This window comes from Bufo gargarizans, chromosome 9 (genome assembly GCF_014858855.1).
Source record: "Bufo gargarizans isolate SCDJY-AF-19 chromosome 9, ASM1485885v1, whole genome shotgun sequence".
Lineage (NCBI taxonomy): Eukaryota > Metazoa > Chordata > Amphibia > Anura > Bufonidae > Bufo > Bufo gargarizans.
This window is the reverse complement of record NC_058088.1, coordinates 190845411-190917499: the sequence shown is the minus strand read 5'-3', so window position 1 is coordinate 190917499 and position 72089 is coordinate 190845411. Positions and strand designations below refer to the sequence as shown.

Genomic DNA, 72089 nt, shown 5'->3' with positions numbered 1-72089 from the left:
TTTTTTTTACCTTCTAGGTGGACCAACCGATCGACCAGCTGCAGCACTGATGTGCATTCTGACAGAAGCATTGCGCTGCTGTCAGATTACACAAAAGTCGGTGTATGCGGCGCTGCAAGACGAGATTTCTCCTCTGCAGTAAAAAAGATACGTTTGCTGAGGCTTATGAGCTGAGGGGCGGTGTTCATATGCTTTGGCAAACACTTTGTATATAAAAAAATAAATAAAAGATTCCGGCAATGATTTATTCATCCACATCGATTGATGTGAATGGAGAAATCGGGTTTGCCAGGGCATACGGGTTAAGTGGGCATTGATGTGGGGCCGAGCTCCTATGTCCTGGCCCCCCACCTTTTTTTTTTTTTGCACATTTTTTGGCAGAGATTTTTTCATCCACATTGATCGATGCAAATGAATAAATCTGTGCCGTTCATTTTTTCTTTCAGCCCAGAGGCTGAACGGAAAAAAATAATCTCATTACCCGTATGCTCAATATAAGGAGAATAGCAGAAACTCCTAATGCTGGCCATACATGTAATGATTGTGGAGACCCTCAAATGCCAGGGCAGTAAAAACACCCCACAAATGACCCCATTTTGGAAAGAAGACACCCCAAGGTATTCGCTGAGGGGCATATTGAGTCCATGAAAGATTGAACTTTTTGTCCCAAGTTAGCGGAAAGTGAGACTTTGTGAGAACAAAAAAATAAATAAAAAATTTCCTCTAACTTGTGCCAAAAAAAGAATCTTCTATGAACTCGCCATGCCCCTCACGGAATACCTTGGGGTGTCTTCTTCCCAAAATGGGGTCACTTGTGGGGTAGTTATACTGCCCTGGCATTTTAGGGGCCCTAAAGTGTGAGAAGAAGTCTGGAATCCAAATGTCTAAAAATGCCCTCCTAAAAGGTACTCATTGGAATTTGGGCCCCTTTGCGCACCTAGGCTGAAAAAAAGTGTCACACATGTGGTATGAGAAAAATAATATATAATTTTCCGCTAACTTCTGCCAAAAAATAATAATATTCTAGGAACTCGCCATGCCCCTCACGGAATACCTTGGGGTTTCTTCTTTCCAAAATGGGGTCACTTGTGGGGTATTTATACTGCCCTGGCATTTTAGGGGGCCTTAAGCTTGAGAAGTAGTTTGGAATCCAAATGCGTAAAAATGCCCTGTGAAATCCTGAAAGTACTCATTGGAATTTGGGCCCCTTTGCGCATCTTGGCTGCAAAAAAGTGTCACACATGTGGTATCGCCGTACTCAGGAGAAGTAGGGCAATGTGTTTTGGGGTGTATTTTTACATATACCCATGCTGGGTGAGAGAAATATCTCTGTCAAATGACAACTTTCTCTCACCCAACATGGGCATATGTTAAAAGACACCCCAAAACACATTGCCCTACTTTTCCTGAGTACTGCGACACCACATGTGTGACACTTTTTTTGCAGCCAAGATGCGCAAAGGGGCCCAAATTCCAATGAGTACTTTCAGGATTTCACAGGGCATTTTTACGCATTTGGATTCCAAACTACTTCTCACGCTTTAGGGCCCCTAAAATGCCAGGGCAGTATAAATTCCGCACATGTGATCCCATTTTGGAAAGAAGACACCCCGTGAGGGGTATGGTGAGTTCATGTAAAATTTTATTTTTTGTCACAAGTTAGTGGAATATGAGACTTTGTAAGAAAAAAATAAATAAAAAAAATTATCATTTTCCGCTAACTTGTGACAAAAAAAAAAAACTTCCATGAACTAACTATGCCCATCAGCGAATACCTTAGGGTGTCTACTTTCCGAAATGGGGTCATTTGTGGGGTGTTCCTACTGTCTGGGTATTGTAGAACCTCAGGAAACATGACAGGTGCTCAGAAAGTCAGAGCTGCTTCAAAATGCGGAAATTCACATTTTTGTACCATAGTTTGCAAACGCTATAACTTTTACCCAAACCAATAAATATACACTTATTGCATTTTTTTTTATCAAAGACATGTAGAACAGTAAATTTTGAGAAAAATTTATATAGAAATGTAGTTTTATTTGAAAATTTTACAACTGAAAGTGAAAAATGTCAATTTTTTGCAAAAATTTCGGTAAATTTCAATTAATAACAAAAAAAGTAAAAATGTCAGCAGCAATGAAATACCACCAAATGAAAGCTCTATTAGTGAGAAGAAAATGAGGTAAAATTCATTTGGGTGGTAAGTTGTATGACCGAGCAATAAACCGTGAAAGTAGTGTAGTGCAGAATTGTAAAAAGTGGTCTGGTCATTAAGGGGGTTTAAGCTAGGGGGGCTGAGGGGGTTAAAGTGCAAATTACATTTAGCATAAAACAGGTCCCAGAGATTGGGAAGACCTTGGAGATGGTTGATGTTTGTCCTCTGCACACACAATAGATACCGGAAGAAGAGGCTGAATTAATTAGGCCAGAACCAGCAAATTAACACTTACTGCCCTGCACGAGGCGTTTTACAGGTTGAAAACCAGGAGCTTTCATGCTTTGGAAAAGCTTAATGTCACCACACCCTAATTCTCATCTGAAGAGCCAGACATTCAGGTTTCTTGATTTGGGGATGGAAGCCAAAATCAGGAGGGCATCATAAAAGGTAAGAAGTTACGGGCAGATGCAGCGTCTCCACTTTTTCGAAACGCCTCCTGTTTTATTTTTGCTCCTGAAACAAACTCACCAAACAGATCTGAAAGCTCCAAGAGTCGGTTACTACAGCGGACACATCCGTACATAAGAGCCGGTTACTATAGCGGACACATCCGTACAGAAGAGCCGGTTACTACAGCGGACACATCTGTACAGAAGAGCTGCTGTGATCATGAAGAAACGTAAGTATTATAATAAGGTCACGAGAGATGGATACGTTCAGTTACAAAATGACAAAATAATTTCTAGAAAAGCAATTAGAAAAATCTGTAATTTTGATCACTTACTGTATCTTCCTAGAATATCTTTTGTTATGTTTTACTGTAAATGTGTCTATTACTTCCATATGGTTTAATAATAATATTTATATTCATAATATGGATTTGTATTTGGATTATTCTTATTTATTATAGTTTTTTTTTTACTCTGGGAATATTGTTTCTATCTGTCATTGATTGTCCTTAAAAAAAAAAATGCCCCACTTTCTGAACCCTGTAAGAAGGCTCAAGGCTCCGTCATTGACGGAAGGTATGTGTCACCGAGATTCCTGGCCTCGGTGAGGTAAGAGCCGGTAAAGTGTCAGCAGCAGTTAGAGCTGCCCTGGTGCGGCCCGCCGAATATACTGGCCAGAAAGTAGGCGTAGTGTGCATCCATGGAGACTTAAAGGACTATCCAATCGCCTGGTGTGACTATCCGCGGTGACTAACACGTGGACTCGTGAGGTGGCCGTCGCCACAAAGTTGCACTATGAACTAATAATTGGGAGAGACTTCCCCGGTTTCCCGGAAAGTTACTGATACCCATGAGACAGATGTGACCCTAGCAGAGTGGCCTGGCTCAGAACCTTGGTAACCTGAGTCAGAAGGGCCAGTGCTAGGGGTGACTGCCACTTTGGTGGAAGAGAGGGAGACAACCCACTAAGTGTGATGGTGGGAGACGTGGAGGACTTGACGCCGAGTCCGGAGTTGGCAGACCTCAATGTCTCCGGGGATAATTTTGGTACCGCCCAACACCGGGACCCAACCCTATCCTGAGCCTGGGAAATTGGTATTAATAGTAGACGGTGAACCACAACAACCAGGGGCAGAGTCGGTGTTCCCCCGTTTTGTGGTTCATCAGGAGATGTTGTACCGAGTAAACCAGCTGTGAGGTGAATCCATTGAACAGCTAGTGGTGCCCCAGGCTTATCGCAAACTCGTGTTAGAGTTAGCCCACCAACATGTTCTCGGGGGTCATCTGGGAATGCAGAAGACACAGGACCGGATACTACAACGGTTTTACTGGCCCAGTGTGTTTAGGGAGGTGGAAGAATTCTGTAAATCTTGCCCGACCTGCCAGGCAACTAGCCCCCAACACCTTTTTCGCAGTCCCTTGGTACCTCTCCCGATCATTGAGGTGGCGTTTGAGCGAATCGCTATGGACCTCGTAGGCCCAGTACCGAAGTCTGCTAGAGGACACCAACACATCTTGGTCGTCCCTGACTACGCCACTCGGTACCCGGAGGCGGTGCCACTGCGACATACATCGGCGAAGCTAATGGAGATGTTCTCCCGAGTGGGGCTACCTAAAGAGGTTCTGACTGACCAGGGGACCCCTTTTATGTTCAAGGTCATGAGGGAACTCTGTAAGTTGCTGCATATCAGACAGTTATGGATGTCTGTGTATCATCCGCAAACGGACAGTCTGGTAGAAAGGTTTAACAAAACTCTAAAAACTATGTTAAAAAGGGTGGTGTTTAAAGATGGGAAGGATTGAGACCTTCTGCTGCCCTATCTCATGTTCGCAGTGCGAGAGGTGCCCCAGGCCTCTACTGGGTTCTCGCCCTTCGTATTGCTTTATGGCAGACATCCTCGTGGTCTGTTGGACGTGGCCAAAGAGGCGTGGGAACAACAACCCACTCCGCATAAAAGTGTCAAATATGTTGTCAAGATGCAACAGCGGATAGACACCGTTTTACCTCTTGTCAGGGAGCATATGGAGGCCGCTCAGCGAGCCCAGAGTCTGTAAATCGGCAGGCTCGGGTCCAGAACTTTAACCTTAGTGACCGGGTTTTGGTACCGACCGTGCACAGTAAGTTCCTGCCTAGATGGCAGGGGCCCTACGAGGTACTCGAGAAAGTTGGAGAGGTAAACTACAAGGTACACCAGCGAGGGCAGCGGAAGCCGGAGCAGGTTTACCATGTTAATTTACTTAAACCTTGGTAAGATAGGGAAACCACTACAGAAGACAGCCTGCGGCCAGGTTGTCTGATACAAGGGAGGCGGCTGCCACAGTAAAAATTGCTGACAGCCTCTCCTCTAAACAGGCTCAGGAGACCAGGGAGTTCGTTAGTCGGAACACGGATGTGTTCTCAGACCTCCTTGGACGCACTTTCATAATCCAGCTTGACATTGTCACTGAGCCTCAGGCAAAAGTCCGGTTAAAGCCATACCAGGTACCCGAGGCTCAGCGACAAGCCATATCGGAGGAGGTGCAGCTAATGCTGCAGCTAGACGTCATTGAGGAGTCTAAAAGTGGGTGGGCCAGTCCTAAAGTCCCAAGCCGGACGGGACGTTACGGTTTTGTAATGATTTTCGTAAGCTGAACGAAATATCTAAATTCGATGCATATCCCATGCCTCGGGTGGATGAACTTATTGAAAGATTAGGCCAAGCCCGGTATTTTTCTATTTTGGACCTCACCAAAGGGTATTTGCTGGCAAGTACCCTTGACGGAGGCTGCCAAAGAGAAAACTGCCTTCATTACACCAGAGGGGCTGCACCAATATAAGGTCTTACCCTTTGGTCTGCATGGCGCCCCCGCCACTTTTCAACGTCTAATGGACATTGTGCTTCGTCCACATCGGCGATACGCCTCGGCTTACCTGCACGATAATGTCATTCACAGTAAAGACTGGGAAAGTCACCTGCCCAAAGTGCAGGCCGCAGTGGACTCCCTTCGAAAGGCTGGCCTAACAGCTAACCAAAAAAATGTGCGATAGGGTTAGAGGAGACCAAATACCTGGGGTATGTCATTGGGCGCGGAGTCATCAAACCCCAAGTAAACAAAATAGAGGCGATAAGGAATTGACCCCGATCTGTCACCTCTCGGCAAATAAAGTCATTCCTGGGAATGGTGGGCTATTACATGAGGTTCATTCCCCATTTTGCCACTTTAGCAGATTTATTGACAGGACTCTTGAAGGGATGGAAGTCCCTGGTGGTCCGCTGGAATGACCAGGCGGAAGAGTCTTTTTCCGCTTTGAATCTGAAAGGGGAAATATAGGACAGCTCTCCCTCTGATTGGGGGTGGCAAGGTGCTCCAAACTGATGTCGCACTCAAATCACCGAAAATAGTACAAAGAAGATGAATGGGCACACACAGGATCAATGAAGCATCACTAAATATATTTATCATGTGGATGCAAATATCAAAGGGATGCAAGCAAATACGTGTACTATATGACAAATCATACCGATGGCTCCGAAATATATAAAAAATATATAAAATATATACACCACAATGTCAAATATAAAATATAATCCTGCCACTCTAATAAAGAGCTGGATGGGATGGCTGCTAGACGACGGATACTGTGGCTTAAATAGAATTCCTTCACATCTCTACGTATAGCAAATGACTGTATCCTCCTAAATCACAATATAGAAATTGAGATTCGTGACTGCAAACACAAATCTGTGAGCTGTGAATCAAAAAAAGTCCAAATCCAGTAGAAACTATATATTGCAGTGAACGGTGGTAAAATGTTCAGAAAATCTATGAAAAATATATAACATGAACCTATAAGTGTCTATGTGCTCACAAAAAATAATCAAAGTGATGAATCATAAATTATCCACATTTGGGGAAGTTCTGCAGAGATGGTAGTACGATCCCTGAAGGGGAATACAGTTCGCTGTATTATTTGTTATACAGTGTTAGGATAGGACATCCAATTAGCAGTGCAATCTAGCAAGAGGTTTCCGTATCAGGTATTATAACATACTGTTTCTCAGGGAAAAGGTCCTGTACTCACATGTGTCAAGATGATGTCCAATTCGTGGCATCCCACGTGGTGTGAGTAGCAGGTAAGCTTACCTCTGCTTTTGAGCTGTTGTACGGAAGTTTCACCAATACCTTGCTGGTGCGGATGTGATAGCTGGGGAGCGAATCCTGCGATCAATAAGGGGTACTTCTTTTGCTGTTCCGGAGTCACTCTGTAGTGGGTTCCCTGTTGGTCTCGGGCATCCCTCGTGTCTCAGGCCGTACTCCGTGCAGGTGATTGGGCTTCACTGGCTACCTGCTACTTCCTGTAGCACGTCAGACACTAACAAAAGGTCTGGACTCCTTTTAGATAGAAAGCGCTTTCTTTGACGATGGCTGTAACAGCGGTGTTACTTTTTCTTTTTGCCGGTTATTGCCAAATATAGATCTTTTATCCTCCACGCCAGACGCATTTCGAAGGCTATCCTGTCTATATCCTCAGTGGCTCACTCAGAGGCTTTTTCCGCTTTGAAGTCGGCCCTGTGTGGGTCCCCGGTTTTGGTGACGCCCGACCTCAAAAGGGAGTTTATAGTACAGACTGATGCCTCCGAAGTAGGCCTTGGTGCTGTACTGTCTCAGGAAGTCAACGGGGAGGAGCATCCTATGGTCTTACTCAGCCATAAGCTCACTTCAACTGAGACCCGGTATAGTATAGTGGAGAGAGAGTGCCTGGCCATCAAGTGGGCACTTGAGTCTCTCCGCTATTATCTGTTGGGGAGAAAGTTCCGTCTGGTAACTGACCACTGCCCTCTCAAGTGGATGAGCCAAGCCAAAGAGAGGAATGCTCGGGTCACCAGGTGGTTCTTGTCTTTACAAAATTTTAGGTTTTTTCGTGAAACATAGGGCAGGCAGGTTACAGGGAAACGCGGATGCCCTGTCCCTGTTCTGTTATATTATGCATGTGAAGATTGATTTAAAAACCTGGTCCATTGCCTCTATATTGCGTCCGCTAACCTGCCTACCAGAGCGAATTACCACAACCCTTAGTGACCGGTCCATTTTGAGCCTTTTCTTTTCCACATCTCAAGAGCCATAAGATTTTATCTTTCCAACGTATGATGGCTTTTTTTTTTTAAGGGTGGGTTGACATCAACATTAAGTATTTTGGTATGGATTTCCGTTATAACGGAAAATAACGGAATCCATTTTTTATTATTTATTATTAAAGCGCCATTCATTCCATAGCGCTGTACATATGATAAGCGGTGCACATACATAATACAGACAATTGCACTAATCATAAAGAAGACAAGTTACAGACTGGTACAGAAGGAGAGAGGGCCCTGCCCGGGAGGGCTTACAATTTACATGGTATAGGAGAAGGGCACAGTAGGTGGGGGTGAAGCTGGTCGTGAAGGTATAGAGGCAGCAGGGTCACTGGTTGGAGGCTTGTCTGAAGAGGTGGGGTTTTTTAGGTTTCTTTTGAAGGATTCTACTGTCGGTGAGAGTCTGATATGTTGGGGCAGCGAGTTCCAGAGTGTGGGGGATGCACGGGAGAAATCTTGGAGGCGATTGTGGGAAGAGGTGATAAGAGGAGAGGAGAGAAGGAGGTCTTGTGAGGATCGGAGAGTGCGTGTGGGGATGTATCGGGAAAGTAGCTCAGAGATGTAGAGAGGGGACAGGTTATGGACGGCCTTATATGTGTTTGTCAGTACTTTGAAGTGAATTCGCTGGGCAATGGGGAGCCAGTGACGGGAGTGGCAGAGGGGAGAGGCAGAGGAGTAATAGGGTGAGAGGTGGATCAGTCGGGCAGCAGAGTTGAGGATAGACAGGAGGGGTGCGAGAGTGCTGGATGGAAGGCCACAGAGGAGGATGGTGCAATAGTCTAGGCGGGAGATGATGAGGGCATGTACAAGCATTTTCGCAGATTCAAAGTTAAGGAAAGAGCGGATGCGGGAGATGTTTTTGAGTTGGAGGCGGCAGGTGGTGGAAAGGGCTTGGATGTGCGGTCTGAAGGAAAGGGCAGAAGGGGTTGCAGAAATTTGTAGAAGGAGATTTTTAGTGGGACGTAGAGGTGATAGTGGGGATTTGCTATGGGGGGCTTGGATTTGGAGAGATATCACCAGCAATAAGGAGAAGCAGAGAAAGTGTTAATAAATGAGAATAAGAGAGAACAGGAGGTATCTGTGTGTGTTTGGGGAGGAAGTGTTTTATGTTGTCGAACAGGTTTGTGCAAGTGTCAGATGAGAAGGTAAGATGGAGGGAGAGATGAATAGTTCCTTGCTGGGTGAATGGATGTGGGGTATTTCAGGAGGTTGTGAAAAAGTGGGACGAGTAAGATGAAAAATGTAAACATTGTTTGCATTAACTATGTCTGTAATTACCTGTGATCCCCTTATGGTCACATTCTGGTATAATTCAGTAGGTGCACTAAAGAGTTGCACTTGAGAGATGCTGCATTTCGAAAGACCAAGGTCTGGAAGACCTAGGAACTTAGATTCCATAAGACGGAAGTCAAAACGGAAGCCTTTAACCACTTAAGGACCACAGGTTTATACCCCCCTAGTGACCAGGCCCTTTTTTTACAAATCGGCACTCCACAACTTTAGCGGTTTATTGCTCGGTCATGCAACTTACCACCCAAATTAATTTTACCTCCTTTTCTTCTCACTAATGGAGCTTTCATTTGGTGGTATTTCATTGCTGCTGACATTTTTACTTTTTTTGTTATTAATCGAAATTTAACGATTTTTTTGCCAAAAAATGACATTTTTCACTTTCAGTTGTAAAATTTTGCAAAAAAAAACGACATCCATATATAAATTTTTCGCTAAATTTATTGTTCTACATGTCTTTGATAAAAAAAAAATGTTTGGGTAAAAAAAAAATGGTTTGGGTAAAAGTTATAGCGTTTACAAGCTATGGTACAAAAATGTGAATTTCCGCTTTTTGAAGCAGCTCTGACTTTCTGAGCACCTGTCATGTTTCCTGAGGTTCTACAATGCCCAGACAGTAGAAACCCCCCACAAATGACCCCATTTCGGAAAGTAGACACCCTAAGGTATTCGCTGATGGGCATAGTGAGTTCATAGAACTTTTTATTTTTTGTCACAAGTTAGCGGAAAATGATGTTTTTTTTTTTTTTCTTACAAAGTCTCATATTCCACTAACTTGTGACAAAAAATAAAAACTTCCATGAACTCGCCGTGCCCCTCACGAAATACCTTGGGGTGTCTTCTTTCCAAAATGGGGTCACTTGTGGGGAAGTTATACTGCCCTGGCATTCTAGGGCCCCTAATGTGTGGTTAGTAGTTTGAAATCAAAATGTGTAAAAAAATGGTCTGTGAAATCCGAAAGGTGCACTTTGGAATATGTGCCCCTTTGCCCACCTAGGCGGCAAAAAAGTGTCACACATCTGGTATCACCGTACTCAGGAGAAGTTGGGGAATGTGTTTTGGGGTGCCATTTTACATATACCCATGCTGGGTGAGAGAAATATCTCTGCAAAAGACAACTTTTCCCATTTTTTTATACAAAGTTGGCATTTGACCAAGATATTTTTCTCACCCAGCATGGGTATATGTAAAATGACACCCCAAAACACATTCCCCAACTTCTCCTGAGTACGGCGATACCAGATGTGTGACACTTTTTTGCAGCCTAGATGCGCAAAGGGGCCCAAATTCCTTTTAGGGGGGCATTTTTAGACATTTGGATCCCAGACTTCTTCTCACGGTTTCAGGCCCCTAAAATGCCAGGGCAGTATAAATACCCCACATGTGACCCCACTTTGGAAAGAAGACACCCCAAGGTATTCAATGAGGGGCATGGCGAGTTCATAGAATTTTTATTTTTTTGCATAAGTTAGCGGAAATTGATTTTTTTTTGTTTTTTTCTCACAAAGTCTCACTTTCCGCTAACTTAGGACAGAAATTTCAATCTTTCATGGACTCAATATGCCCCTCACGGAATACCTTGGGGTGTCTTCTTTCCGAAATGGGGTCACATGTGGGGTATTTATACTGCCCTGGCTTTTTAGGGGCCCTAAAGCGTGAGAAGAAGTCTGGAATATAAATGTCTAAAAATTTTACGCATTTGGATTCCGTGAGGGGTATGGCGAGTTCATGTGAGATTTTATTTTTTGACACAAGTTAGTGGAATATGAGACTTTGTAAGAAAAAAAAAAATAATAATAATATTTCCGCTAACTTGGGCCAAAAAAAATTCTGAATGGAGCCTTACAGGGGGGCGATCAATGACGGGGGGGTGATCAATGACAGGGGGGGTGATCAATGACAGGGGGGCGATCAATGACAGGGGGGTGATCAATGACAGGGGGGCGATCAATGACAGGGGGGGTGATCAATGACAGGGGGGTGATCAGGGAGTGTATATGGGGTGATCACCCCCCTGTCACTGATCACCCCTCTGTCATTGATCGCCCCCCTGTAAGGCTCCATTCAGACGTCCATATGTTTTTTACGGATCCACGGATACATAGATAGGAACCGCAAAACACATACGGACGTCTGAATGGAGCCTTACATGGAGGTAATCAATGACAGGGGGGTAATCAGGGAGTGTATATGGGGTGATCACCCCCCTGTCATTGATCACCCCCCTGTAAGGCTCCATTCAGATGTCCGTATGCGTTTTGCGGATCCGATCCATGGATGCGTGGATCCGTAAAACACATGCAGACGTCTGAATGGAGCCTAACAGGGGGGTGATCAATGACAGGGGGTGATCAGGGAGTGTATATGAGGTGATCACCCCCCTGTCACTGATCACCCCCATGTAAGGCTCCATTCAGACGTCCGTATGCGTTTTGCGGATCCGATTCATGGATGCGTGAATCCGTAAAACACATGCAGACGTCTGAATGGAGCCTTACAGGGGGGTGATCATCCCATATAGACTCCCTGATCACCCCACCCCCCTGTAAGGCTCCATTCAGACGTCCGTATGCGTTTTACGGATCCGATCCATGGATGCGTGGATCCGTAAAACACATACGGGCGTCTGAATGGAGCCTTACAGGGGGGTGATCAATGACAGGGGGGTGATCAATGACAGGGGGGTGATCAGGAAGTCTATATGGGGTGATCACCCCCCTGTCACTGATCACCCCCCTGTAAGGCTCCATTCAGACGTCCGTATGTGTTTTGCGGATCCGATCCATGTATCCGTGGATCCGTAAAAATCATACGGACGTCTGAATGGAGCCTTACAGGGGGGTGATCAATGACGAAGGTGATCAGGGAGTCTATATGGGTGATCACTACTCTGTCATTGATCACCCCCCTGTAAGGCTCCATTCAGACGTCCGCATGTGTTCTGCGGATCCGATCCATTTATCAGTGGATCCGTAAAAATCATAAGGACGTCTGAATGGAGCCTTACAGGGGGGTGATCAATGACAGGGGGGTGATCAATGACAGGGGGGTGATCAGGGAGTCTATATGGGCTGATCAGTGGTTTATAAAGGGTTAATAAGTGACAGGGGGGGGGTGTAGTGTACTGTAGTGGTGTTTGGTGCGACTGTACTGAGCTGCCTGTGTCCTCTGGTGGTCGATCCTAACAAAAGTGACCCTAGAGGACCAGGCGTCTAATATACCTGTTAGGCAGGCTGGAGATCCACTCGCTTACCTTCCGTTCCTGTGAGCGCGCGCGCCTGCGTGCGCGCGTTCACAGGAAATCTCGGCTCACGCGAGATGACGCCTATTGGCGTTAGCGTAGCCTGGGAGCGCCGCAGAGATGACGCCTTTCGGCGTTAGCGTAGCGGTAAGTGGTTAAGAGGCATTCCATTTTCATCCTTCATAACTGATCCCTATGGTTCCTGTTATGCAGAATGGACAAAAAAGTCATGTCGACAGGACTTCTTTGTCCATTCTGCATAACGGGGGCCAGACGGATCCGTTAAGATTCCCATAGACTTCCATTATGACAGATCAAAACGGAATGCCTCTTAATGGCTTCCGTTTTGACTTCCGTCTTATGGATTCCGTTATTTTCCGTTATGGCTTTCCATTATAACTTGCTTATAACGGAATACTTAACGCTGATGTGAACCCAGCCTTAGTTGAATTAGTTTTTTATGGCCCAGGTTTGGGGTACATATAATCATATTGATTAAGGGGAATGTGTCCTTCTTTTATTATCATTATTATGTAACTGCCGTTTTCTTTTTTGTAGGGACAGTGACGGGGAACATTTTTGTAATATACTTTATTTAGGGAAAACGTTTATTTGTGGTAGAAAACTGGGGCTGAAATGTCCCTTCGCAGCGCTCTCTCAGATGAGCATTGCTAAGGGTCCTCCGTCTTCTATCAGCCTCGGAGAGGCGGGCAGTGCGGGAGCTGCGGGTCTCTGCCTGCCCTGCCCCCTCAGCCCGGTGGGCACAGGAGCCTTATGTGTTATAATTAAATCTACATTCCCCCTTTTTATTAGATATAATGAACTTGTACACTCTGTGTGCTCAGTGCCCAGCGTGGCCGGCGCTGTCAGTGAGCGCTCCCCCTGCACTCCGGACACGCTGACTAATGGAGCAGCCGCCGGGAGCGATGCCTGACCGAGCGGTGAGCGCCACTACAGGCCGTGCAGGGAGGCAAGGGGAAGCTGTTATATAGGGAGAGTTATGTCCCTCTATACTGTGCCCCCCAATACTATCCTGCAGAGACAGTCCCCCTGAAAATACTGGTACCACACAGTGTGCCGGATACACCACTCACTGCGCTGTGCATTATATAGAGCTCGGATACACCACCCACTGCGCTGTGCATTATATAGAGCTCGGATACACCTCCCACTGCGCTGTGCATTATATAGAGCTCGGATACACCACCCACTGCGCTGTGCATTATATAGAGCTCGGATACACCACCCACTGCGCTGTGCATTATATAGAGCTCGGATACACCTCCCACTGCGCTGTGCATTATATAGAGCAGCGCAGATACACCTCCCACTGCGCTGTACATTATATAGAGAGCAGCTCAGATACACCTCCCACTGCGCTGTGCATTATATAGAGAGCAGCTCGGATACACCTCCCACTGCGCTGTGCATTATATAGAGCTCGGATACACCACCCACGCGCTGTGCATTATATAGATAACAGCTCGGATACACCACCCACTGCGCTGTGCATTATATAGAGAGCAGCGCAGATACACCTCCCACTGCGCTGTACATTATATAGAGCTTGAATACACTTCTCACTGTGCTGTGCATTATATACATATACACTGCCCTAACCCCTGAGGACGCCGTTACACGGCGAAACATGTCGGGGGGCAGCGTGAGGCTCTAATTTTAAAGCAGCAATCACTGGAGCCCATATATACAAATGAACACTAGATACAGTGCCGCTAACAAATACAGGCAGGCGCGCAGCCTGTTATGGCAACAGTGTGTCTAGTTATATGAAGTCAGTTAAGACTACTGACAAAACGTCATAAGTGACAAATAAAGGCCAGTGATACTGGAAATTTTAAAACACAAATGTTTGTCGGCGCATTACCAAAAGTTTTATTCAATAAGTATTAAAAGTTAAGTCTTAGGCAATTGGTAGGTGCAGGAATAATAGGTGTTAAAAAGTCCCAAAGGACATTAGTAGTAGATAGTTGTTGATTAACACACCTTATCCTAGCACTTAAAGGGAAAACATAGAAGTTGATGTGCATTATATAGCGCTCGGATACACCTCCCACTGCGCTGTGCATTATATAGAGAACAGCTCGGCTACACCTCCCACTGCGCTGTGCATTATATAGAGAACAGCTCGGATACACCTCCCACTGCGCTGTGCATTATATAGAGAACAGCTCGGATACACCTCCCACTGCGCTCAGGGCTGGTGCAAGGATTTTTGCCAACACAAGCAAAGCTACAATTTGGTGCCTGCCCCACCCCCGCAGCTCACCTGGCGCTGGTCCCATCTGCAGCAGCTAGCTTCTCCTCTGTGTAGTCCTGGTATCTTCGCTCTGGAACCAGTCCTTGCTGGTTTGAGGACTGGATTTTTCGCACTATATAGATTTTAGAGGAGGATAATAAGAAAAAAATATTTTCCATTACACCTCAGGTCAGACCCCAATGTTAATCAGACCTCAGATCAGACCCCCATGCCTCCATGTCAGTGTCATGGAACCATGAACCAGACGTACAACAAGAGATAAGTGGAAATAAGAAGGCTTTATTGAAAATCAAGCTGTAAGCAAAAGTCCAAACGGATGGCTAAACCGAAGCAGGGTCTTGCGTAGACAGAGGTCAGGAACCAGGAGGGTAGTCAGACGAAGCCTGGATCAGGAACCAGCAGGGTAGTCAGACGAAGCCAGGATCAGGAACCAACGGGGTAGTCAGACGAGGCCAGGATCAGGAACCAGAAGCAGCAGCAGTCTTAGAAGCATGTGAACACAGGAGGACCAAGCAAGGAACTGAAGCCACAGACCTCCTATATATATGAGCTAGGCATCCAGCTCCTCCCAGTGGGAAGGAGAAGCCGCAGGGTGGGAGGCTACAAGAAACCTAGAAACCAAGATGGCCGCCAGCACATGTCAAACGAAGGAGAACAGTAAGAAGGTAAGACCATGACAGTCAGCCATCAGCCCCCCATTTCACATCTCCCCCCCCCTCCATCCATGTTGTCACATCTCTCCCCCTCCATCCATGTTGTCACATTTCTTCCCCCTCCATCCATGTTGTCACATTTCTTCCCCCTCCATCCATGTTGTCACATTTCTCCCCCTCCATCCATGTTGTCACATTTCTTCCCCTCCATCCATGTTGTCACATTTCTCCCCCTCCATCCATGTTGTCACATTTCTCCCCCTCCATCCATGTTGTCACATTTCTCCCTCTCTATCCATGTTGTCACATTTCTTCCCCCTCCATCTATGTTGTCACATTTCTTCCCCCTCCATCCATGTTGTCACATTTCTCCCCCTCCATCCATGTTGTCACATTTCTTCCCCCTCCATCCATGTTGTCACATTTCTCCCCCCTCCATCCATGTTGTCACATTTCTCCCCTCCACCCATGTTGTCACATTTCTCCCCCTCCATCCATGTTGTCACATTTCTCCCCCTCCATCCATGTTGTCACATTTCTCCCTCTCCATCCATGTTGTCACATTTCTCCCTCTCCATCCATGTTGTCACATTCTCCCTCTCCATCCATGTTGTCACATTTCTCCCTCTCCATCCATGTTGTCACATTTCTCCCTCTCCATCCATGTTGTCACATTTCTCCCTCTCCATCCATGTTGTCACATTTCTCCCTCTCCATCCATGTTGTCACATTTCTCCCTCTCCATCCATGTTGTCACATTTCTCCCTCTCCATCCATGTTGTCACATTTCTCCCTCTCCATCCATGTTGTCACATTTCTCCCCCCTCCATCCATGTTGTCACATTTCTCCCTCTCCATCCATGTTGTCACATTTCTTCCCCCTCCATCCATGTTGTCACATTTCTCCCCCTCCATCCATGTTGTCACATTTCTCCCCCCTCCATCCATGTTGTCACATTTCTCCCCCTTCCATCCATGTTGTCACATCTCTCCCCCTCCATCCATGTTGTCACATTTCTTCCCCCTCCATCCATGTTGTCACATTTCTCCCCGCTGGCCGCACAGACTACTCAGAGACATTTGTCCACACAGTTACTCACCACCAACAGCTCCGCCTCCAGTTTCCAGACCTCCGCTCCCCAGTCTACACCAGTTGCTGCTGCCTGCCCTCCGCCGCTGCAGCGCCACTCGGCAGTCACCCCCCCTGAGCCCGTGACTGTCTGTGTTGCCGATGCCGCGCTGCTGCTGAGCCTGCGTGCCGCTCTGTGAGGAGGTGAGTGCCGGGGACGCACGGCACACCTGCAGGCTGCGGAGGGCTTCCGGGCCCGGCAAGTAAGCAAGTTATGTATTTTTAAAAAATAATAAATTAAAATAAAAAAAATTCCGCCCTGGCACCGCCTTCCCCCTTCTCTGCGCCCTCAAGCAGCCGCTTGGTCTGCCTTATTATAGAGCCGGCCCTGACTGCGCTGTGCATTATAGAGAGAGCAGCTCAGATATATTCTCACACCGTCCTGATCATTCACTGCTCTGAAGACTCCAAGGTAATGGTGCCGCACAGTGGTATTAAAGAGACCAACTCCCCGCTCCTTTTGCAGACAGTCACGATGGGGCGGGCTGGGACGGGGGGCAGGGAGGCAATTGCCCCCCAGTCCGCCCTAAAAAAACGACCGCTGGGCCGTCTTTAACAAATACATTATTTTATTTTTTTATTCCTCAGGGCCGCACCACGGATCACCACAGGTGGCGTGGCCCTGGATGAAGCGCTTATCTCAATATTCATCTGTATCGCCGTCCTCAGGACAGTGATACAGATGGCTGTGCTGCGGTGGGGCAGGGGTGGGAGAGACGTCTCTCTTCCCTGTTCTTTTGATAGGCCGCAGGCACTAATGCCTGCAGCCTATCAGAGGTTGGCTCAGGCGGCGCTATGACATAATTATCATCGCGCCGCCTGAGCCGGGCAGCACGCAGCAGGGACACAGGCCGGAAAAGGCCTGCATCGCATCGCTGCTGATAGAGTATCAGTGTTTGTTTGTTTTTTTCTTTGTGGGGGGAGCTTGCACTATGGGGGGAGCTGGCATTTCTTACAGCCCCATTGTTTTTGGGGTGGCATTCTGGGGGCATTTATTTCTTGCCCATTTTTGGGGGGGGGGGCACCATGGGGGAGAGGAGCACTATAGGGCATCTGGGGGCTCTAAAGGGGCATTTTTTTATTGGCACATTATGGGGAGCACTATAGGGGAGAGCGGCACTATGGGGCATCTGTTGGCACTATAGGGGCATTATTACTACTAAGTGTGCTCTGGCAGAGAATTATTTCTATTGGTGGGATTTTGGGGACCACTGTTACTTTGGGGGGCACCCTGGCATAGTATCAGCTTAGCACAATTATTTTTGGTGGACATTATCTTTATACTATTAGTGTCTGGGAGCAGTTATTTTTTAGAGCACTGTGTGCCAATAATTGTTGAAGGGGGCACTATCTGTGTGGCAGTAGTATTTCCAGGGGGACTGTTTCTGCAGTATAGTATTGGGGGCACAGTATTGGGGGCACTATCTGTGTGGCAGTAGCATTTCCAGGGGGACTGTTTCTGCAGTATAGTATTGGGGGCACAGGGGGCACAGCGGGCACAGTATTTGGGGCACTATCTGTGTGGTAGTAGTATTTCCAGGGGGACTGTTTCTGCAGTATAGTATTGGGGGCACAGTATTGGGGCACTAACTGTGTGGTAGCAGTATTTCCAGGAGGACTGTTTCTGCAGTATAGTATTGGGGGCACAGCGGGCACAGTATTGGGGCACTACCAGTGTGGTAGTAGTATTTCCAGGGGGACTGTTTCTGCAGTATAGTATTGGGGGCACAGCGGGCACAGTATTGGGGCACTACCTGTGTGGTAGTAGTATTTCCAGGGGGACTGTTTCTGCAGTATAGTATTGGGGGCACAGCGGGGTGACAGGAAAGGGTGTTCCGTTCAGAACATGTGAAGATGATGGAAATGTGGGAAACTAATGTCTGTCAATCTCTGCAGAGACGGGAGATGGCTGAGAAATCATCATGGCGGTCTGGTCTGAATGGAGAAGATGAGGAAAGAGAACGTCTACAACAAAGGTGACATCTCTGGATGTAAGAGGTATGGGGCGCTATGTAGGAGAGGAGATGCTCCGGCTGCTCCCCCTGCCATTTGCAGAAGGAGGATTCAGAGATGGGTGAAAACGGCCAAAGGGGGGCAGCAGGCCACGGGCGGGTGGCAGATGGTGGGGGGAACCACAGGCCTGGAGCAGGATCTGGGGAGGGAGGAGAGCGGAGGAGCTTCCTGGCTGTAGCCTGCTGTCTATTGTATGATGTGAAGCAGGCAGTGCAGCCAGGACAGGTCCCCCCTCTCCGTATGATGTGTAGAGACAGGCCGCAACTATAGAATGTCAGCTGTACAGTGTGTGTTGGGAGTGGCCTATTGTATGTAGGAGGGGCTTGTAATAATGGGCGGGGCTACTTGACTGGATTTGCCCCCCAGGACTAAGGCTGCCAGCCCTCCCCTGAGGGGAGGTGCGAGGTCACCAGCAAGGAGAGGGGCCGGGCAATGGCGTCGCCAGGGGGGGCCACGGCCCCCCTACATCACGCTGTGCCCCCCCCCATGTGCCCCCCAACTAAAATGCCAGCCTTCCAAGTGAGCCGCCGCACTGCCGCAGCCGGGCACAGGGAGATGAGTGCTTCCATTGCGCTCATCTCCATAGTAATCTGCCTGTGCCAGCGGCGGTGCAGGGGAGGGAGAGGCGTGTCCCTTCCCCTTCCTCTTCCTCTGATAGGCTGCAGGCACTAGGCCGGCAGCCTAACAGAGGCCAGCGCAGGCGGCGCGATGACGTCATCGCGCCGCCTGAGCCATACAGAGCGGGACACAGGCCGGAAGAGGCCTGCATCACATCGCTGACATGGAGGTAAGTATAAGTGTTTTTTTTGCAATATTGTTACAGGCACAATAAGGGGGCTCTTGTTACAGGCACAATAAGGGGGGCTCGATACAGGCACAATAAGGGGGGCTCGTTACAGGCACAATAAGGGGGGCTCGTTACAGGCACAATAAGGGGGGCTCGTTACAGGCACAATAAGGGGGTCTCGTTACTGGCACAATAAGGGGGGCTCGTTACTGGCACAATAAGGCGGGCTCGTTACTGGCACAATAAGGGGGGCTCGTTACTGGCACAATAAGGGGGGCTCGTTACTGGCACAATAAGGGGGGCTCGTCACTGGCACAATAAGGGGGGCTCGTTACTGGCACAATAAGGGGGGCTCGTTACTGGCACAATAAGGGGGGTTCGTTACTGGCACAATAAGTGGGGCTCATTACTGGCACAATAAGGGGGGCTCATTACTGGCACAATAAGGGGGGCTCATTACTGGCACATTGGGGGCTCAATACTGGCACATGATGGGGGGGCTTATTACTGGCACATGATGGGGGCTTATTACTGGCACATGACGGGGGCTTATTACTGGCACATGATGGGGGGCTTATTACAATACTGGCACATGATGGGGGCTTTTGTTACTAGAACATTGGGGGGGCTCTTATTACTGGCACGTGATGGGGGGCTGGGCTCTTATTACTGGCACGTGATGGGGAGCTCTTGTTACTGGCACGTTATTGGTGGGCACTATAGGGGCATCTACTGAGGCCACAAAGAAGGGGTATTTTATATGGGGGGCTATGTACAGTAGCATTTTATACTGGGACACATGGTGGGTACTAAGGGGAAGGGGGAGAGGAGTACTATGGAGTCATCTACGGGGGGCACTAAGAAGGGGTATTTTATACTTGCAAATTATGGGGGCACTATGGGGACATTAGCTCAATTGGGGGCATTACAAGGGGGTATTTTTTGCAATGTCACATTATAAGGAGAATTATTTCTACTGGGGGGGCCTAATGGTGGGCTTTATTACTCCCCCATGGTATGACCCCCTAGTAGCAGCACCAGCCTCTCCCTGCTCTGCTATCCCTCTGTCCCTTCTCCAAATCCTTATTATGAAATCTTTCTCATTAGGATAAAGCACAACATCAGCTCCGCCGAGCCCCCGGCCAAAGTGTGGAAGTGGCGTCCGAGATCCCCAAGGGCGTAGCCAAGTAATTGTAAGTTTTCATGTGAAATATGTTTGTTATACACATATAGCCTACACTGTGCCCCACAATATACAGTATACAGCTACGCTTCCACAATGGAAGCGCTCATCTCCTACTGTCCCCCCGCCGCCGCAATTGCATCCAGGGCCGCGCCGCCTGTGGTGATCGGCGGTGCAGCCCTGAAGGATAAAAAAAATAAAAATTTGGGCTGGTTGTTCTGGGGGGGCCAGACCCGCGCTAAACCCCCCCTATAGGTGCGCCACTGTATATGGGGGTAAAACAAAGAGAAGGCACAGAAACAACCAGGACATACCAATATGGAGTTGGAGGGGGATGAAAAATCCCAATGTACATTTCGCTTCATACGTTACGCCCCCAGAAGAAGCGAGTCGAAACTTACATTGGGGTTTTTCATCCCCCTCCAGCTCCATATTGGTATGTCCTGGCTGTTTCTGTGCCTTCTCTTAGTATTTTCCCCGTATACTGTGGTCTATTGTGACTGAGTAAGGGGGGGGGTTCTTTCTATAACATGTGGACTGCAGGGGGTGATGCCTGTGTCTGATTGTTTTCCCACCATATATTGACATTTTTTAAAGATGATGGTATGTGGATAACCAGACCCAGACACCGACTATTTTGCGATGTGGATATAGGCACCAACCAGGGATCCAGTTTGTATATACCATTTATAATTCTAGACCTTTTTATATGCGATATGTAGATTTAGAGCTAGGTGGGGGATATCGCCTTCACTGCACCCACCTGCTTTGCTGTTTTTATTGCTTTTGATAATCATGTTTGTAAATCTATTTGGAGAGAACATAATAAAGATGTCTTTTGTATAATAAGTGTTGTTCTACCCTCACCAAAGTCCATTTACTTTAATGAACATGTGTCTGGCGAGAACCTGGACTCTGACGTACTGCAGTGCATGACGAGTTCAGTACCCCCTGGATGATTGCCAGTAGTGTCGCAGAGCAAGGAGTGACCACCCGAAAATCACACAGAATCTTACACTATAGGATTTGTGGTCGCAAGTTGCAGACTGCACATGACCATGAGCACAATACAAAAGCCGCGTGACCGTGTGAGAGCTTGTTTATTGTTCTGGGGCGAGTTGTAGTTTTAATTAATTTTGAATTGTCATTTTTAGGGATGAACAAAACAAAATAACAATATTTATAAAAATAAAACTGTAATATTTTAGAGTTAAAGTGTGAAATGTCCTCCCAGTGACCACATAACCTAAGTTTTGTTCCCTATTTTTCTCTTGGTAGGAAAAACAACAATTCTGAAGAAGATTCTTTTTTGTGCATCTTTTGCAATAACAATTATATTAATCTTCACCATGACCTGGTAAGTGAACCCTAAAAAATCCATAAAAAGCAATCACCACATTATTAATATTAACAGAAATACTACAATAACCAATGTCAAGTTACATAGTGAAGTATTACATGAGCAAGAATATAACTACTATAATACTGCCTCCTATGTATGAGAATATAACTACTATAATACTGCCCCCTATGTACAAGAATATAACTACTATAATACTGCCTCCTATGTACAAGAATATAACTACTATAATACTGCTCCTATGTACAAGAATATAACTACTATAATACTGCTCCTATGTACAAGAATATAACTACTATAATACTGCCTCCTATGTACAAGAATATAACTACTATAATACTGCTCCTATGTACAAGAATATATCTACTATAATACTGCCTCCTATGTACAAGAATATAACTACTATAATACTGCCTCCTATGTACAAGAATATAACTACTATAATACTGATCCTATGTACAAGAATATAACTACTATAAAACGGCATCCTATGTACAAGAATATAAGTACTATAATACTGCTCCTATGTACAGGAATATAACTACTATAATACTGCTCCTATGTTGTCACCACCAGACATCTGAGAAGCTCTGACAGACGTTCTTCTGAACCTCCTCCTTGAGGTTCCTTCTGTTTTGCTTTCATTTTCTCATCTCGTTAGCCTCTCTCAGCTGTCATGTAGTTGCACTGATTGCATCCCTTTAAATCCCTTCCCATACTGCATCACTTTGCGGTTTATATTCCTTCCTGGAGTGTGTACATGCTGGATGCTACTACTGAGTCTTCTACAGATATGTTTTGTTCATTCATTTGTGTTTTCCTGTTTGCTGGATGCCAGGTGACCCTGACTCCCTCCGTATCAAGTGTAGGGAGACGGTGGTCGTGTCCCCTCACTATTATAGGGTGTTCAGGTGTTATACAGTCGAGGAACGATGATATGCGATCATCTACCATTGAGATTTTTGCATAGGCTGAGCAGTTAGGGAGAAAGCCAGGTCTGATGAAGGGCTCTCCCTTTTGTTCCTTAGTTTTAGATCCAGTCAGTCGGATCTTCATTTTGTGTCCTCTAGTTTTCTGTACACCGTCCGTGACATTATAAACCGCCAAAACCGTCTCAAGCATGGATCCAGTTTCACTTTTGATTGAACGCTTCCAGGGTCTTTCATTGGAGGTAGCAGATCTCCGCAAAACAGTTTCTCAGTTTCAGATGACCGGTTCAGCTTGCGTTCATGGAGTTTGTTCTGAGCCTAAGATCTCGCTCCCGGATACGTTCTCCGGGCGTAGTGAGAATTTTGTTCGTTTTAGAGAGGCTTGCAAACTCCATTTTCACCTACTTCCCCATTCCTCTGATGATGAGGAGCAGAGGGTGGGGATCATCATCTCGCTGCTCAGGGATAACGCTCAGTCCTGGGCCTTTTCGCTGCCGGTGGGGGCACGGCCCCTCTGTTCAGTGGATGAATTTTTTTTTAGCCCTGGGTCAGATATATGATGATCCGGATCGTATTGCTCTGGCTGAGTCTAGACTACGTCTTTTATGCCAGGGTAAACAGTCCGCAGAGATATACTGTTCAGAATTTCGGAGATGGGCAGCTGATACTGGCTGAAATGATGCTGCACTCCGAAGTAAATTTTGCCATGGTCTTTCAGAGGGATTGAAAGATGCATTTGCCTTTCATGAGAGACCTACCTCCTTGGACTCTGCCATGTCTCGGGTCATTCGTATTGACAGGCGTCTTAGAGAGAGAGGAGAGATCACTCCATCCTGCCATACTCAGTCCAAGGACAGTTTGGCGGTCTCATTCAGTGAACAGGGGTCTCAGTCGCTCTCAATCCCTTCTGAGCAGGGGAACATGCAGCTGGGTTTGCTTGCCTCTGACAATAGAGGATTCAGCTCTCATAGGAAGGTTTGTTTCTGTTGTGGATGCAAATGTTTGTCCCTCTAGGAGATTCAGGCAGTTTTTTGAGAGTAATAAAGAAACAAAAAGAAAAAAATCCTCTAAAAACATTCCATCTGTTACTATTGGCAAGGTTGATGCGGAAATTGAAGGTTTTCCGTTTGCTTGTAGTTCCCGTTTTGTCCTACCTGCCAGGGTGGCGCTAGAGAGCAAGAACATTTTTTTGTGAGATTTTTGTAGCTAGTGGAGCAGCTGTCAATCTCATTGATAATCAATTTGCTATAACTCATGGTTTCCAGGTATGCACTTTGGGAAAGGATATTCCTGTTTTTGCTATTGATTCCGTTCCCACTTTCTCAGAAATCGTTAAAGGGCATAGTTCACAATATCCGTTTGATTGTGAGTGATACTCATGTTGAGGATGTGTCATGTTTCGTCCTAAGCGGGTTGCCTACTCCTCTAGTGTTGGGGCTACCCTGGCTCACTAAACATAACCCCACCATTGACTGGCAAGCGAGGCCAATAAATGGTTGGAGTGACTTTTGCAGAGAGAATTGCCTCACGACATCTGTTTCTGAGGTTTCTACTGAGACTGTACCATCTTTTCTCTCTGAATTTTCGGATGTGTTCTCTGAGAGTGGTGTTCAGGACTTGCCCCCGCACAGGGAGTACGATTGCCCTATTAATCTCACCCTAGGCGCCAAGCTGCCTAAATCTCGTTTATACAATCTCTCCCAACCTGAAAGGGTCGCTATGCGTGCTTATATCTCTGAGAGTCTGAGAAAGGGACACATACGACCCTCGAAGTCACCTGTTGCCGCTGTTTTTTTCTTTGTTAAGAAAAAAGATGGTTCTTTAAGACCATGTCTGGATTTCAGGGAGCTGAACAGTATCACAATTCGTGACCCTTATCCGCTTCCTCTCATCCCAGACCTGTTTAACCAGATTGTTAGGGCTTAAGTTTTTTCCAAGTTGGATCTAAGAGGGGCATACAACCTGGTCAGGGTCAGAGAAGGAGACGAATGGAAGACAGCCTTCAATACCCCTGAGGTCCATTTTGAGAATTTGGTTATGCCTTTTGGTTTGATGAATGCTCCAGCCGTCTTTCAGCATTTTGTGAACAGCATTTTTTATCATTTAATGGGGAAATTTGTATTAGTGTATCTAGATGACATTTAGATTTTTTCTCCTGATTTCAAAACTCATAAGGAACACTTACGTCAGGTCTTGCTCATCCTGCAGGAGAATAATTTGTACGCTAAACTGGAAAAATGTGTGTTTGCGTTTCCAGAAATTCAATTTCTGGGGTTTCTTCTCTCCGCTTCTGGTTTTCGCATGGACCCCGAGAGGGTCCGCGCTGTGCTTGAGTGGGAGCTTCCTGAGAATCAGAAGGCACTGATGCGTTTTTTGGGTTTTGCCAATTATTACAGGAAGTTTATTTTGAATTATTCCTCTGTTGTTAAACCACTCACTGATATGACTAGAAAGGGGGTAGATTTTTCCTCCTGGTCGGTAGAGGCGCGTAAGGCCTTTTCTAATATCAAGGAGAGTTTTGCTTCCGCTCCCATCTTGGTACAACCTGATATTTCTCTACCCTTCATAGTTGAGGTTGATGCTTCTGAGGTGGGTGTGGGTGCGGTCTTGTCTCAGGGTCCCTCTCCTGCCAAATGGCGACCGTGTGCCTTTTTCTCGAAGAAACTCTCCTCCGCAGAGAGAAATTACGATGTGGGAGATAGGGAGTTGTTGGCCATCAAGTTAGCTTTTGAGGAATGGCGCCATTGGCTAGAGGGAGCCAGACACCCTATTACCGTGTTTACTGACCATAAGAATCTGGCCTACTTGGAGTCAGCCAAGCGTCTGAACCCGAGACAGGCCAGATGGTCTTTGTTCTTTTCAAGGTTTAATTTTGTTGTCACGTTCCGCCCTGGGGTTAAGAATGTGAAGGCGGATGCCCTGTCACGTTGTTTTCCGGGAGGTGGGAATTTTGAAGACCCGGGTCCCATTTTGGCTGAAGGTGTGGTGGTCTCTGCTCTTTATCCTGAATTGGAGGCAGAGGTTCAGGTAGCCCAGTCAGAGGCTTCTGATCTTTGTCCTCCTGGGAGGTTGTTTGTGCCTCTCGCTTTAAGACACAAGATTTTTAAGGAGCACCACGATACTGTCCTTGCTGGGCACCCGGGGGCAAGAGCCACAGTGGATCTCATTGCTTGGAGATTCTGGTGGCCGGAGCTTCGTAAGTCGGTTGATGGTTTTGTGGCAGTCTATGAGACCTTCGCTCGTGCCAAAGTCCCTCACTCACGCCATCAGGTCCTCTCCTTCCGTTACCCATTCCTTCCCGTTCTTGGACACATCTGTCCATGGACTTCATTACGGATCTGCCTCGTTCCTCGGGGAAGACTGTGATTCTGGTGGTGGTGGACCGTTTTAGCAAAATGGTGCATTTCATTCCATTTCCTGGCTTGCCCAATGCTAAGACGCTGGCGCAGGCATTTATTGATCACATTGTCAAATTGCATGGTATTCCTTCAGACATAGTCTCTGATAGGGGCACACAGTTTGTTTCCAGATTCTGGAAGGCTTTCTGTTCTCGCTTGGGGGTTCGGTTGTCATTCTCTTCTGCTTTCCACCCGCAGTCGAATGGCCAGACAGAGCGCGTCAATCAGAATCTGGAGACATATCTGCGCTGTTTTGTGGCGGAGAATCAGGAGGATTGGTGTATTTTTTGTCCCTTGCTGAGTTTGCTTTAAATAACCGTCGTCAGGAGTCCTCTGATAAGTCACCATTTTTTGGTGCATATGGGTTTCATCCGCAGTTTGGGACATTCTCTGGAGAGGGGTCTTCTGGTTTACCTGATGAGGACAGATTCTCCTCGTCTTTGTCATCTATTTGGCAAAAGATTCAGGATAATCTAAAGAGCATGAGTGAGAGATATAAGCGTGTGGCTGGATAAGAGACGTGTGCCTGGTCCGGACCTGAATGTTGGTGATCTGGTGTGGTTGTCTACTAAGAATATCAAATTGAAGGTTCCCTCCTGGAAGTTGGGTCCTAAGTTTATTGGGCCTTACAAAATCTTGTCCGTCATCAATCCTGTTGCCTACCGTCTTGATCTTCCTCAGACTTGGAAGATCCATAATGTTTTTCATAAGTCCTTATTAAAACCTTATGTCCAACCCATTGTACCCTCGTCTTTGCCTCCTCCTCCGATTGTGGTTGATGGTAATCTTGAATTTCAGGTCTCTAGGATTGTGGATTCTCGTGTTGTCCGCGGTTCTCTCCAGTACCTCGTTCATTGGGAGGGTTATGGTCCTGAGGAGAGGATGTGGGTCCCAGTGACGGACATTAAGGCCACTCGTCTCATCAGGGCTTTCCATAGGTCCCATCCTGAGAGGGTGGGCTCTGAGTGTCTGGAGTCCACTCGTAGAAGGAGGGGTACTGTCACCACCAGACATCTGAGAAGCTCTGACAGACGTTCTTCTGAACCTCCTCCTTGAGGTTCCTTTTGTTTTGCTTTCATTTTCTCATCTCGTTAGCCTCTCTCAGCTGTCATGTAGTTGCACTGATTGCATCCCTTTAAATCCCTTCCCATACTGCATCACTTTGCGGTTTATACAACTTCCTGGAGTGTGTGTGCATGCTGGATGCTACTACTGAGTCTTCTACAGATAAGTTTTGTTCATTCATTTGTGTTTTCCTGTTTGCTGGATCCCAGGTGACCCTGACTCCCTCCGTATCAAGTGTAGGGAGCCGGTGGTCGTGTCCCCTCACTATTATAGGGTGTTCAGGTGTTATACAGTCGAGAAACGAGGATATGCGATCATCTACCATTGAGATTTTTGCATAGGCTGAGCAGTAAGGGAGAGAGCCAGGTCTGTTGCAGGGCTTACCCTTTGGTTCCTTAGTTTTGGATCCAGTCAGTCGGATCTTCATTTTGTGTCTTCTAGTTTTCTGTACACCTTCCGTGAGATATGTACAGGAATATAACTACTATAATACTGCCTCCTATGTACAAGAATATAACTACTATAATACTGCCTCCTATGTACAAGAATATAACTACTATAATACGGCCTCCTATGTACAAGAATATAACTATGCAAAAATGAAGATAAGCAAAAGGTCCAGCTTCCAAAATGGATACTTTATTCCAGCAGTAAAATTTCCATACACAGGACAGTAGTACACGATCTAAGCTTTTCGGACCTAAAAATGACGGCCCTTACTACTTTTGACAAGTGCACCTTAAAATCCTACTCCAGATAAAGCCCCGCTAGACCAATCCAAACAGAGGATTAGTTCCCGTGGTTCACCCAGGGTGGGAAGAAAAGATCAAACTAACTCCTCAAAATAATATTAACCCCATATGTGCAAAAGACAAAATCTATAAAGAGACTAAAAGTAAGCCTATACATAAATAGCAATAGATAAACAGGAGGGCAGTGTATTTCCCGCTAGTATTGTAGAATTAAGTCGTGACTTTTATTTAAACCTATAGGAAAACAAGTTCCCAACTCATATATCCAAAAGGCTTCCCGACTAAGGAGCTTTCTTTTGTGATCACCTCCTCTAATAGGTGCAATGCCTCTTTCTATTCCCTGGACGATCAAGCTCGACGTACTACTGTGATGTACGACAGCGAAGTGTGTACTTGCTGCAAACACATTTCGCGTTTTTTAATGCGGTATATCCGATATGTGTTCCTCGTTTTAATTGAGTTAGATGTACACCCCACATATTGGAGGCTGCACGCTGTACATGTGATGAGATAGACCGCGTGTTCTGTATTACAGTTTAGGTATGACTGGACATTCTAAATCTTCTCACTAACCGTAGAGGTGTAAGTATTTCCCATTAGCATATCATTGCACCAAATACATTTATTATGACCACATTTATAGCTACCTTCATATTGTAACCAGGTAGGTTTTATAATAGGGTGTTCACAGAATAAACTTGCATTTGACCTCGAACAGTTCCGTCACGCCCTAATTATTTCCCCATTAGGTATATTGCGTGTAACATGGGGTGGATGGCAAGATGTTGCCAGAAGTGTAGTATTACCTGCTGTCTCCTTTCAATACGTTATGTAGCATACTCTTGAGTTTAAATCATCACCTGTCATCCTAAGATCCAAAAAGGAGATGGAACCAACATCAGAATGTAGAGGGAACATAAACAACTCACATCTATATGGCGGGGTGGGAAAAACTGCTCCTGTTTGTTAATTCTAATCCCTATGTCCATGCCAAAAATGGTACGGAAGATATATTGACGACTTGTTTGTCTGGGCAGATGATATTTCACATATATCGGGTTTTAACAGTTAAGTTCCCTCTCCTTTAGCCTACATTCTGATGCTGGTGTCACAGGACGCCGGCGGCATGTTTCTCTTCTCCTGCGCCGCCGGCACCCTGGTTTGACACGGCGCAAGACACGCACGCCGTGTCCTGCTGTAGCGCCGAGCCGCTCGGTGTCTTGGTTGCTGGGGTAACGGGGGGTGCATGCTTCCTCTCTGTGCGGCCAGCGTCCCCCATTCCCATAGTAATGTTCAAGGGGCTGAGCGCCGAGCTCGGCTTCAGACATGGGGGGAGGTCATGTGGTGCTGGCCACGTCACATGACCCCTGCCCTTCGGTATATAAACAGGCAACCTGCTAGCCACAGGTTGCCTGTGATTAATTGTCCTAGGCTTTTTGTATTTGTGTTCCCTGCGCTATCTGGATTTGGACCCGTGCCTGTTTTTTGAGCCGCTACTGTCTTACTTCTAGTTCTTGACATGACCTCTTGGCTTGACCTTCGGCTTGTTACCTGACCTGCTCTAGTTCGTTCCTGTGGTACTTTATTACTCTCCTGGTATTTGACCCTGGCTTCTTCTGACTATTCTCTGCTTACCCCATTGTACTTCGTCGCTCTCTTGTTTTTGACTCGGTCTGTTCACTATCTGTTGTTTGTCCTGTCTGTCCTCCCAGCATGTATTCTAAGCTAGGGACTGCCGTCCAGTTGTCCCCTGTCATCAGGACTTGCCAAGCAAGTAGGCAGGGCCAGGGGTGAGGCTGGAGCGCAGTGGTCACTATCCTCCCCCCTATGTGTGTGTATGTGACCGTGACAGCTGGTACCATCTCCTTTTTGGATCTTAGGATGACAGGTGATGATTTAAACTCAAGAGTATGCTCCATAACGTATAGAAAGGAGACAGCAGGTAATACTTCACTTCTGGCAACATCTTGCCATCCACCCCATTTTACACGCAATATACCTAAGCGGGAAATAATTAGGGCGTGACGGAACTGTTCGAGGTCAAATGCTCAGTCCAAGTTTATTCCGTGAACGCCCTATTATAAAACCTGCCTGGTTACAATATAAAGCTATAAATGTGGTCATAATAAATGTATTTGGTGCAATTATATGTTAATGAGCAATACTTACACCTCTACAGTTAGTGAGAAGATTTAGAATGTCAAGTCATACCGAAACTATAATACAGAACACGTGGTCTATCTCACCACATGTACAGCGTGCAGCCTCCAATATGTGGGGTGTACATCTAACTCAATTAAAACGAGGGTACGGAAACACATATCGGATATACCGCATCAAAAAACGGGAAATGTGTCTGCAGCAAGTACACACTTCGCTGTCGTACATCACGGCAGTACGTCGAGCTTGATCGTCCAGGGAATAGAAAGAGGCATTGCACCTGTGAGAGGAGGTGATCACAAAAGAAAGCTCCTTAGTCGGGAAGCCTTTTGGATATATGAGTTGGGAACTTGTTTTGCTATAGGTTTAAATAAAAGGCACGACTTAATTCTACAATACTAGCGGGAAATACACTGCCCTCCTTTTTATCTATTGCTATTTATGTATAGGCTTACTTTTAGTCTCTTTATAGATTTTGTCTTTTGCACATATGGGGTTAATATTATTTTGGGAAGTTAGTTTGATCTTTTGATCCCACCCCGGGTGAACCACGGGAACTAATCCTCTGTTTGGATTGGTCTAGCGGGGCTTTATCTGGAGTGGGATTTTAAGGTGCACTTGTCATGAGTAAGGACCATAATTTTTAGGTCCGAAAAGCTTAGATCGTGTACTACTGCTGGAATAAAGTATCAATTTTGGAAGCTGGACCTTTTGTCCATCTTCATTTTTGCATGTTGTACAGCCGAGTCCAGGCTATGTCCATGCTTCCTGATTGCCGGGTGCAGGTGAGCGCTGCTTCTATTCTGTTTGCTAAATATACATAAGAATATAACTACTATAATACTGCTCCTATGTACAGGAATATAAGTACTATAATACTGCCTCCTATGTACAAGAATATAACTACTATAATACTGCTCCTATGTACAGGAATATAAGTACTATAATACTGCCTCCTATGTACAGGAATATAACTACTATAATACTGCTCCTATGTACAGGAATATAAGTACTATAATACTGCCTCCTGTGTACAAGAATATAACTACTATAATACTGCTCCTATGTACAAGAATATAACTACTATAATACTGCTCCTATGTACAAGAATATAACTACTATAATACTGCTCCTATGTACAAGAATATAACTACTATAATACTGCTCCTATGTACAAGAATATAACTACTATAATACTGCTCCTATGTACAAGAATATAACTACTATAATACTGCTCCTATGTACAAGAATATAACTACTATAATACTGCTCCTATGTACAAGAATATAACTACTATAATACTGCTCCTATGTACAAGAATATAACTAGTATAATACTGCCCCCTATGTACAAGAATATAACTGCTATAATACTGCTCCTATGTACAAGAATATAACTACTATAATACTGCCTCTTATGTACAAGAATATAACTACTATAATACTGCCTCCTATGTACAAGAATATAACTACTATAATACTGCTCCTATGTACAAGAATATAACTACTATAATACTGCCTCCTATGTACAAGAATATAACTACTATAATACTGCTCCTATGTACAAGAATATAACTACTATAATACTGCTGCTATGTACAAGAATATAACTACTATAATACTGCCTCCTATGTACAAGAATATAACTGCTATAATACTGCTCCTATGTACAAGAATATAACTACTATAATACTGCCTCCTATGTACAAGAATATAACTACTATAATACTGCCTCCTATGTACAAGAATATAACTACTATAATACTGCTCCTATGTACAAGAATATAACTACTATAATACTGCTGCTATGTACAAGAATATAACTACTATAATACTGCTCCTATGTACAGGAATATAACTACTATAACACTGCTCCTATGTACAGGAATATAACTACTATAATACTGCTCCTATGTACAGGAATATAACTACTATAACACTGCTCCTATGTACAGGAATATAACTACTATAATACTGCTCCTATGTACAAGAATTATAAGTATGTCATTGTATAAGATGCAGTATGTGTCAGACAATACATAATATAAGGAGAAGTAATGACTCCGCTGTTTCACCGTTTAGGGGACATATGGACATTTGGGACTGGCGCACAATCACCTTAACATCCTGCAAACAAAATGGGTGAGTACATTTGTATATTAATTCTTGCACTGTATTTTACAATGACTGAAGACCACAATTTTAGGGTTTGAACCTTGGTGGTTCTTGTGATTTCTGATATTGGGGGGAGGGGGGGGGGCAGGCAACTATTTTTTTTATTTCCTTCCATTTTCAAAATGTCTTATTTTTGTGTCACAGGGAAAACAAATCATTGATCTCCAGTCACCGGCAGAAACCTATGATTGACAGGTGAGATGATGACTACTCCTAAGGTTGCATTCACAGGACCGTATGTATTTTGCGTATCAGCAAAAAATATGAATGACAGCTGTGTGACGTCTGCGTTGCGGCCGTCTTTATTTGCGGATCCATTATAACAATGCCAAGTGATCCCACACTCGCATATCCCGAGGAGCTCTTTTCATCGCCATTCCTTGATTTGGCCCTCTCGCTAAGCCTGCTTGAAGAGGGACATTAGGAGATCTCATGCACTGATTCCTAAACTCTTGAGCATCCACAGTGAGAAAAAGATGACGGTGGGGAACGGCAATGATGATGAGACACAGTTGCCAATAAGTCAACGGCAATTAGTGTCTCAAGAGGTTGATGATGAGGAGGAGACACAGTTGTCAATAAGTGAGGTTCTTGGTAGGTCAACAAGTCAGGAGGATGACCAGAGTGAGGAAGTGGAAGAGGAGGTGGTGGACGATGAAATCACTGACCCAACCTGGGAAGGTGGCAAACTAAGCGAGGACAGCAGTACAGAGGGGGAGGGATCCGCAGCACCGCAACAGGCTGGAAAAGGCAGTAGGGTATCAAAAGGTAGAAGGCGGGCCACACCAAATAGGCCCGCAACTGTTCCTCGGAGCATCCCCTTTTGGCAATCTCCCTTGCCAAGAGGTAGGTGTTTTTTCAGGAAAGTGCGGATAATAAAAAAATTGTCATTTGCAACCTGTGCCGTACCAAAATGAGCAGGGGCGTGAACACTAGCCACCTCACCACCACCAGCATGATCTGTCACATGGCATCAAAGCACCCTAATAGGTGGGCCGAACGCCTGGGTCCACAATCAGTGTCTGCAGGTCACACCACTGCCTCCTCTTCCCCTCTGTTATGTGCTGACCAATCCCCTGTCCAAGACGCAGGCCCGGATGCCTCCTGCCCTGCACCTGGACCTTTGCAAGCACCATCAGCTAGCACATCCACTTCCGCATCCCAGCGCAGCGTACAGATGTCCATACCCCAGGCCTTTGAACAAAAGCGTAAATACCAAGCCACCCACCCACAGGCCATAGCACTAAATGTGCACCTTTCCAAATTGCTGGCCCTGGAAATGTTGCCATTTAGGCTTGTTGATACTAAGGCTTTCCGTAGCCTGATGGCGGTGGCCGGTGCCCTCGTTACTCAGTCCCCAGCCGTCACTATTTTCCTTGTGTGCCGTCCCCGCCTTACACCAGCATGTGTCCCGAAACATCACCCGTGCCCTGACCAACGCAGTTATTGGGAAGGTCCACTTAACGACTGACACATGGACAAGTGCTTTCGGCCAGGGACGCTACATTTCCCTGACGGCACACTGGGTGAATGTTGTGGAGGCTGGGAGCGAGTCGTACCCTGGGATGGCAGAGGTGCTACCGACGCCAAGGATTGCAGGCCCTACTTCCGCCACCACCTACATTAGTGGCTTCAACCCCACCCCCCACCCTCTTCTCCTCCTCCATTTCCACCTCTGAATTCTCATCTTGCAGCACCAGTCAGTCCAAAAAATTCTCAGCTTTTATTTACATTTGAGCGAAAAGTGTCCAGTCCAAAATTATTCCTACCCTTCTCAATAATCAATAGAAAAGCCTTTCTTGGGTATTACAGCGATCAGACGCTTCCTATAAACTCCACTGGTATTTTTGCCTATTCATCCTTAGCAATGAGCTTCAGATCTTTCAGGTTAGAGGTTCAGGTTCTTGCCGTCACCCTGATCTTTAGCTCCCTCCACAGATTCTCCATTGGATTCCAGTCTGGACTCTGGCTGGGCCTCTCCAAGACGTTAATGTTGTTGTCTGCTAACCATTTCTTCACCACTTTTGCTGTGTGTTTTGGGTCATTGTCATGCTGAAATGTCCACTGGTGCCCAAGGCCAAGTTTCTCTGCAGACGGCCTGAAGTTGTCGGTGAGAATCCTCATGTATTGCTCTTTTTTCATGGTGCCGTTTACTGTGATTAGGTTCCATGGACCATCGGCTGAAAAACACCCCCAAAGCATTAGGTTCCCACCACCATGTTCGACAGTGGCGATGGTGTTCTTTGGGTTGAAGGATTCTCCTTTTTTACACCAAATGAAGGAAGAAACATCATTGTAACCAAACAATAAAATTTTTACGAAATTTGGCACACAGGTACATCAGGTGTCTGGGAAGGTTTTAGAGTGGGTCTCAGCTCTCTAGGACGTACCGTTCCTGAGATATTCCCAAAAAATGCATTAGCCAATAGAAGCCTGGTCACATGACCCTTATCAGCCAATAGAAGCTCGCAGGCCCTACAGCCTCCACATACACAGTTTTACTCCAGGTTTCCATAACAACCCAGCCATTTATCTTCACTGCTGTAGGAGAGCTTTGAAGGAAATCTGTCACCAGGATAATCGCTATTGAAGTAAAGTCCTGGCCTAATAGCACTCAGTGCCTTATTTCCAGATGTGCCCTTGTTCCAGCAATAGATGTTTTTATCCTCTGAAAATCCAGTTTATTTGGTATGCAAATGAGCCAGTAAGGTGCCCACTCTTGCAGGAAGGAGCCCAGACAGCTAAAGGCTCAACAGTACAGGTGTTTTCGCATGTGGCAAAACCCTTAATCAGTGATGGTCAGTTCGCAGTGTTCGCCAGCAAACACATGCGGGCTGCCATCTTTAGTAAGGTAGACTCACCCGTCCGGCGATGCACAGGTGAGCCCTTACCTGTGCCTGTGCCGGGAGCCGGTCTGAAATCAAATGGAGTCACCGGGAGCAGGCAGTTCTGAGAACAGCCACCGGGGGCCTTCATCGGGCTGTTCTCGGAACTGCCTGCTCCCAGTGACTGCATTTGATTTCAGTCCAGCTCCCGGCACAGGCACAGACAAGGGCTCAACTGTGCATCGCCAGACGGGTGAGTCTACCTTACTAAAGATGGCAGCCCGCTGGTGAACACTGTGTACTGACCATCACTGCCCTTGTTATATTTGTTTATGTATTTTTAAGAAAGGGGGTGAGTTGCATTTTTATATATTTTTTTAAATATTTTTCTCCTTTTTTTACTCTTTTTAAGAGTAAATGTAATACAGAATAGTTCTGCTGCATGCACCTCCTCACACACAGCCCCACTGTACTCATTACATATGCAGTATAGCTCTGCTGCGTGCACCTTAGGGTACGTTCTTCTTTTCCGGCGCTGAGTTCCGTCACAGGAGCTCAATACCGGAAAAGAACTGATCAGTTTTATCCCCAGGCATTCTGAATGGAGAGTAATCAGTTCAGGAGGCATCAGGATGTCTACAGTTCAGTCTTTTTGACTTTTCAGGACGGAGATAATACCGCAGCATGCCAGATCCAGCATTAAAAATACTGCAATGCCGGATCTGTCGCAGACCGGTAAAAATGTGAAAAAAATATATAACAGATCCGTCTACAAAGGCTGTCCATTTACATGCAGATTGCCGGATCACTCTGCAAAAAGTGTGAAAGTAGCCTTACCCACACACACAGCTTCACTATACACACATCATATTTAGCTCTGCTGCATGCACCGTCACACACAGCTCTGCTCTACACATTACACATACAGCTCTGCTGCACACACATTTGCACAGCACCACTCTACACATTACACATATAGCTCTGCTCTACACATTACACATACAGCTCTGCTGCATGCACATTTCCCACACACAGCACTGCTGTACACATTACACATACAGCTCTGCTGCACACACATTCGCACAGCACCACCGTACACATTGCATACACATACACTGCGCTGTTTATACAGACAGTTCTTCTGACCAAGTGCAGTGCTGACTCCTCCTTCACACGTGATCATGACATCATCAAAGGTCCTTTATACTACGGTCAGGTCCTGTAGCTCTGCAGGGTCCACCATAACATCTGCCTTTCAGGGGTGTGAGGAGGTGAGTGATTACCGACCGTCCTCACTGAGTCCCACTGCCTGCACCATCCACCGCTGCCTCCACCTCTGTAAGTGACTCACTGTGGGCGCGCGGTAGGTGTGCAGCGCTGAAGCACTCCTTCTCTTCTAGGGGGCCCCGGTCGCAATTGCAACTGCTGCGACCCCTATAGCTACGCCAGTGCCCCTGCCACAATCTGTCCACCCTCAAAAGACGGGCTTAAAACCACGCCCTCTGTTAGGCCACGCCCCCTCCCACTCCTCAGCCGATAGGGATTGAAAAAATGAAATTAAAAATCAACTTCTAGGTCCCGCTAAGCCACGCCCCTGATTCAGTGAGGCCACATATGTGTGTAAAACAGGACACTTTAAACCTCTGCCTATGTATTTGTAATGTATGGTATTTCCTATTATCAGGCTGGCAATGTAGTTGCACCCATTCACTACTAGGTGGTGCTGGCGCCAAGGGGCATACATAGAAATCACTTGGTCCCATAGCAAGAATCTAAATTGGGCCCCCATTCCCTGTTTATAGCTCCTCCCACTACCCATTCCAGGCCCCTCCCTTTGTTCCATGAACTATTCTTGCTGCTGCGTTTTAAAATTGATGCCATCAGGGCCGGATTGGGATTACAAAACATCCCTGGCACACAAAAGAGCTATAATACATGCAATGTGTACAGGTATATAGTATATTCCCTAGTGTACTGTTATGTGAGGTATATAGTATATTCCCTATTGTACTGTTATGTGAGGTATATAGTATATTCCCTAGTGTACTGTTATGTGAGGTACAAGGTATAATACATACAGTGTGCACAGGTATATAGTATATACAGCAGTGTACTGATATGTGAGGTACAGGGTATAATAGACGCAGTGTGTACAGATATATTATATAGTATATTCCCTAGTGTACTGATATGTGAGGTATATTCCCTAGTGTACTGTTATGTAAGGTATATAGTATATTCCCTAGTGTACTGTTATGTGAGGTACAAGGTATAATACATACAGTGTGCACAGGTATATAGTATATACAGCAGTGTACTGATATGTGAGGTACAGGGTATAATAGACGCAGTGTGTACAGATATATTATATAGTATATTCCCTAGTGTACTGATATGTGAGGTATATTCCCTAGTGTACTGTTATGTAAGGTATATAGTATATTCCCTAGTGTACTGTTATGTGAGGTACAAGGTATAATACATACAGTGTGCACAGGTATATAGTATATACAGCAGTGTACTGATATGTGAGGTACAGGGTATAATAGACGCAGTGTGTACAGATATATTATATAGTATATTCCCTAGTGTACTGTTATGTGAGGTACAAGGTATAACAAATGCAGTGTGTACAGGTATATAGTATATTCCCTAGTGTACTGGTATGTGAGGTACAAGGTATAATACATGCAGTGTGTACAGGTATATAGTATATTCCCTAGTGTACTGATATGTGAGGTACAAGGTATAATATCATGCAGTGTGTACAGGTATATAGTATATTCCATAGTGTACTGATATGTGATTTACAGGGAGTGGCGAAAATAACCTCGCCACTGGGTTTTTGAGGGGCCTGTTTGCCAGCCTCTTGCCTCAGGATTATGGCCCATACTCACTTTGAAGGAGAAGACAGACCGGCCGCACAGCCAAAATCTGTGGAACTGTTTTGGGCAGGAAAGCCATGCTTGCGGTCGGCCAAATGTGACTTCCATGGAATTCAGGAACCCCTGCTCGGATCTGGGTGATTTTTGGATATGTTGTTCACCCAGATCAGAGCTATCCATGGATGTATAAATTATGGGATATGTGGGGTTTTGAGGTGTTTTCTGTGTTTTCATGTGAAAAATGTGTTTTCTGCCTGTGAGTGATTAAGTTAGCCCATTATGTTTGGTAATTGTATCACAGGCAGACCCCAATGTGTTTTGGTAATTGTATTTTGTTGATTGCGTCAAAGACAATGCCTATTCTGTTATTGTATCACAGGCAATCCCATTGTGTTTATTAATTGTGTCACAGGCAATCCCATTGTGTTTGTTAATTGGGTCACAGGCAATCCCATTGTGTTTGTTAATTGGGTCACAGGCAATCCCATTGTGTTTGTTAATTGCGTCACAGACAATGCCATTGTGTTTGTTAATTGCGTCACAGACAATGCCATTGTGTTTGTTAATTGCGTCACAGGCAATCCCATTGTGTTTGTTAATTGCGTCACAGACAATGCCATTGTGTTTGTTAATTGCATCACAGACAATGCCATTGTTTGTTAATTGCATCACAGGCAATGCCATTGTGTTTGTTAATTGCGTCACAGACAATGCCATTGTGTTTGTTGAATGTATAGTTTTTGTGTTTAAACTGTAAGGATTGGTTGCTATTGTTGTGGAAATTTTATTATGCGGACATTTTATCTTAGGATGTGTGTGTGTGTGTTTTATAGATTGTCATCATGTCTCTCAGTGGTAATGGTAGATTATTGTATACATGTGTTTGTATGGGGTGTGTCCATTGTCTGCACAGCCACATTGGCTGCCCCTCCCTGTCCTTTGATATGTCATCACTTCCTGTATCCTTGTCTTGGGCCAGCCCCTTGTACACCTTTTGTGGTGGTCAATAAAAGACGGATACTGGGCAAGGAGGGGAGAGGAGTTGCTCAGAATTGAATGAAGATGGTAGCAATTGTGTGGTTCTCTGGCTGCGGCCGAGGGAAGATGGAGTTGCCTTTTCCTTACACTAACTATGATGCGGGCTGATTACAACTATTAATATTTTTACCACAACTATGTTATGTCCTCAGTTCCCAACCACAGGGGTGATACCCTTGTTGGAAAATGTGTATATAAGTCAATGCTTGTGTGTTCAATAAATAGTTCCTGTTTTACCCTTCATCATGTTGAGACTGGAGTTTGGGTAACTGATCGACACTGGGGATTTCTATACGCTGAAGATTTGCTATACTCCCCTGGCTATAACTACTAGCTCTTGTAAGAGCTTGTTCATGGTTCCTGCTCTCTGGATTTAGGAGAGGTTTATCCACTGGAAGCTGAAGCCCGGTCTTGGGTCCAGCGTGGGTGGAGGACGGTGAGACCCCAACCAAGATGCGGCGGTTCGTGGGGTCTGTGGTGGTTACAGTGTCGAGCGGAGTGCTTGGAGTCCTCGGGAAGCACTAGGAGCATCCATCAATGGAGTTACCCAGTTGAGGTGCCAGGAGATCCGTTACACAGGGTATAATATATGCAGTATGTACAGGTATATAGTATATTCCATAGAGTACTATGTGAGGTACAGGGTATAAAATATGCAGTGTGTACAGGTATATAGTATATACAGTAGTGTAATATGTGAGGTACAAGGTATAATGGATGCAGTGTGTATAGATATATTGTATATACAACCTGTACTGACATATGAGGTATACTAGATGCAGTGTGTACAGGTATATAGTAAATACAGCAGTGTATTGACAGCTCGTACTTCACATATCAGTACACTGATGTATATACTATATATCTGTACACACTGCATCTAATATACCTCATACCTCACATATCAGTACACTGCTGTATATACTATATATCTGTACACACTGCATCTATTATACCTCATACCTCACATATCAGTACACTGCTGTATATACTATATATCTGTACACACTTCATCTTTTATACCTCACATATCAGTACACTGATGTATATACTATATATCTGTACACACCGAATCTATTATACCTCATACCTCACATATCAGTACACTGCTGTATATACTTTATGTCTGTACATATTACATCTATAATACTGTGTAATATATACAGTGTGTGTGTATATATATATATATATATATATATATATATACATACACACACACACACACAGTACAGACCAAAAGTTTGGACGCACCTTCTCATTCAAAGAGTTTTCTTTATTTTCATGACTATGAAAATTGTAGATTCACACTGAAGGCATCAAAACTATGAATTAACGCATGTGGAATTATATACATAACAAACAAGTGTGAAACAACTGAAAATATGTCATATTCTAGGTTCTTCACAGTAGCCACCTTTTGCTTTGATTACTGCTTTGCACACTCTTGGCATTCTCTTGATGAGCTTCAGGAGGTAGTCCCCTGAAATGGTCTTCACTTCACAGGTGTGCCCTGTCAGGTTTAATAAGCGGGATTTCTTGCCTCATAAATGGGGTTGGGACCATCAGTTGCATTGTGGAGAAGTCAGGTGGATACACAGCTGATAGACTGTTAGAATTTGTATTATGGCAAGAAAAAAGCAGCTAAGTAAAGAAAAACGAGTGGCCATCATTACTTTAAGAAATGAAGGTCAGTCAGTCCGAAAAATTGGGAAAACTTTGAAAGTGTCCCCAAGTGCAGTCACAAAAACCATCAAGCGCTACAAAGAAACCGATCACCGTCCCTCCGTTCGGTCACATCGTAACCTCAGCAAACGACAGAAGTGAAGTTCTCATAAAGACAGAGGTTTATAGGATGTAAGACTTTATAACCCCCCCCAATATAATCTCCTCTGTAACTCAAACCAATTATCTGTCCATAGACAGTCTCCGAAATCACCCCCAATGAGCGGTAAATTCATGAGAAGTGACCCTATATTCCCCCGCGCTGTAACTCTATGGAAAGGTCCATTCAACTCACTGCTGACATCTTGTGGCTGAACAGCTTCACTACATGGTGGATACCGACCTATAAAAAGGAAAACTAATTCTTATCCTACCAGTGAGCACCAGCGCCACCTACTGCTGGAAATAATATCACAGGATCATGTACACCAGCGCCACCTACTGCTGGAAATAATATCACAGGATCATGTACACCAGCGCCACCTACTGGTTAGATATGGCTTTTTCATTTACATCCATTAATCTGCAGGCCAGCAAAAGAGATCTGAAAGACAAGCACAAGCCGTGGCCTGCAGCAGGGAGTGAGCCTGAGGCATCTGGCTCCCGGACGCGGAGTGCCGCTTTAACATGCAGACCGATCAAATACAATGAAATAATGCTGCTGTCCTCTTCTCTGTTTCCAGGATGCTGTACAAGAGACCAGAATCCCTGAACCCTCCGTAAGTTACTCCAAGTGCTTAGAGTCTGATAATCATAGTAATTGATATAAGTAAGAACCGTGTAATACTTTGAGTCACCTGTGGGGGCGCTGCAGAAAACCAGAGCTCTTCTAACACAGACACCTCATGCCCTCTCTTATTCTCACCTATTAACACTTTCTCTGCTTCTCCTTACTGCTGGTGATATCTCTCCAAATCCAGGACCCCCTCAGCAAATCCCCACCATCACCTCCATGTACCACTACAAATCTCTTTCTACAAATTCCTGCAACCCCTTAAACCTAATTACCATTCCTCTGACCCCTGCCCCTTTGGCTCCTCTTGCAGGAGCATTATGGAACGCGCGCTCTGTCCGTAACAAACTGTCGTACATTCACGAACTGTTTATCTCTCAAAACCTTTCCTTTCTGGGTCTCACAGAAACATGGCTGACACCCTCAGACACCTCCTCCCCTACTGCACTCTCTTATAGTGGATTTCAATTCACTCACAACCCCCGCCCCGGCTGCAAACATGGTGGAGGAGTTGGTATTCTCCTACCAGACACCTGCTCCTACAGCCCAACTCCACTGCCACCCTCCATTACGCTCACCTCATTTGAAGTACACTCTGTTCGCATCTACTCTCCCTCCAACCTTCAAGTAGCTGTCATTTACCGCCCTCCAGGCCCAGCAACCATCTTTCTTGACCACTTCAACACCTGGCTACTACACTTTCTTTCTGCCGACATCCCCACTATCATCATGGGTGACTTCAACATCCCTATTGACACCTGCCACTCGGCCGCCTCTAAACTCCTGTCGCTCTCTTCTTCCTTCGGCCTATCACAGTGATCCTCAGCTCCCACCCACAGAGATGGTCACACTCTGGATCTGATCTTTACCCGCTTTTGCTCCCTATCTAACCTTTCTAACTCGCCTCTCCCCCTATCCGACCACAACCTACTCACCTTCTCTTCACTGGTCTCTTCTGCTGCTCCCCCGGTCCACACACTAGCACCCCACCCACCCCCGCAGGAACCTTAAACATCTCGACTTTCGCTTGCTTTCTGACTCTCTTCTCCCACTCTCTACCATCTGTTGCCTCCAAGACCCAGAAGCTGCTACCACCCTATACAACACCACAATAAGTACAGCTCTGGACACTGTTGCCCCCCTCACACATAACAAAATCCGGAAAATCAACAGACAACCCTGGCACACCAACCTGACCAAGAAACTCAGACAAGCTTCCAGGGCTGCTGAGCGACGATGGAAAAAATCCCCTTCTATAGATCATCTCACTGCATACAAGCAATCCCTCCTCATATTCAAATCCTCACTCGCTGATGCAAAACAGGCCTACTTCTCATCTCTCATATCTTCCCTGTCACACAGCCCTAAACAACTTTTTAGCACTTTTAACTCCCTTCTCCGCCCTCCAGCGTCCCCACCCTCTCCTCTCTTCTCAGCTGAGGACTTTGCCAAATATTTCAAACAAAAGATAGTCAACATCAGAGAAAGCTTTACTACGCAGTCCCCACAGACCCTCTACACATCTGCTCGGTCCTCTCCCCCTAAAACCCGCTTCTCCACCATTACAGAAGAAAAACTCTCCACTCTACTCTCCAGATCTCATCTGATCACCTGTGCACTTGACCCGATCCCATCCCACCTCATCCCTAACCTCACCCCAGTGTTTATCCCAGCCCTAACTCATCTCTTCAATCTATCACTAAACTCTGGTGTCTTCCCCTCTGCTTTTAAACATGCTACCATTACACCCATCCTCAAAAAGCCTTCACTTGACCCATCTTCCTTGTCCAGTTATCGCCCCATATCACTTCTTCCGTATGCCTCAAAGCTACTTGAACATGTCCATTCTGAACTGTCCTCCCATCTCTCCTCTTGCTCCCTCTTTGACCGCCTACAATCTGGCTTCCAACCCCGCCATTTGACTGAGACTGCCCTTACCAAAGTCACCAATGACCTACTCACAGCCAAAACCAAGAAACAATACTCTGTCCTCCTTCTCCTTGACCTGTCCTCTGCCTTCGACACTGTTGACCACACCCTTCTGTAGCAAACTCTCTCATCTCTTGGCATCACTGACCTGACCCTCTCCTGGATCACATCATACCTCACAGACCGGACGTTTAGCGTCTCCCACTCCCGTACCACCTCCTCGTCTCATGCCCTCTCTGTTGGTGTCCCGCAAGGCTCTGTCCTAGGACCCCTGCTCTTCTCAATCTACACTTTTGGCCTGGGACAGCTCATAGAGTCCCATGGCTTTCAGTATCACTCCTATGCTGATGACACACAAATCTACCTTTCTGGTCCAGACATCACCACCTTACTATTAAGAATCCCACAATGCCTATCTTCTATATCATCCTTCTTCGCCTCTCGCTTTCTTAAACTTAACATGGATAAGACAGAATTCATTATCTTTCCCCCATCTTGTTCAACCCCCCCAACAGACCTATCTATCACGATCAATGGCTGCACATTATCCCCAGTCAAAAAAGCCCGCTGCCTTGGAGTGACCTTAGATTCTGCCCTTTCCTTCCGACTGCACATCCAAGCCCTTTCCACCACCTGCCGCCTCCAACTCAAAAACATCTCCCGCATCCGCGCTTTCCTTAACTTTGAATCTGTGAAAATGCTCGTACATGCCCTCATTATCTCCCGCCTAGACTACTGCAACATTCTCCTCTGTGGTCTTCCATCTAGCACTCTCGCACCCCTCCAATCTATCCTCAACTCCGCTGCCCGACTAATCCACCTCTCACCTTATTACTCCTCTGCCTCTCCCCTCTGCCAATCCCTTCACTGGCTCCCCATTGCCCAACGAATCCACTTCAAAAGTACTGACAAACGCATACAAGGTCGTCCATAACCTGTCCCCTCCCTACATCTCTGAGCTACTTTCCCGATACATACCCACACGCACTCTCCGATCCTCACAAGACCTCCTTCTCTCCTCTCCTCTTATCGCCTCTTCCCACAATCGACTCCAAGATTTCTCCCGTGCATCCCCCATACTCTGGAACTCGCTACCCCAACATATCAGACTCTCACCTACAGTGGAATCCTTCAAAAGAAACCTGAAAACCCACCTCTTCAGACAAGCCTACAACCAGTGACCCTGCTGCCTCTATGCCGCCATGACCAACATCGCCCGCACCTACTGTGTCCTTCTCCCATACCATGTAGATTGTAAGCCTCGCGGGCAGGGACCTCTCTCCTTCTGTACCAGTCTGTAACTCATCTTGTTTATGATTAGTACAATTGTCTGTTATGTATGTGCACCGCTTATCATATGTACAGCGCTATGGAATGAATGGCGCTTAAATAATAATAATAATAAATAATAAGGGTACTTTCACACTAGCGTTTTTCATTTCCAGCATAGAGTTCAGTCCTAGGGGCTCTATACCGGAAAAGAACTGATCAGTTTTATCCCCATTCATTCTGAATGGAGAGCGATCCGTTCAGGATGCATCAGGACGTCTTCAGTTCAGTCATTTTGACTGTTCAGGAGAAGACTTGCCTGAATGCCGGATACAGCATTTTTTCCCATAGGAATGTATTAGTGCCGGATCTGCAGGGTATAGCGATAGTGAGGTCACGGTTATGGGCAATCAAGGGTTACTCACTGTTTGGAGGAGAACCCTGGACAGGCATGCGGCAGTGAAGGAGAGGTAGACACCAGTTCCTCTGGGGCACACTCTGGATGTAGGGACCAGGCCTGATGGTGGACGAGGTGCCCTGGATGTTGCAGGTATTTTGAGTGCCTGAGGCAAGGTCCCTTTAAGGATAGTGACGCCAGTGCCTGTAACGGTGGCACACACCGATTTATAGCAGTAGTAACTGAGGTACACAGATGGTATGGTGAACCAAACGTTGCTTTACTTGGAAACAGTCCAAACTTTGTACATACAGTTGGTGATGCAGTCACTGATAAAACAATGTTCCACCAGCAGGCTTATTTCTCAATATGGCAGGTAATAAACATGCAAAATACTTGGAGGGTAAACAGTTAATGCTTCGCAGACCAGGCTGCACTATCCCCTCAGCTATCCTGGCTGGCTGGATCCCAAGGCCCGGATGCCTAATTGCTGGCTTGAATCCTTGGTAATAAATCTTCCTCCCGTATTGACCCTTGCCTTTATCTTATAGTACCTCTGCCCATCAGCTTACTTATCTGAGCTGGTTGTAGGTGGCTGCAGGTTGCTCCCAGGAGGACCATCCCTACTACTGGGGTAACTTCATCTGTGCTAGCTGGATTTAGGATCTCCAGGCAGGCTGTACTTCTCCACTAGCCTCCTGGTGGCAACTAGAAGCCTGGACTATCCAGCTGCATGTCAGGAGGAGGCCCTCAGCAAATCTCTGGCTGGTGCCTTCTCACTTCTGTCTCCACAGACTCCTGACTATGACCTGAAACCTCCCTGTCTGGGCTTGGACATTTATACTAGGGGCTCCCTATCTCCCTCTAGTGTCTAGGATGTCTAGGTCTTTAGGTGGTAACTGCTCACTCTTGGCATCGACACTCTAGATCAGGGATGCCCAACCTGCGGCCCTCCAGCTGTTGTAAAACTACAACTCCCAGCATAACTGGACAGCCTACAGCTATCATACTACAGCAGGGCATGGTGGGAGTTGTAGTTTTACAACAGCTGAAGGGCCGCAGGTTGAGCATCCCTTCTGTCGATGGAGTCTCCTCTGGTTGCAGCAATAAAGATGGCAATAGTGACTGTGCAGGCTATTGCACCCGCTCTCCTTCTCAGGGCACTAAGAGGTCATGGTATTCCTCTCCTCACGACACGCAGCATTGCACATAGTCTGTACCCCCGGGTGTGGCATTTCTAGGTGGCACCTTTTATAAGGCAGGGGCACGGTGTCTTTTTCTACCCTTAGGCCTCTTTCACACGGGCGAGATTTCCGCGTGGGTGCAATGCGGGAGGTGAACGCGTTGCACCCGCACTGAATCCGGACCCATTCACTTCAATGGGGCTGTGCAGATGAGCGGTCATTTTCACGCATCACTTGTGCGTTGCGTGAAAATCGGAGCATGCTCTATATTGTGCGTTTTCACACAACGCAGGCCCCATAGAAGTGAATGGGGCTGCGTGAAAATCACAAGCAAGTGCGAACGCGGATGGGGACCCGATCATTATTATTTTCACTTATAACATGGCTATAAAGGGAAAATAATAGCATTCTTAATACAGAATGCTTAGTAAAATAGCGCTGGAGGGGTTAATATATATATTTTTTAAACTCACCTTAATCCACTTGCACGCGCAGCCCGGCTTCTCTTCTGTCTTCATTCATCTTTGCTGTGCACAGTAAAAGGACCTGTGGTGACGTCACTACGCTCATCACCTGGTCCGTCACATGATCTATTACCATGGTAAAAGATCATGCGATGGACCATGTGATGAGCGCAGTGACGTCATCAAAGGTCCTAATCCTGTGCACAGCAAAGATGAATGAAGACAGAAGAGAAGCCGGGCTGCGCGTGCAAGTGGATTAAGGCGAGTTAAAAAAAAAGATTTAACCCCTCCAGCCCTGTTGTACTATGCATTCTGTAGTCAGCATGCTATTATTTTCCCTTATAACCATGTTATAAGGGAAAATAATACAATCTACACAACCCCGATCCCAAACCCGAACTTCTGTGAAGAAGTTCGGGTTTGGGTACCAAACATGCCGATTTTTCTCACGCGTGTGCAAAACGCATTACAATGTTTTGTACTCACGCGGCAAAATCGTGCATGTTCCGGCAACGCACCCACATCTTTTTCCGCAACGCTCGTGTGAAACCAGCCTTATACTCTGGACCTCAGCTTCTCTCTACTGCCCGGCTGCATCCTCGCCCCATCAGGGCCCTGAGGTGGTGCATCTTCACGGCTGGTGCCACTCACCTCCCCTTCGGGAACTTGCATCTTCCAGCGCACGCTCTGTATGCTGTACTGCAGGACACATTCCTCCTAAGACTGAGTTCACATCCTCGTTTAGCTTTCCGTTCTTCTGATCCGTCAGATAACAAAAAAAAAAAATATATAATATAAATTATCCTGTTGCAAGCGTTTGAGCCATTTCCGTCTGAGATCCATTTTATTTACATGGGAATAAAAGTCCTGCATGCAGTGCTTTTTTCCTTGGAAAGAAAAAAAAAAATAAAGGATTTCGGGGCGGAGCGTAACCACCGAACAAGACGGAGGTCTGAGAGAGAGCTTCATAGCTGCCACACGCCAGAGACAGCTTCACATCGGTTAAAATAGGCAAAAACAGACCCAGGGAGACTCTGGGTACCCCAAAACAAAAGGAGATCCAAGCAGAAATGGATAGATTTCTCAAGAAACTTACAGCGTCACCAGCGCACCCAGACAAGATGGCGCATCAGGCCTATGGGCGGGACTCTGAAGGAGAGGAAGAAGACAGAGACTCCACGCCAGTGAACTCGCACAAGCTGCAGATAGCGGTGCGCTCACAAAATCTTTCTTTAAAGCCACCTTGTCTCAAGCCTTAGCCCCGCCGATACAACAGACACAAGCCTTAGCCCCGCCGATGCAACAGACACAAGCCTTAGCCCCGCCGATGCAACAGACACAAGCCTTAGCCCCGCCGATGCAACAGACACAAGCCTTAGCCCCGCCGATGCAACAGACACAAGCCTTAGCCCCGCCGATGCAACAGACACAAGCCTTAGCCCCGCCGATGCAACAGACACAAGCCTTAGCCCCGCCGATGCAACAGACACAAGCCTTAGCCCCGCCGATGCAACAGACACAAGCCTTAGCCCCGCCGATGCAACAGACACAAGCCTTAGCCCCGCCGATGCAACAGACACAAGCCTTAGCCCCGCCGATGCAACAGACACAAGCCTTAGCCCCGCCGATGCAACAGACACAAGCCTTAGCCCCGCCGATGCAACAGACACAAGCCTTAGCCCCGCCGATGCAACAGACACAAGCCTTAGCCCCGCCGATGCAACAGACACAAGCCTTAGCCCCGCCGATGCAACAGACACAAGCCTTAGCCCCGCCGATGCAACAGACACAAGCCTTAGCCCCGCCGATGCAACAGACACAAGCCTTAGCCCCGCCGATGCAACAGACACAAGCCTTAGCCCCGCCGATGCAAGAGACACAAGCCTTAGCCCCGCCGATGCAACAGACACAAGCCTTAGCCCCGCCGATGCAAGACACAAGCCTTAGCCCCGCCGATGCAACAGATACAAGCCTTAGGCCCGCCGATGCAACAGACACAAGCCTTAGCCCCGTCGATGCAACAGACACAAGCCTTAGCCCCGTCGATGCAACAGACACAAGCCTTAGCCCCGCCGATACAAGAGATACAAGCCTTAGCCCCGCCGATGCAACAGACACAAGCCTTAGCCCCGCCGATGCAACAGACACAAGCCTTAGCCCCGCCGATGCAACAGACACAAGCCTTAGCCCCGCCGATGCAACAGACACAAGCCTTAGCCCCGCCGATGCAAGAGACACCAGCCTTAGCCCCGCCGATGCAAGAGACACCAGCCTTAGCCCCGCCGATGCAAGAGACACCAGCCTTAGCCCCGCCAATGCAAGAGACACCAGCCTTAGCCCCGCCGATACAAGAGACACCAGCCTTAGCCCCGCCGATGCAAGAGACACCAGCCTTAGCCCCGCCGATACAAGAGACACCAGCCTTAGCCCCGCCGATACAAGAGATACAAGAGCTGGAGAATCGACGGTTTCGCTTTTTCAAGATGTGGCCCTTTCAACTCTGTTTAAGCACCGTGCCTTGAAACCACTAACGGACCAGCTGAGACGCCAGAAACTGTTATACAGGTGGCTCTATCCTTTTGGCCTCACTTTTACACAAAAAATGTCCGCCGCTGCATTATCCGCACGCCACAGGACTTAGACACTGCATGGAGCGCTTTAGAGATTTCACCGTTACCCATCGAGTCCGGGCAGATACTACTATGCCCAATCTACCAAAGCTGCCTACTAACGTAATACCCAAGCAGAGCGCCTCTAACAGCAAAGACATATAGTTGTTGCAGACTATCTGATCGTCTTTGAACACTTGCAAGCCCCAAGATTCAAGTAACTTCAAGCAAACTAGGCAATCTAGAAGTAATACCATCACCGTTCTACTATATAGGTTCAGAGACGATCCATCTCGAGTCTTCTTCTATTTCTCCACTTCATCACCTATAAAGATTTATGGACTAGACAAGAAGTAATGAGGATCCACATAGAAGTGCAGATATACACTGCATTAGGAGATGAGGATGTATTACCGATTATCACCACTAGAGGACTCAGAGACATGAGTAAGAGATATTTAACCATCTAAACCTCTGGCATCCTCTTCTTCTTACTGTTTAATATCTTCCTTCTCTTACATACTGTCTAATATGCAATAACTTTGTTTTATTCTGGGGAGAAGGTATACTAGTTATAAGAAGCACAGGTGTAAGGGTACGGGTTGGGATGCTTAGCCAACAATGCCTGCCCCCGCACACCCCTAAACAGTGGCTCAGCTATGAGACCACTTAGGTTTTATTGCCTCTTGTGCCAATGACCCTGTGTTCAGTCAGGGGACCTGGCATATCCAGCAATAAACAAGTACGAAAAACCATACAATGTTCTTTAGTTTGTGTTTTAATTTATGTTTTGTTTTTGACACGGGCCTGGACAACTTATTGGAGGCTTGAGTGGCACGTGAAAACTGCCACCATATGGCAGTGGTGAAAGTATTCACCTTCAATGGTAGAGGCCACAACACACCTCAAAAACTGTTGAAAATCCTTACCTTATTGAAGAGAGGTAGGTGTGATATTTGTTCTCTACAAGAAACTCACCTCGAAGTAGGTAGGGTGCCTCATTTTTCTCGTACACACTTCTCACAATGGTTCCATTGCACCTATCAAACAGCGTCCGTATCTCAATAAGTAAGGACTTGCCCTTCGTCAACATTTTAACACAACAGGACCCAGAAGGCAGGTTCCCATTTGTCAAGGGTAAAATTGGGCAAGCCTTAGTGTCCCTTGCTCCCAATACCCACCAACATAAACGGATTAAATCTACCCTAGCTAGGTTCCAAGACTTTGCTGAAGGGGTCAAGATAATAGGAGGAGACCTTAATGTGTCTTTATACCATATACTTGATTCCTCTTCGGGCACTTCAGCTCAGTCCCAAAAAACACTAGGAGGCATAAAAAAGGCAATCATTTCATTGACTCATGAAGAACACTAAATACCTCTGACTGGGAAAATACGTACTTCTCCGCGGTCCACCACTCATATCAAAGATTATATTCTCTTGTCAGAGACACACATTGATACGCTACGTAATTCCACTATTGGCCCCATCACTGTATCAGATCATGCTCCGGTAATAACCACACTCTCCTTTGACACACTACACACCCGCGAGTGGATGTGGCGTTTAAATGAGACCCTAACGGATTCCAAGAACCATTTATCAGATATTTCACGAAAACTCTCTCAAAATTTCCAGGATAATAAACCATCAGATACCTCCCAGACCATAGTTTGGGAAGACCACAAGGCCTTCATCAGACGTGAACTCATAGCGTTAGGTTCTAAACTCAAAAAAAGATAGACAGAAAAAGCTTAGTTCTTTATTGGGTCAGATTGACACTATTGAAGCCACTCATAAAAGATCTAAGACTCTACCTTTAGTACAGGATGAACTTCTCATATTGAGAAGACAGCTCAAAGACCTCCTCAATATAAAGTGCGCCAAAGCATACCAATATGCCAAATTTAAACAGTATATGCATGGAGATAAGGGAAACAAGATAATGTGATATCTCATCAAGAAGAGGATTGAAACACAACATATCTCTGAGATTAAAACACCTAGAGCAGGCATGGCCAACCTGCGGCTCTCCAGCTGTTGTAAAACTACAACTCCCACCATGCCCTGCTGCAGGCTGATAGCTGTAGGCAGTCTAAGCATTCTGGGAGTTGTAGTTTTGCAACAGCTGGAGAGCCTCAGGTTGGCCATGCCTGACCTAGAGGGTCAACTGGTTCCTCACCGAAAGACATAGCGGAAGAGTTTTGCTCTTATTACACAAACTTATACAATTTAGATAACACTCATTCTATTGCATCTGGAAACCAAACGGAAATAGACCGGGAACATCGCACAGATGCATTCTTGAACAATCTTAATCTTCCGAGACTGATGAAAGGAGAGGTTTCACCTCTCTTAGCACCTATCACAGAGGAAGAGGTCACAAAGATCATTAAGACCATACCTATAGGTAAATCCCCAGGGCCAGATGGCCTTCCAGCAGGCTATCATAAAAAGTTACTTCCTGTATTAGAGCCCCATGGTGTCAGGCTTTGGCTTGGGGAGAACCCCTGCCAAGACAGGCGTTAGAAGCTACCATTACCATCATCCCTAAAGAAGGTAAGGATAGTACAGAATGTTATAGACCCATCTCACTACTCATCTATATGTTGAAATATGGGCTAAATTGTTAGCATATAGACTCAATACTCTTATCCCTAGACTTATACCTCAAGAGCAGATGGGATTTGTGTTGGGCAGAGAGGGAAACCTTCAGTTTTGCAGACTTATTATCGCATGGGCAAAGAAAAAAGCGCTACCCCTGGTGCTCCTAGGTACAGACACTGAAAAAACCTTCTATAGAGTAGATTGGCTATATATGCAACGCACATTACACAGATTCGGTCTCCCTGATATGTTTATTCGAGCAATTATGTCTTTATACCACTGACCAAGTGCAAGAGTCAGAGTGAATGGTAGCTTATCGAAAGCCTTCCACATCACTAACGGAACGTGCCCCTTTTCCCCCTCATTCAGATTGGTTATGGAGACCTTACTACAGGATTTTCGAGACAACCCTCTTATAAAAGGATTGACGGTAGATAAAATAGAGAGCACAAATGTGCAGCGTTTGCAGACGATCTCCTACAGCTCATCACGAACCCCAAACAAGCATTCCCACAAATTCTGTAAATCTTTAGAACATTCGGATCACGTTCTGAGTCGGAGGCTATGGGAACAATTAATTTGCTTAACATCCTTCCCCCTTAAATGGAACCTAAACTCATCGCCATACTTAGGAATTGTACTTACTAACGATCCTATAAGATTATATAGATCCAATTATCTACCACTCCTGAAAAAGATTAAGACTCAATTGCAAATCTTTATCTCTGCCATGGGTGTCCTGGTTAGGACGGAAAAACTTGCTTCAAACTTACATTGTCCCAAAACTAATATTTATTGCATATGGTTCCCATACATCTCCCACAGGTATTCTTCAAACAGGTCAGAACCATCTCTACAACCTTTCTCCGGAATGGTAAAAAACTGAGATTGGCATATGACAAACTGATGAAGAGCTGTGCGGAAGGTGGTTTTGGACTGCCCGATTTACAGACATATTATAAGGCTATACAACTAAAAAGGTGGCTTCAATTATGTATCCCCAAATATAGAACGCTAGGTTCTAACATCGAGTTAGCACTCATGTCAGGTAGACAACTCGCAGGGCTATGGGGCTTAGACCAGCCGGCAGAGGCTCACTAAAGGAATATATCTAACTATGCGCTCTATACACGCTGAAACCCCCCTTTTTGGAAGCTTCTGAAAACTATTCCAATCTCCTTACTCTTGACAACTTTTAAAGACCAAAAGGACAAGTAATTGAAAAAGGGCAATTTTTTTGCTAGACAGGAATTGGAGTGCTCCAGCAAAATACTAGCCGACAAATACGATACCACTACAGCCCCATCATGGTTTAAGAAACTAGCTACAGGTGAAAATCTTCCGAGACATATTATTTCATTTCTTAAGTCATTGAACTCCACCTCTGAGAAAGCTACACCTGCATATATCGGAGAATGAAAGTGAGAACTTGACAAGTCTTTTTCCCCAACAAGAAATAAGACAAATCCATCATCCATGCATAAAGATACAAGAGCACTCCTATAAAACCATGACACGATGGTACAACAGATCCCAAACAGAAATGGCTCAAACACTTACAACAAGATCCGTTTGTTTTTTACAGAATCCTGTTTTTTATTCTGCTTATGTTTCCAAGCCTATTACACTATTCTGCTTTCTGTGTGCATTTATTGGAGGCCATTTGGCACCAGTAGAGGTAAAATACAGACTGGGCTCAGCATGCATGTGGAAACCCTGCATTCCCTGTATTTTATGGAGGCCAGTAGGAGATAGTATTTAGTGTAGTTTCCTGTCCTAAGAGATCGCCTTGTCGTTGGCGGACAGGCACAAATAATTTTGTATAAAATGCATTTGCCAAGAATCTCACATTTATAACGTAGCTTTAGCTTTAGTAAATTTTCTCTAGTGAGTATGGCTACTGTATTTACTTTATTATTTGTCTTTGTTATTACATTATTCTATCAAAAAATGACACTCCAAAACAGAAAAACCATTTAAATTTTCAAAAGATGAAACAATGCAGCCCTGACTTCAAAGCCGGTGTATTTTATGGATTTATTAACAAAGTAAAGATTTTATGGTGAGCGACGCATTTTCATTTTTTCAAGATTGGACCGTCAGGTATTTGATGCAGAGCACCACTTATCCACTGCTTGTCGTCCCTGAACAAGTTCCATAGAGTTCAATGGTATCGCAGTGATCTGAGCAGAGGGAGGTAGTGCCGACATAATTAATTTATTGAACAAAAAACATTTCAAAATTGGACATTTATTAAGATCAAACAATTTGGGTAAGGGCGGGGATAAAAGCACATTCTCGAGATTACATATTATTTCTAGATAACAGTTTGGCTGCATTTCCTACTAAAATTTAAATCTGGTGGTTGAAAATGGAAGAGGGAGCAATTGTCTAGAGAGCGAGATCTCCGGGCTTTATTACTTGTGGAAGACACGGCCAAATGCAAACTGGAATAACACTTTCATCTACTTGGAAAAGAAGACCCAATAGATGTAATGATTAATGCTCTTCTTTCTTCCAGACGGAGAGATGTTCTCTCGGTGACTCCATGGCTAGCGCCGATTGTATGGAATAGACTCTACAATATAGACATACTCAACGCACAATTCCACAAGAGAAGAGTTCGCATTGGACTGACTGTGTTTGCTATTAGAAAGTAAGGAAATCCAGACAATTCACACTCATTCTATATACATTCTATATAGTATAACTTCTATAATACTGCCTCCTATGTACAAGAATATAACTACTATAATACTGCCTCCTATGTACAAGAATATAACTACTAAAATACTGCCTCCTATGTACAAGAATATAACTACTATAATACTGCTCCTATGTACAAGAATATAACTACTATAATACTGCTCCTATGTACAAGAATATAACTACTATAATACTGCCTCCTATGCACAAGAATATAACTACTAAAATACTGCCTCCTATGTACAAGAATATAACTACTAAAATACTGCCTCCTATGTACAAGAATATAACTACTATAATACTGCTCCTATGTACAAGAATATAACTACTAGAATACTGCTCCTATGTACAAGAATATAACTACTATAATACTGCCTCCTATGTACAAGAATATAACTGCCATAATACTGCCTCCTATGTACAAGAATATAATTGCTATAATACTGCTCCTATGTACAAGAATATAACTACTATAATACCGCTCCCATGTACAAGAATATAACTACTATAATACCGCTCCTATGTACATGAATATACCTACTATAATACCGCTCCTATGTACAGGAATATATCTACTATAATACTGCCTCCTATGTACAAGAATATAACTACTATAATACTGCTTCCTATGTACAAGAATATAACTACTATAATACTGCTCCCATGTACAAGAATATAACTACTATAGTACTGCCTCCTATGTACAAGAATATAACTACTATAATACTGCTATGTACAAGAATATAACTACTATAATACTGCCTCCTATGTACAAGAATATAACTACTATAATACTGCTCTTATGTACAAGAATATAACTACTATAATACTGCTCCTATGTACAAGAATATAACTACTATAATACTAATCCTATGTACAAGAATATAACTACTATAATACTGCTCCTATGTACAAGAATATAACTTCTATAATACTGCCTCCTATGTACAGGAATATAACTACTATAATACTGCTCCTATGTACAAGAATATAACTACTATAATACTGATCCTATGTACAAGAATATAACTGCTATAATACTGCTCCTATGTACAAGAATATAACTACTATAATACTGCTCCTATGTACAAGAATATAACTACTATAATACTGCCTCCTATGTACAAGAATATAACTACTATAATACTGCTCCTATGTACAAGAATATAACTACTATGGGGGCGGAGCCTGGCTGCCTAGCTGAATGGCTGCGTGCTGCTGAGCTCCTCATCCTTGTCGGCGATTTAACCCCTATTTTCAGCATATAGTTCAGCACTGATGGGCAGGGTGGGCAAGGACCGATTTAAGGATCCAGTGGAATCGACTCCAGTCAGATCTAAACAGCCTGACATGGATCAGTTCTTGAAAAAGCAACCGAAGTTACGGTCGAGTGAGACCCCCAAGATGGCGCCTGCTGCGGCCCTGATATCAGATGCAGAAGAAGATACAGATGGCGGCAGTATTTCAGATGCCTCGACTAGCAGATCGAAGAAACAGAGGGGCTCATTCACTAAAGAGGCATTACTAGATGTGCTGAACTCGGCACTAGCTCCGATAAAGAGGGACCTGTCCGAAATTAAAGAAGACCTCCGGAACATAGGTCACCGGGTGTCAGACCTGGAAAGTGCCCAGGAGGCTGCCCTTAAAAGAGAACAGCAGACATATAAGGCTATCGGTTCTCATACTGACCTGCTCAACGAGGCGCTCCTGCGGGTTGAAGACCAAGAAAACCGAAGTCGCCGGAGGAATTTGAGGATCCGTGGGATTCCAGAGACATTTGCTAATGAAGCGCTTGGCAAAGTGGCGCACGAGATCTTCGCAGACCTGCTGGGACCGGAGAGAGCAAGCGGGATCGTGATCGAGCGCATTCACCGGGCACTTCGGCCTAAGCCTAAGAACACTGAGCCCCCGCGGGATGTAATCTGTGGCCTCCTTAGTTTCCTGGATACCGCGGCTCTCATGAGGGCGGGAAGAGAGAGGGAGCAGCTGCAGTATGATGGCGCGGCGGTCATGTTCTTTCAGGACCTGGCGCCGTCCACACTCGCTAAGCGGCGCATTCTTAAGCCGCTCCTGGAAGCACTCAGAGCTGCGGGCACCCCGTTTCGCTGGCTCTATCCGTTCGGGATCGCGGTCCTCAAGAATGGCCGGCAGATCTCCATCCGCACGCCGGGCGACCTACAGGTTAGTTGGGCCCAGCTAGGGTTGAGCCCGATAGAGATCCCCTCCTGGATGCCGGCGGACATGAAAGAACCGCTGCTCCCGCCTCCCCAGTCAGCCGAATGGCGCCCTGTCCATAATAAGAAATCGCCCAAACCTAGGGCTGACAAATCTACTTACCCTCTGCCCTGAAAGGACGCTATGCTGATGCAGTCGATCGGTTGTTTCTGGCTCCAGTAGAATCGCCTGGGACTTAGGGCCTTATGGTCTGAAGGTATGGCCTCCCCTGGTTCCATGCGGATGCTGGGGCTGATTCCTGCTCAGTCTTATCAGCCTGTTATAAAGGACATTGTTCCACTGTTATGCTGGGTCCCATACAGCTCCAGACTCAGGTTTATTTGTAGTTATGGCCCTTGCCTACCCCCCTTGCTCTTCTTTTCATCTGCAGGGGTTAACCCGATGCTACCCATGGGCTATTCCCCTGTTTTATTCCTTTCTTTGTTCTGTATTGGGGTGACCGTTAAGTGGTCCTCCTCAGCTCTGCGAGGCCCCTCGCCTGACAGACCCCGGCTGGACGCCGCCATGAGAAAGGGTCGCATTGTCGGGTGCTCAGTAGAGCTCTTCCTGCATTTTCTGCAATTTATGTTTGCACTACTATCGTTGTGTACCTCACCTGTATGTCTCCCCTCCTTCCCTTTTGTGTCTCCCTCCCCCCTCCTTCACCACCAGATGTCATACATTGCATTGTCAGATGCTGAATGTCCATTTTTTATTCCAGAATGTCGTCTATTGTGATATCTTCCTTTAACGCCCGGGGAATGAACGAGCCTTGCAAGCGGTCCCAAATCTTGGCCCTTTTACAGAGGGATAAAGTGTCTATAGCATTCTTCCAGGAAACCCACTTCCGTGAGGGTAAGACCCCCAAATTGCCCCCCAAACGGTTTTCTCAGTGGTTCCACAGCACTTACAGTTCGGCTAGCAGGGGTGTCAGCATAGCGGTCCACAAACAGCTCCCCTTTAAGCATTCTGCCGTCTCTGCAGACCCTGAGGGTCGTTACCTGTTTGTTAAGGGCACTATCGCTGACACTCCTGTTACCCTGGCAACTGTATATGCCCCCAACAGAAGACAGGTTGCTTGGCTCGTTCAGACCCTGGGATTATTGTCCTCCTTTAAGGAGGGAATGGTTATTTTAGGAGGTGACTTTAATGCTACCCTTGAACCTGCACTAGATTCTTCAACTGGGAAATCGGCCATTACACACGTTCGCTTAAGACGCCTTAAACGGGCCTTACAGAGGTTGGGAGTCTTAGATGTTTGGCGTTCCACTAACCCCACTGGTAGGGACTTTTCCTTTTACTCAGCAGCTAAATTGTCCTACCATAGGCTAGACTATTTATTCTTATCCAAATCCTTTGCGAAAAGGGCTATCGGTTCTCACATAGGGAACATCACCCTGTCTGATCACGCCCCTGTATTCCTGAGCATTTCTCTGCAGGACCTCCCAAAGAGGGAATGGAATTGGCGCATAAACGAGACCGTCATATCGGACCCCTCCCATGCTGCTAAACTCTCCTCTATCATAACTGATTTCTTCACAGCTAACGCTTCAGGATCTGATGCACCCTCCCCTTCCATTATTTGGGAAACCCATAAGGCGGTCCTTAGAGGGGAACTAATAGCTTTAGGTGCCCATATTAAAAGACAACGAAGTCAAGCCATGGTGTCACTTCTCTCCCAGATCCAGGTTCTAGAGCTATCACATAAAACTTCCCAGGCTCTTAGCTGTGCCGCAGAGCTCGCGGAAGCCCGCACTAAGCTCAAAAACCTGATGAATGTCACTTCAGCAAAACTCCTACTTAGAGCCAAATTCCGTTCCTATGCCCACGGAGATAGGGGAAACAGGTTAATGTCCGCTTTAGTCAAGAAGCAGAAAACTGATTCCTTTATCACCGCAGTTAAAGATAGTCAAGGAGTTCTTCATAAAAGTACTCCAGATATCGCAAAATCCTTCTGCGCCTTCTATAGTGACCTATATAATCTTAAAACACCGGATGGTCTCTCACCAGACCAATTAGGAGAAGCAACGGAGAAATTTCTCTCCTCCCTTCAGTTGCCTGCTATTACTCCAGCGCAGTCAGCCCAGCTTTTATCACCCATCACTGATACTGAAATTGGTAAGGTCCTCTCCTCCATCCCTTCAGGGAAAAGCCCTGGCCCTGATGGTTTCACCATCTCCTACTACAAAACCTTTAAGCACATTCTAATCCCCCAGTTTAACATCCTATGTAACCACTTACTCCAGGGGGGTTCCCTCCCGCCCCAATCGCTTGCTGCCCACATCACAGTGATACATAAAGAAAATAAGGATCCCCTAAACTGCGGGAGTTACCGTCCAATTTCGCTTCTGAATACAGACGTGAAGTGGTGGGCCAAGATTTTGGCTCAAAGGATTCAGGCGGTTCTCCCTGGCATTATCAACGAGGAGCAGGTGGGATTCGTTTCTGGCAGACAGGGGAGTGAGAATACGGTCCGTGTCATACAACTGATTACACATGCCCGAAAGCACTCCATACCACTAGCACTACTTAGTACGGATGCCGAGAAGGCCTTCGACAGGATTAGCTGGCAATTCATGTCGCGAGCTTTGTTGAAATGTGGTCTTCCGGATCAGTTTATCCAATCCATCTTCTCACTTTATTCGCTCCCTTCTGCCAGAATACGTATCAATGGAACACTGTCCCCATCCTTTCCCATCACTAATGGGACGAGACAAGGCTGCCCTCTCTCACCTGCTCTCTTTGTTATTGTCATGGAGACCCTGCTGGCCAAGATCAGGCAGGACCCGGACATTTTAGGTATCACTTTAGGGTCACAGACTCATCTGACGGCTGCTTTTGCGGACGATCTATTGGTCATAACGTCCAATCCTTTATCCTCTTTTCCCAGACTTCAGGCCCTTTTTGAAGAATATGGAATGGTCTCAAACTTTAAGATTAATTATACTAAGTCACAGGCCCTGAATATCTCTTGCCCACCCTCTTTTGTTGACACGCTTAAAGGCTCCACTGCCTTTTCGTGGGCCCTTAAGTCAATCCCATTTCTGGGTACTAACATTTCAGCAAAACCAGAGGAGCTCTTCGAGCTGAATCAGGCCCCTTTGCTTAAATCCATTAGATCTCACCTACACTCTCTAAAGCTCCCGTTTATTTCATGGATAGGACGGAAAAATTACCTCAAAGCTTTTATTGTCCCCAAACTGCTCTATCTCATCCAAACACTTCCTATCTGGCTACCCCATTCCTTCTTTGTGGAGGTCCGCAGGGTCTTCTCGGCATTTGTGTGGTCAGGCAAGTCCCCTAGACTGGCGTATGCCATTCTCACTCGGGAGAGAAGGTTGGGAGGCTTCGGCCTACCTGACATGTACCTCTATTATAGGGCGTCAATGCTAAATAGAGCCCTTAGTCTCCTATCTTGGCGTCCCCCCGGCCTTGTCTCCCGACTGGAATGCAATATGCTCTCATATAATGATAAACTAGTTCTTTGGGGCTTACGTAAATGCACCGCCAACAATAAGTTTGCCTCACCCTTGTGGAAGGGTTTATTAACAGAGTGGTCCAAACTCTATAGCTCTTCTATAGAAGAGCTATACGCGCGAAACGGCCGTCGCCGCCCACAACAGTGTATCCGCCTCTGGACCCACATGTATCATCTTCTTCTAAAGGAAGCCACAATAAAGATTTCTTATCCTGGTGAGTGCCGCAACGCTGTTTATTTTCCTCTCACCTTTACGATCTATAGCTCTTCTACCCTCCAGTTTCCGAGTTTGAACCTTCCCCTACAACTGCTGCAGGCATATATTCATCCTACCACATCTAGGGCAGCGGGAATTTGGGCATTACTGTCCGACCTCAAACTACAAGATATCACGACTGAATCAGGTGCCTTAGACTGGAGCAAAATAGACGCGATCCCAAGTGTTCAGAGCGCCTCTTTCCTGTCGGTCATGGCTTTTAAAAAAGATTTGGCGTGCTTAGCAGCGCTTCCTAGGCCCACTACGGATCCCTCGTGGTTAGAAAGGAAACTCTCTATCACCACTCGCCCAAAGAGACCTCTCTCCACTTTTTACAAGGAGCTGCTCTCCTCCATGCCTCCAGATCTGTGGTACCTAGCAGCCTGGGAGAAAGAATTGTCCATAACACTATCGGAACCTGAAAAAGCGTTTATCCTCACACACTCGCACGGATTCAACCGCTGCATTACGATTCAAGCTAACTCTTATAAATTACTTACAAGATGGTACAAAACGCCGGAATTCCTCCATAAGCTTAACCCTGCTATCCCAGACAGTTGTTGGAGGTGTGGAGGAGGTCCCGGCTCTTTATCTCACATCTGGTGGAGTTGCGAGAAACTCAAGCTTTTTTGGGGCGAGGTGGTGGCAGCTATTAATAAGATATGCAGTACTCAGGTTAAGTTAGATGCAAAGCTTCTATTACTTTGGTGCCCTAATAGCACGCTTACCCCTTCAAAGTCAAGCCTACCCACCATGCTTATAACAGCAGCCCGACTGCTGGTCCCTCTCCTCTGGAAGAATGATGCGGCCCCTTCGCAGGTGATGTGGACTGAGAAAGTTGATCAAATATTCCGGTTTGAGGAGCTGGCCCACTGGGAAAGTCACTCTAGAGCGGCATTTCTCAAGATATGGTCCCCCTGGAAGCAACATCGCAAATTCTAGGTTGTATCATGACAGACCGTATGATGAATGATTGACATCTACCTGACCTTATCCCCCCCCCCCTTCTCCTGTCCAATCTTCCCCTTGTCTTGTCGATCCCCCCCCCCTCCCCACCCCCTCCCCACCCGATATCTGTTTACACAGGTTATTACTGTTTGGAGTTATGTATGCCTTCGTTGGGATGTACTGTATATGCTGACCAAGCCTATAGCCAGCTGCGTCTGGTACATGTGATGTATGTCCTGTTACATAACTTTGTGCCTTTCTCAAATAAAAATAAATTTGACAAAGAATATAACTACTATAATACTGCCTCCTATGTACAGGAATATAACTACTATAATACTGCTCCTATGTACAAGAATATAACTACTATAATACTAATCCTATGTACAAGACTATAACTACTATAATACTGCTCCTATGTACAGGAATATAACTACTATAATACTGCTCCTATATACAAGAATATAACTACTATAATACTGCCTCCTATGTACAGGAATATAACTACTATAATACTGCTCCTATATACAAGAATATAACTACTATAATACTGCCTCCTATGTACAGGAATATAACTACTATAATACTGCTCCTATATACAAGAATATAACTACTATAATACTAATCCTATGTACAAGAATATATAACTACTAGGGGGCGGAGTCTGACTGCTGACCTGAGAAGACGCATGTAGGAGAAGCTCCTCTCCATGCAATCCTGCAACCTGGTTTATTTCGCACTACAGCCCAACAAAGTATGGGGAAAATTGGCAGAAGCATTCCTAGAGACAAAACCGACTCTCCGAAACCGGATCGAGGGGTCTCAGACATGGAAAAATACTTGAACCAGAAGCCCTCCGGCGCTGTGTGCGGTGCGACCAAGATGGCGCCGTTTGAACCAGACGACTGGTCACAGGAAACTGAAAGTACCGCCGGAGAACTGGAGGAAGGGCCGCAACTATCTGGTATAGCCCCAATATCAAAGAAATTCCTCCAGCAGGCCCTCTCAGCGGCCATTGCCCCCGTACTCCACGATCTCCAGGAGATCAAAACCGATATCAAGCAAATAGGGCACCGAGTGGAGACGCTGGAAGGGAATCAAGCGGATATACTTTCCTTTGCCCGCACTCTGGGTGATAATACTGCGGCTTGTATGGACTCCCTGGATACCGCTTTTTTCCCTCATTGAGGACCAGGAGAACAGCAGCAGAAGGAAGAATATTCGGCTGCGAGGCCTCCCGGAGCAGCTGCAGCATGAGGATTTACCTGAAGCAGCAGCCGCCATCTTTGTCAGCCTCCTGGGATCAGAGAGTGCAGCTGACATTGAAATAGAGCGCATTCATCGGTCGCTCCAGCCGAAACCAAAGGATAATGAAAATCCTAGGGATGTCATCTGTGGCCTGCTGAAGTATACTGATACGGCGGCCTTGCTGAGGGCAGCTAGGGAGAAAAAAGACCTCACCTACGAGGGGCCGTGATCCTGCTGTTCCAGGACTTGGCGCCAACGACGCTGAACAAAAGGAGAGCCCTCCGACCTCTTACAGACCACCTGCGACACATCAAGACCCTATATAAGTGGTTGTTCCCCTTTGGTCTAACGTTCGCGGTCGGGGGCAGAAGGTGCACCATCCGTGTCCCGGGAGATCTAGCTGCAGCTTGGGAGCTACTCCAGACCACCCCGTTGGACATTCCGTCATGGCTACCCTCGGCGGAGATCGGGATTCCGCTGCCAGAATTGCCAGGAGTTCAGAGGTGGTCCAAAGCCATGCCAAAAAGGAAGATGGGTACCAGACTCAAAGACACATGAACTCCGCGATCTAGGGGTTCGCCCCTGTTGTATGGCGGTTTGGTCCCATGAGTAATGTAAAAGGACTGGCGGGTTCTCACATTTGCATTTTCAATACTGCAAGTATTTCTATGCCTTACAATGGTTTTGTTTAATAAGTTTATCTGTTCAATCTGATACTCTTATACTTCGGTCATGCTCTGGTACTGTGTGCCCCCATGGCGTGTTATATGAGTATTCACGTGTTTTTCACTATGGGTTATATTAATAGAAGCACTTTACTGCACTGCACCAGGTTTAGCAGGAACTGCGAGATGCTGGAGATCTGTACATGATCTTTAGACCCCCCCACATGCTTTACATCAGGGGTTTACTAGCGCAGTCCTGGTGTCAGCGCACTATTATGGAGGATCGCATACTGACTGTATACTCCTTGTTAGGAGTTGTCAGATGTGTCCCCTCTAAGTTCTGTTGCATGGCCATGTTCCTAGGTTCTGTAAGGAATGATGGCTGTGTTATGGTTTTATGTTGTTTTGGATCTCTACTGCACAACGTGATAGGCTGCTGTTGTACCGTCCACAGGTCCGTGCGAGATGTCACAGATTAAATGTACGTCCTTTAACGTAAGGGGGTTTAATACTCCACAAAAAAGATCACAGGTTGTGCGTTTGTTACGGAGATCCCACACTGACATATGCTTCTTCCAAGAGTTGCACTTTAGGTCCACAAATGTCCCCACTCTCCAGAAGGGATATTTTAATAGTTGGTTCCTTAGCACCTATGACAAAGCCAAAAGAGGAGTGGGTATTGCCATAGCCAAACGTATACCTTTCAAAATGTCAGCCACGCAGTCAGATGTGGAAGGCAGATTTATTTTTGTTAAAGGGGTAATAGGCACCCAACCTGTAACCCTGGCTAGCCTGTATAGCCCCAACAGGGGTCAAAAAGCCTGGATCTCGCAAACTTTGCAGATACTCGGGGCTTTTGCTGAGGGGATCTGTATTGTGGGTGGAGATCTTAATGTGGCCTTGAATCCTAGTATGGACACCTCAGACGGTTCCACTCAGCAAACCCAGAAGACCCTGGGCTGCATTAATGCCCACATTGCAGATGCTAACCTAATAGATGCCTGGCGCTTGGTACACCCCAAGGACAAGGACTATACTTTTTTTCTCTGCCTCCCATAATGTTTATAAGAGATTGGACCATCTCTTGATCTCCAATTCTTGTATAGACATGGTTGATCAGGCGGTGATTGACCCGATCACGATTTCCGATCATGCCCCTGTCTCGATAGTAATACACATTTCCAGCTTACCTCCCCAGAGTAAACAATGGAGACTTAATGAAACTCTACTGGATAAGAGGGAGGTAGTAGAAGCGTTGTCACAGAGGCTGTCGTGGTTTTTTTAGGGAGAACTCAACTCCAGATGTTTCCCAGGCAACAGTGTGGGAAACACACAAATCTGTCATGAGGCGAGAATTTATAGCCTTGGGATGCAAAATCAAAAGAGAGAGAGACAGCAAACATTGCATTCCCTACTCAAACAGATTGCAGATCTTGAGGCTATCCATAAAAGGTCTAAAGCCCTGGAAGCTCAACAAGAGCTCCTTCTCCTGAGAACGAAACTAAAAGACCACCTTAATGTCTGTCACGCTAAAGCGTATCAGTACGCTCAGTTTCGCTTTTTCTCTCATGGAGACAGGGGCTCGAAGTTGATGTCAGCGCTTATCAAACAAAGGAAGGATTCTATGTATATCCCTAGCATAAAATCTTCAGACGGCAAATCATTGCATAGAACGGCAGATATAGCTAAAGAATTTCAGAAATTCTATCAAGACCTATATGGGCTAGATAATGGTGCTAACTGCCCGGACCCAACTGCGGATTCTGTGATCAATGATTTTCTGTCCCATTTACAATTGCCCCAGCTTAGCAAAGAAGAGGGGTCATCACTGATTGAACCAGTCACCGAGGAGGAGGTGGGAAAGGTCCTGAAGTCAATGCCCATGGGGAAATGCCCGGGGCCGGATGGTTTTCCAGTGGGGTACTACAAGAAGTTTGCTGATGTTTTACAGCCACAACTTACGAATTGGTGTAATTCTCTCCTTACAGGTGGGCATCTCCCTACCCAATCTTTAGAAGCTACAGTGACTATTTTGCCTAAACCTGGAAAGGACCACACGCTCTGCGGGAGTTACAGGCCCATATCCCTCCTAAATGTAGATATAAAGATCTGGGCTAAAATCTTGGCCTCTCGCCTCAGCTCCTTCCTCCCTAAATTGATTCATCCTGACCAAGCTGGTTTCGTACCAGGAAGGAAAGGGAACCATAACTCCTGCAGAGTCGTCACGGCCGTTCAGTGGGCAAAGAAGCAAGGTACACCCCTGACATTTTTGAGTGTGGATGCGGAGAAGGCCTACGACCGGGTGAATTGGAACTTTATGAGGAAGACATTGCAAAGGTTCGGCATCCCGGAGCAATTTCAAAAGGCGATTATGTCCTTGTACACCAATCCGAGCGCTAGAATTCGAGTAAATGGTACTTTGTCACCATCTTTCCCCATTCATAATGGCACCCGACAGGGCTGACCCTTATCCCCAGCTCTCTATATTATGGTGATGGAGACCCTTCTCCAAGCCATTAGAGACCACCCTGGTATAAGAGGGGTCAGAGCCAAAAATGACACAATCGAATATATCAATGTCGCCTATGCCAATGATCTCCTGGTGATGGTTTCTAGCCCAGTCGAGGCCTTCCCACATCGCCTCTCCCTATTCGAACTATTTGGCAAAGTCTCTAATTACAGGTCCTTCTAAAAAAATTAGCATATTGTGATAAAGTTCATTATTTTCTGTAATGTACTGATAAACATTAGACTTTCATATATTTTAGATTCATTACACACCAACTGAAGTAGTTCAAGCCTTTTATTGTTTTAATATTGATGATTTTGGCATACAGCTCATGAAAACCCAAATTCCTATCTCCAAAAATTAGCATATCATGAAAAGGTTCTCTAAACGAGCTATTAACCTAATCATCTGAATCAACTAATTAACTCTAAACACCTGCAAAAGATTCCTGAGGCTTTTAAAAACTCCCAGCCGGGTTCATTACTCAAAACCGCAATCATGGGTAAGACTGCCGACCTGACTGCTGTCCAGAAGGCCATCATTGACCCCTCAAGCAGGAGGGTAAGACACAGAAAGACATGTCTGAAGGAATAGGCTGTTCCCAGAGCGCTGTATCAAGGCACCTCAGTGGGAAGTCTGTGGGAAGGAAAAAGTGTGGCAGAAAACGCTGCACAACGAGAAGAGGTGACCGGACCCTGAGGAAGATTGTGGAGAAGGACCGATTCCAGACCTTGGGGGACCTGCGGAAGCAGTGGACTGAGTCTGGAGTAGAAACATCCAGAGCCCCCGTGTACAGGCGTGTGCAGGAAATGGGCTACAGGTGCCGCATTCCCCAGGAACAGCGGCAGAAGCGCCTGACCTGGGCTACAGAGAAGCAGCACTGGACTGTTGCATGTCATTCGGAAATCAAGGTGCCAGAGTCTGGAGGAAGACTGGGGAGAGGGAAATGCCAAAATGCCTGAAGTCCAGTGTCCAGTCCCCACAGTCAGTGATGGTCTGGGTGCCATGTCAGCTGCTGGTGTTGGTCCACTGGGTTTTATCAAGGGCAGGGTCAATGCAGCCGCTATCAGGAGATTTTGGAGCACTTCATGCTTCCATCTGCTGAAAAGCTTTATGGAGATGAAGATTTCATTTTTCAGCACGACCTGGCACCTGCTCACAGCGCCAACACCACTGGTAAATGGTTTACTGACCATGGTATTACTGGGCTCAATTGGCCTGCCAACTCTCCTGACCTGAACCCCATAGAGAATCTGTGGGATATTGGGAAGAGAAAGTTGAGAGACGCAAGACCCAACACTCTGGATGAGCTTAAGGCCGCTATCGAAGCATCCTGGGCCTCCATAACACCTCAGCAGTGCCACAGGCTGATTGCCTCCATGCCACGCCGCATTGAAGCCTCCTGGGCCTCCATAACACCTCAGCAGTGCCACAGGCTGATTGCCTCCATGCCACGCCGCATTGAAGCCTCCTGGGCCTCCATAACACCTCAGCAGTGCCACAGGCTGATTGCCTCCATGCCACGCCGCATTGAAGCCGTCATTTCTGCAAAAGGATTCCCGACCAAGTATTGAGTGCATAACTGAACATCATTATTTGAGATAGGGAATTTGGGTTTTCATGAGCTGTATGCCAAAATCATCAATATTAAAACAATAAAAGGCTTGAACTACTTCAGTTGGTGTGTAATGAATCTAAAATATATGAAAGTCTAATGTTTATCAGTACATTACAGAAAATAATGAACTTTATCACAATATGCTAATTTTTTTAGAAGGACCTGTATAAAGTGAATTATACTAAATCTGAGGCTATGAACATCACAGCCCCGCCAAAGAGTGTGTCCTCCCTAAAAACCACGACACCCTTTATCTGGCAATCCTCCCACATTACATACTTGGGAATTAAAATCCCGTCTGATTTGAGGAATATTTTCCAGCTGAATTACATCCCCTTACTGTCTGAGGTACAACGCCTACTAGGCCCCCTGCGCATCCCATACACATCTTGGATGGGGAGAAAGAACCTGCTGAAGTCATTTGTACTGCCCAAAATACTCTATGTCATGCAAATGCTGCCTGTCTTCCTTCCCTCCTCATTTTTCACGCAGATACGGAGATTGTTCTCTACTTATCTATGGGGAGGGAAGGGAGCTAGACTAGCGCACAACAGATTGATCTTAAGGAAGTCTCAAGGAGGGTTTGCATTGCCAGACGTTCAGATATATTATCGGGCAATCCACCTTAGAAGATGGATGCAACTTCACGTTCCTACTTGCTCAACGTTAGGCACTGCCTTAGAGATGCTCCAACTTTCCCATTTGCAGAGAGCCGCATTGTGGGGTTTGAATTCTACATCCCTGCATAACCATACGCTGCTTAAGGGAACAAGTCTGGTGATTAAGCAACTTAATAAAGATCAAGGTTTACTAGGTACCCCCTCCTTAGTCACGCCAGCGGATTTAACTCCCTACTCAGTGAGACCTACGCTAACAAATTCCCCACCAGTGTGGAGCAACTTCAGTGGCTTCTCCACCAAGGAGTTTTTGGATGCTGCCTTAGGTAGACTGTCAGCTGAGCACCCCCTACATCAGACCATGCAATCCTGCAATTTTCTAGGTTTGGCGGACCTTAGGTCAGTCAGCAAGATTCTATTAGATAAAAAGACCCATGAAAAGGAGCAGACCTGGTTCGAAAAAATTCTGTCTTCCAGCTCACCGCATAGTAGATTGATCTCACTATTTTATCTTGGGCTGAATGTACCCCGCGCTAATAAGCTCCCACTGTTTTTGAAAACCTGGGAGTCAGAATTAGGAAAGACCTTCTTTGAGACCGAGGTTCTCCGCCTATATGCACACTCACATGGTTTTTCCAGGTGTGTCAAGATTCAGGAGCATTCCTTTAAGGTACTTACTCAATGGTATATGACACCAAAACAGCTGTTTCTCAGGGGTCTTAGCTCCAGCGACCAGTGTTGGAGATGTAAGGCCGGGGAGGGCACTCTTTCGCATATTTTCTGGTACTGCCCTAAGATACATCCTTTTTGGGGGCGGCGGTATCTAAAGCCATTAATTCAATTACACATAAGGTTATACCGCTGTCTCTTGAACTAGTCCTGCTATGGTTGCCCACTAAAGCTTTGTCCCCCTCTAGAAGTAGCTTGGCCACACAATTGATCCATGCAGCGAGATTGTTAATCCCTCAGAGGAGGCTTAGTGCAGAACCCCCTACCCTTCTTCAATGTGTGAATAAAGTAGACCACATTCAGCGCCTTGAGGAACTGGCCAGTTGGGAATCTAGAACGCACGAGAAGCATTCTAAAATGTGGAACCCCTGGTTATGCTACCGTTTGTCACCCCCAGTGGCAGCTCAATAAAGGTCGATTGACTCTTTCAACAGATACTGCTTCATCCTACCTCCAACGTCATGTTATCTCATACTCCCGTATGTTGTGCTTAGAGATCCATTATTGTTGGTAATGTTTTAGTGAGGCCTGTTGCCTCGCTGTTCCCCATCAGGTCATAGAGACCCCGTAAGCTAAGTGACATATATATGTATGCATCATTGTATGAGTAGGGCATGCCCTCACAATATTTCTCAAGTGCCTATACAGGTGTCTGTTACAGTGCATTATCCTTGCTTGTAGTCACTGTTCATATGGCTTTTATATGTATGTGAGGATGTGCCTATCCTCCTTGATTTTGATCTGATTTGTACTCTACAGATATGCAATGTGGATACAGAGTCACTTTTGTATAAGTTGCCTGCTTCTTTTCAATAAAAAGAAAATTGACAAAGAATATAACTACTATAATACTGCCTCCTATGTACAAGAATATAACAACTATAATACTGCCTCCTATGTACAAGAATATAACTACTATAATACTGCCTCCTATGTACAAGAATATAACTACTATAATACTGCCTCCTATGTACAAGAATATAACTACTATAATACTGCCCCTATGTACAAGAATATAACTACTATAATACTGCCTCCTATGTACAAGAATATAACTACTATAATACTGCTCCTATGTACAAGAATATAACTACTATAATACTGCCCCTATGTACAAGAATATAACTACTATAATACTGCCTCCCATGTACAAGGATATAACTACTATAATACTGCTCCTATGTACAAGAATATAACTACTATAATACTGCCCCTATGTACAAGAATATAACTACTATAATACTGCCTCCCATGTACAAGAATATAACTACTATAATACTGCCTCCTATGTACAAGAATATAACTACTATAATACTGCCTCCTATGTACAAGAATATAACTACTATAATACTGCTCCTATGTACAGGAATATAACTACTATAATACTGCCTCCTATGTACAAGGATATAACTACTATAATACCGCTCCTATGTACAAGAATATAACTACTATAATACTGCTCCTATGTACAAGAATATAACTACTATAATACCAATTGGTGTACTTTATAAACCACATGTTTTCTGACCATTTTTTCTGTTCTCTTTTTTAGATACACCAAGTATATTGAACATTTTCTGGACACAGCTGAGAAGTTTTTCATGACTGGACACCGGGTCACTTATTATGTAATGACCGACCAGCCCGCTGCCGTCCCCAACATTACACTGGGTGAAAAGAGAAATCTGGTTGTCCTGGAGGTGCCGGCCTACAAAAGATGGCAGGACATCACCATGAGGAGGATGCAGATCATTCGAGACTACATCCATGATCGGTTCATCAATGAGGTGGACTATCTGGTGTGTCTAGATGTGGACATGGAGTTCAGAGGGGAGATTGGGGTTGAGATCCTCAGTGATGTTTATGGTGTCATGCATTCATGTTATTTCACAGCGTCTCGCAAGGAGTTCACCAATGAAAGGCGACCTGAGTCTGCAGGTTACATCCCTGAAGACGAGGGCGATTTCTATTACACAGGGTCCCATTTTGGAGGCACGGTGGAAGAGATCTACAAGTTGACGAACCATTGCCACCACGCCATGCTGGCCGATAAAGACATAAACATAGAAGCTCTTTGGCATGATGAGAGTTATCTCAACAGATATTTCCTGTATTACAAACCCACCAAGGTCCTGTCTCCAGAGTATTCCTGGACCTACGTCTGTGGAGACCCGGCCGTGGTGGAGAAGAAGAGATTTATCGTTTTACCTAAAGAATATGACAAAGTACGTGACAACCCGTGACGCTCCACACAGCGGATTGGCGATTGAGAGGTTTTATGTAATATCTCTAAGGGCTGTTTCAGACGAAAGGATGCCGTGCGTGACATCCGCTCCGTGAATGACAGCCAAGACCCGATGCGGACTGCAGAGGCACGGAGCATTAACATGATTGATAATGCTCCGTGCCTCTCTGTGATCTCTTTACTAAGAAATCACAGTGAGATAAAGTGGTCACTGATTTCGTAGTAAAGAGGTCACAGAGAGGCACGGAGCATTATCAGTCATGTTAATGCTCCGTTCCTCTGCAGTCTGCATCGGGTCTTGGCTGTCATTCACGGAGCGGATGTCACGCAGGGCATCCGCTCGTGTGAAACAGCCCTAATACCTCCATAGTCCTCATCCTCCCCCATATTAGCTTAGACCTCGTTGTTCTTGAGTTCCCGTATCTCGAGAGGCTTCTGTGTTACTCTTCATGGATGATACATGAAGCTGATTGTGCCTGTACAGATCCTGCTGCCAATCTGGTGAAGTGTATTACAATGGCGATGAGATGTAGAATACTTTGAGTTGATACCCTGATACACAGTAACATTTAACTGGTTAAAGATGGTCAGTCCACATTTTAACTTTGGCACCGTTATTCAGCAGCGCCCCTCGACATTCCTCTCTGTTATTTAAGTGTCTACGATCTTTGGTGGCAAATGTAGACAATACACAGGTATTGTCTTTGAGTGCTCAGATAAATAGATCTGTGTCCCTACGCATTTCATCTATTTATATACCATGGCCACAGATTCGTCAGATTATTATTTTTTAAATAGGAAATGTTTTATATCCCTTCCTGCATCTTTGAGTATAGATGTGACCGCCGGCTTACAGGAACTGACTATGAGCAGGGGTCAAAAAAAACTCAGATCCCAGCCATGTACCGCCATTACCAACTGCAATCAATAGCGATCGCACTGTGGTGTAATGGATTGTAGTGCAGTGATAAGCTCCTCCCTCTGGGCTGTTCTGTAGTGCAGTTAATAATAAACTCCTCCCTCTAGGCTGTCCAACAGTGATAAGCTCCTCCCTCCAGGCTG

At 45.7% G+C, this 72089-nt stretch overlaps 1 protein-coding gene and 1 long non-coding RNA gene across 2 annotated transcripts; both read left to right on the top strand.

The window, feature by feature from the left end:
- The first annotated feature begins 21631 nt into the window (after positions 1 to 21631).
- LOC122946044 lies at positions 21632 to 41317 on the top strand. The gene is made up of 4 exons (XR_006391207.1): positions 21632 to 21652; positions 32041 to 32100; positions 32278 to 32328; positions 41287 to 41317. It is a non-coding gene; the product is annotated as an uncharacterized LOC122946044 (long non-coding RNA).
- A 12972-nt stretch (positions 41318 to 54289) lies between these two features.
- LOC122919883 (histo-blood group ABO system transferase-like) lies at positions 54290 to 71053 on the top strand. The gene is made up of 2 exons (XM_044269067.1): positions 54290 to 54450; positions 70335 to 71053. Exons 1-2 carry the CDS (start codon positions 54290 to 54292, stop codon positions 71023 to 71025), a joined length of 852 nt encoding a protein of 283 aa, XP_044125002.1. The 3' UTR covers positions 71026 to 71053.
- The last annotated feature ends 1036 nt before the right edge of the window (positions 71054 to 72089 follow it).

What these genes read in the sequence shown, in the direction of transcription:
- LOC122919883 (XM_044269067.1), top strand. Translation starts at nt 54,290, where the DNA reads ATGATTAATGCTCTTCTTTCTTCCAGACGGAGAGATGTTCTCTCGGTG. An exon ending in ACTGTGTTTGCTATTAGAAA is followed by an intron (nt 54,451 to 70,334) that starts GTAAGGAAATCC and finishes TCTCTTTTTTAG; the next exon opens with ATACACCAAGTATATTGAAC.